This window comes from Akebia trifoliata, chromosome 11 (assembly GCF_017979445.1).
Source record: "Akebia trifoliata isolate Shusen 1 chromosome 11, ASM1797944v1, whole genome shotgun sequence".
NCBI lineage: Eukaryota > Viridiplantae > Streptophyta > Magnoliopsida > Ranunculales > Lardizabalaceae > Akebia > Akebia trifoliata.
Genome location: NC_141385.1, coordinates 17,602,322 through 17,674,410, shown reverse-complemented (window position 1 = coordinate 17,674,410; position 72,089 = coordinate 17,602,322). Strand labels below are relative to the sequence as shown.

Below are 72,089 nucleotides of genomic sequence, written 5' to 3'. Positions count from 1 at the left end.
TTGAAAGGTAGCGCACAATGCTGAGCAAAGACCCTCTTAAATACCTCTCGTCTAGAATAGATGTAGTCTATCCCCCTCGTATAGTAGGGTACAGCGGGGCAGGATCTCGCTTAGGTACTGATTTTGACCAAGAAGTGCAATTGGTTAAGTTAGATTATCTTGATTTACCGTATAGGTACGACTTTAAGGTTGTAGCTTTCATAAATGGTTTAGCATCCCACAAGGAGACCGACCACGTACTAGTACTACGTTGGCAATCGGAACATGTAATTGTGTGACTTACAATAGGTCAAAGGCTTAGGTCGCTCTAGCTTGGGTGTATTGATATACATTTCAAAGTCACTTGATCAGACGGTACTGATGCCCCAATTTAATATACCCTAAGGTATGTGAGTGGAGTTGTGATTTTCATGAATGACGTCGCATCTCCGAAGAGACTGGGCCACGTACTAGTGCCACATTGACTATATGGGACGTGCAAGCATGCAAAGCAGTAAACATGTTAGTGGTGTATGCAAAACAAGGTAGGGTATGCCCGGGGCCTTTTCCAAACAAATGGACCCATGTGTACAAGTAAAGGTATTAACACATACAAGTAAAATATATACATTGATCGAGAAAGATTAAAAACATATCTATATGATTTAATGCACATTTCATGTATATATCAATGACAAATCAATCAATGAATATAGCATGAAATAATTGATCAGATCCAAACATTGCAATAGGCATAATTTTTATAATTTTTAAGGTCCAATCAATGATCACTTTTGGGTGATCCAAAATAAATTGAGATTCCAATAAATGTTACATTGATGATAGGATGATAATTGTTGAGATGAGCTCACTCTCAGGAATATTAATTGTGCTAACACTAGATAAATTTGGATTTTCTATGAATTAGGAAAATACAATCCGAACTTGCATCGATAATATCTAAGACTCCCAATAATGAAATCGAGTAAATTCAGATTCTAAATTAATCTACTCGATAGGATCTACGTTTTATTAATAGGTGCCCAGACCTAATTCTGACTAAAATGTTCCGTAAAAACATTTTAACATTGCTGTCTCAACCTTCTTTCAGCAACAATTCCAGATTTACAAATTGAACTTGCATCGATGATATTCAAGGCTCCCGATAACGAAATTGAGTAAACTCAGGTTCAAAATTAATCTACTCGATGAGGTCTACGTTTTATTAAAGGTACCCAGACTTAATTCTCACTAGAATGTTCTGTAAAAACGTTTTAACATTGTTGTCCCAACCTTCATTCAGCAACAATTCCAGATTTACAGATTGAACTTACATCAATGATATCTAAGACTCCCGATAACGAAATCAAGTGAATTCAGGTTCTAAATTAATCTACTCGATAGGATCTACGTTTTATTAAAGGTTTCCAGACCTAATTCTAACTAGAATGTTATGTAAAAATGTTTTAACATTGTTTTCCCAATCTTCTTTCAGCATCAATTTCAGATTTACAGATTGAACTTGCATCGATGATATCCAAGGCTCCCGATAACGAAATTGAGTAAATTCAGATTCTAAATTAATCTACTCGATGAGATCTACATTTTATTAAAAGTGCCCAGACTTAATTATTACTAGAATATTCTGTTAAAAAGTTTTAACATTGTTGTCCCAACCTTCATTCAGCAACAATTCCAAATTTACAGATTGAACTTGCATCGATGATATCCAAGGTTCTCATTAACGAAATTGAGTGAATTCAGGTTCTAAATTAATCTACTGGATGAGAGCTACGTTTTATTAACAGATACCCAGACTTAATTCTCGCTAGAATATTCTGTAAAAACGTTTTAACATTGCTATCCCAACCTTCATCATTTCATCATTTTCATATGTTAATTTGAATCTTTCATTATTTAGGGGTCATCAAAAGGTGTCCCTTAATTGGACAAAAATACAATACCCAAAATCATCCGCAATCAAGCCAAAAAAATAAATAAATAAATAAATAAATAAACAAATAAAATAAATCGAACTAAATATTTAAAAAAATCTAGGTCATCTTGGCAATGCTCCCATACTTGGGGTTTTTCAAGTCTTATCTTCAATAGTCCCCAGTGGAGTCGCCACTGAGAGCGCCCTCGATCCACGGGGTGTGCGGATCCACTTTTGACCTTTGAGGTTTGGGAATCGTCACATAGTTATTACGGTCTAAGAACCGAACAATGACTCTAAAAGGTAAATAATACTAATCTACGAAAGAAAATACGAGTCTAGGGATCACATTACGGGGTTGGAAGGTGTTAGGCAACAACCCCGCCCGGCAAATGCCGGTCTCTACTAATTCCCAAATAAAACTACATTGCTAAAAAGACCTAAGTAATAAAAATAAAAAATAAAAATCTTTACCTTTACGAATGCAACGGTTTTGTTCCCTCAGATCTGATAAAATAATTCCTTGTACAGCACTCCTCGCTTTGTTCTGTAACCGGATTCGGTTCAGATCTCCAAGACGAGGTACTTTCTTCTTAAATATGAATTTTCTGACTTTTTCTCAATTTTTGGGTATTTTTGAAGAGCTTCTAAGTGTTTTTTGAGCTAAAGTTGGGGTATGGATGTTAGGTAAGGAGTTAGGACTTCAAAATTAGGGTTTATGGGAGGTTAAGAAAGCTTTTTGACCTACTTCTCTTAGGGTTTATTCTTGGATACGAAAATAGAGTGTGGAGACTCCTATTTATAAACTTTTTTAAGTTCTTTTTAGATAGAATTAAGGTTTAATTATAATTTTTTTAGAGAGAATCATTGTTTAATTATAATTCTATTAGAAAGAGTTATTATTTAGTTAGAATTCTATTAAATAGACTTATTATTTAGTTAGGATTGCTTTAAATAGAATTATTATTTAAGTAGAACTCTATTAGGGTTTTGACTTTTAGTCTCATTTGATTGACTTTAAGATTTTGACTTTAGTCTTACTTGGTTGACTTTTAATATCTTGACTTTAGTCTTATTTGATTGACTTTAATTTTGACTTTAGTCTTACTTGATTGAATTTAAATTTTTGGAGAACCCCCCTCTATTGTATCTTTAATTCTTTGGACCCCCGAATAGAGAGGTCCTTGAATAAATATCTTGGCAACCATCAACAATTTTGCCTGAGAGCCTGATTGATCGATTTTTTTTGTTCAAATTTTTAAATTAATTTTATTAATGTTTCACTTTACATTATTTAATATTTTATTTATTAATTTCAAAATTTTTAATTATTAAAATTGTAAAATTATCATTTTACCCCTGAAGAGAACTTTTTACTTTTTCAATTATTTTTCAATGTTTCAAGATGTTTTGGAATCAGTTTTTTGTAAGGAATTCAATAGGAATGTTGGTTTTTATCATTTATGAAGTTTTTGTATGAAATGGTCGTGAACTTTATGAGGGGTATTTTCGTAATTTTATCAAAATTCAGTGAAAATTGGCAAAATGATTTATTTGATTTCGATTTGATGTTTTATGTGTTTGATTGGGTTTTGTACCGTAGCCTCTAGGGATATTTTGATGTTAGGGGTATTTTGGTAATTTGATCATTTTTTAATGATTTTTACCATGAAACTTCTTTTTGTCTGTAAAATGATGATTTCTAAGCTTTTAGGATTATATTTTTCTAGCGTAGCGTGGTTTCTATAGTTTTGTCAGTTCGAAATACCTCATCCGAATTTCTGAAACATATCTGGTAATAAAATAAAACATTGGAATAATCATCTATCATTGGGAACCGTTGCAATCGGGTTGACGAGTTGATTAATCAGGCGAGTACAAAAATGAGGTGTCTACAGATTGACTTTAAGATTTTGGAGAAACCCCCCTTTTATTATATCTTTAATTCTTTGGGCCCCCAGATGGAGGGGTCCTTTAATAAATATCTAGGCAACCATCAACAATTTTGCCTGAGAGCCTGATTGATCGATTATTTTTGTTTAAATTTTTAAATTAATTTTATTAATGTTTCACTTTACATTATTTAATGTTTTATTTATTAATTTCAAAATTTTAAAAATTTTAATTGAAAAATTACCATTTTGCCCCTGAAGAGCACTTTTGCGTTTCAAGTCGGTTTTTCATATTTCAGGATGTTTTAGAATCAATTTTTTCATAAGGAATTCAATAGGAATATTGGTTTGTGTCATTTATGAAATTTTTTGTGCGAAATGATCGTGAACTTTATGAGGGGCATTTTCAAAATTTTGTCAAATTTTGTGAAAATTGGCTAAATGATTTATTTGATTTTGATTTGTTATTTTATGTATTTGAATGGGTTTTTCTAAGCGTAACGTAGGCTCTAGGGATGGGTTAGGGATATTTTGGTAATTTGATCATTTGTTGTGATTTTTATCGTGAAGCTTCTTTTTGTCTAAAAATGATGATATCTTAGCTTTTGGGGTTATATTTTCCTAACGTAACATGGTTTCTACAATTTTGTTAATTTGAGATACCTCATCCGGATTTCTGAAACATATCTAGTAACAAAATAAAGCATTGGAATAATCATCCATCATTGGGAACCGTTACAATCGGGTTGACGAGTTGATTAATCAGGCGAGTGCAAAAATGGGGTGTCTACAAGATGGAAGGTAATTTTGAGTCATGCATGAAGAAGATCCAGTCCAATCTTCATCGCCTCATCCAGTCGTGCGAACCCATGGTTCCTTCTCCTAATGCGAGCCCTACTACCTCGGTTAACTCGGGTGACATCTAGGTCACCTCAGTGATGTTAGAGTCCAGACTTTGTGTGTTTTGAGTTGTAAGAGGATTGTCTGTCTGTTTTGAGTCTTGTTCATGTAACCTTAACTCATATTTTGTAATCCAAATAGTTATATTATACTTAATAGTCAAATATTTGATTTATGTTTTGTGTACAATGGATCGATTATTTGCATATCATTTAATTTGTGCATGCTCATATGCATGTTCTAACACTATTTTATTTAGTTATATATATTCCTTATGTCATTTATCATGACATGCTCATGTTTAATAGTCGTATTATGTTTGGCATGTCTCTATTTGCTTCCATCATGCATCTCGCTCTGATAGTCATATTAATTACGTACATGTCTCTCTATCCCATGTGCTTATTTGTATATAATCCTATATCGACATTGGGTTGATTATGTCATTTGTTAAATACTAAAAAAAGTGAGAGAATATTGTTTTCACCCATGTGTACTGTCTCAATTGACTTTTACAAGTAAAACATTTAGGGGAGCAGTACCAAAGGGGGAGCAAAGAAGTTAAAATCTTAGGTTTTAATTTTTAAAAACTTTTGTAAGATTCTATTCGAGTGTAAGTCGTCTTGGTCATTCTAGGAATGTTTTCCAGTCTTTTTGGTCTAATTTAGGATTTTATCTTGTAATTGACAAACAGGGACATTGTTAATTCCATATTTTGTCAATCCCGATACATATTTGACTGTCAGATCGATTTACCATTAAAAATTGATGAAAACTTAAGTAAAACTGCTCAACCGCATGTGCCTCGATAAAAACCTCAAGTGTATGTACACGAAGCTTAAAATTTAATGAGATCACCTAAGACCTTTCTCTAATACTTAGATAATTGATAAGTTGACTCTTAGTGATTAGGAAAACTCTTTCCTCGACCTGTTCTCTCATCGGACTTTCTGAAAATCGAAAATGATCATAGAGAGGACATTAGAAATTTGACCACCATAAAATCATTTTATGTCCTTGGTGTCTTTTTTGTGGTATTATATAGGTAATATCTAGTACACCTACGAAATATTTTGATATAGGCCATCCCAAAAGTTCGATTTCACCCTAAAAGAAAAAAGAGTATTTTGTTCATTTTACCTATTTATTTCATGATCCACCCCATGGTGGAAGATTGGGGATGCTCTAAATAATAATATCTTTCATATCCTCAAATGGCATGCGAAACGGAGTTACCGTTTGAAAGTTATGGCCAAAATACCTCCCAATGGCATTTCTGTAATTTATCTGGTAGCACTGTTCATCAAAACCGATAGTACAAGCAGCAACAGTCAAACAAAACTGGTAGGAGGCTTTTAAAAATTGGTTCTACCGATATAGTTGTTGAGAATGAGAAAATGACTTTAAAAAGGGATTTTTAGCTCATTTTTCTTATAATTCTTCCTCTAAAGAAAGCCCACACCTCATTTACACTTTCCCCATACCTTATCCAATTTGAATATGCTCTATACTTAGTTGAATAACTTTCAACCCAAGCCTTTTCAATGGTGAACCTCTTCATCCAACAACATCCCTACTTGTGCACACATTGGTGAATTCAAAGAAGCTTGGAGCATCTATTTGAAATAAGGAGTACATCAAGATGAAGATGTCTCTATCAAGGGGGTGAAGAACTCAAAGCAACATCTTGATAGATTGATCCATTGAGTCTAGTCCTTATGAGTAATTCTTTTGTTAAATTTATTTTTCTTTAACAAAAAGAGGTTCTTAGTTCCATCCCAAAACCAAGCTCTTGAGAAGAGTTGAGGACTCTACTCAAGAAAAAAAATTCTAAGGTTTTTCAAATAATAAAACTTAGAGTTTGAATGAGGTGCTACCTCATTTGAACAAATCAGTTTGGGGATTCTACAGATAAAAAAATTTCATTTCAAGAGAAAGTCATTCTCTCAATCGTAAGGTTTAGAATTTTTCATAAGCTTAAAAATTATATGTAAGATTTCGAAGTGAACCATAAACCTTCATTTTGATAGTGGAACCCAAAATCCGGAAGTAAGGTACTTAGTAGTGAATGTAGGCAAGTTGCCAAATCACTATAAATCTCGTCTATTCTTTATGATTATACACTATGTCTTAATTTACATGAATGCCATGACATGCATATCCAACATTAGATAAATTGTCTACTTTATGAGTATGTGTAATATGTCATGCCGTAACTCAAATTAAATTAATATTGTGCATCTTCATCATCGTAGCATAATCGAGACATAATCTAACTTCGTGGGGTGAAATTAAAACATAAATTTTAATTTACCTATTCACCCCTTTTTTAAGTTTAGACATAGTACAAAGCCAGTAATTTCAATTGGTATCAAAGCAGATTGTTTTAAAAGCGTCTAACAACCTTGAGCTGATCATATTGTCTTTGAATCATGTCTAGATCTGAGAAATGAAACTCTACTTGACCTCCCATGTTTGATGGTGTTAAATACATCTTCTCAAAGACTATGTGGTATAGATAAGTCCCTCCAAGTTTTGATAAATATTTGATTGGTCTTATTGTTCTTTTTTTTTTTTTTGTCTATTAATTGGGGGTTAGGTAGACCCCCAACCAAAAAGAACAAGATTACAAGCTATCATAGGTATACCCAAAAGCATCCTTACATATAATGTCTACCGACCGCTGAGGGAGGTTCCTATGCTCAAAAATAACTCTGCCTAAAAAAGGAAGGAGTGAAGCAAGAAAGTCGACAACTTTGTTCCATTTTCTATAGTAAAAGGTGAACTTGATTATTTGAAAGTAGCTCCCTTTCATCTTAATGGCTTTAACCAACCTTTCCTCTTTTCATGGGATTGCTCTCTCCCCCTTAATGCCTTTGATAGCCACTTTAGAGTCAGTTCTAACCTTTAGTACTTAGATGTTTTCCTTTTCCACCATTGTCATTCCTTTGGGAATTGCTTAAAACTCATGGTATAAGACTATCCCTCATTGGTTTTGCTCCGCTAGAGCTTTCACCATCTTGGCACTGCTGCTTTTGATAATAGCCCCTTCTCCTCCCCTATTACGTCTTAGAGACCCATCGGTGTTAAGCACAAACCATTGTTCTAGAGGCTTGGTCCATCTACATTTCAAAGGCAATCTGACCATGTACTTAGGGGCCAGGTTCCACGAATCCGTAAAGGCTCTAGAAGATGGGTTGTCTTCTGTAGAAGCTTTGATGCTTTGAAATCTCATTCGAACATCTCTAACTATCATAATCTCTACAAGCTCAGAGGGGTTGTAGCTATTTTGGAAGATCCACTTACATCGCTCAGCTCATATATGGTGAATGAAGGCATTGAATGCTAATTTTTTAGTGATCGCCCGAAAAGTTTTACATTTGAAATTTTTGCATGCCCACTGGACCTCTTCTCTCCAATTTCTGTTTGACTATGGTATGTTGGATCTTCTTAGCATTATTTGCCACAAGTCGTGGGAGAAATTACATCCAAGAAATAAGTGATCATTTGATTCAAGATGGTTTCTACAGAAGCACCAACATGAGTTTTGAATGACCCCTCTGGGCAAAGCCATACAGTGGTACCATGCTGTTTGATGTTGTTAAGGAACCATACCAAGTTGTGCCATCTAATTTGAGGTCTAGTCTCTTTAAGGGATTTGAATGCAGACTTCATGGAGTAAGTCCCTTTAAGATCAGTTGTCCAAATAACTTTGTCTGACTCTGAGCAGTCGAGAGCCATGACTTCGATATGATCCCATATCTCCCTTAATGAGGTAGTTAGGTGAGCAGGAAGGTGTCACTCGCTTCCTAGAACTAGATTGTTAACCTTGGCCTAGCTATGAAATCTGGTGTCATAGGAGTTCCCTTGTTACATCACTCCCTCAATAGTCCATAGGTCATGCCATATATAAGTGTTGTTGCCATCCTCGATTCTATAAGTGATCATGTCTTTGGTGGCCTCTCTCATCTACAACAGTTTTGTCTACATCCACAATACATTATTAGGGATACTCATAATCTAAAAGTGGTCTTCTCTAATCAAATTCTTTTGGATCCATTCCACCCATATGTTTTTCCTGTTCGAGGTAATATCCCAAACTTTTCTAGCAATACCCATTTTGTTTTGAAGACCAAGGTCATGAAATCCCAACCCACCTTCTTCCCTTCCCCTAGCCATTCTCTTTCAACTTACACAATGCATTTTGTTCCCCATTTTCAGCCCTGCCCATAGGAAACTAGCATATATTCTTTCAACACCTTCTTGGGGAGCATTAACATACTAGAGCAATAGATTTGCATACTACATATCACTAATTTGATGAGTTATATCATTCCTACAAAAGAGAGAAAATGGACTTTCTAGGACTTGATCCTATTAGTTATCTTACTAACAATAGGTTTGCAATCAACATCCTTGAGTCTTGTTGAGATGAGGAGCAAACCAAGATACTTGACAAGAAGAGTAGCTTCAGCAATTTAAAGGGTTATGAAAATTCTCTCTCTCACTTGGCTACCAATCCCGGCATAATAAAGCTTGCTTTTATTCAAGTTCATCTTTAGCCTTGTGATATTGTTGAACCATTCCATAGCTTCTTTAATAGCATTTGCAGATTTGGTACTCCCTTTGAAGAATAATATCAGGTTATCAATGAAAATCAAGTGGCTAACTTTGGGGTCTCTACATTTGTCCATCAAATCTAATTTCCCTTTATTGGCCATATCTTGGAGTTTAGTTGAAAGTAGCTCCATCACGAGCACAAACAGATAAGGGATAAAGGGTCCCCTTGATGGATCCCTCTCTTGCTTGAGAAGTATCTTTTCAAGCTTCCGTTCATGGCTATCAAGTACATAGGGGATAAGATGCATCCCCATATCTAGGTTATAAAATTATCTGGAAATTTCATCAACTCCAAGCAGTGGATGATTGCCTCCCATGTAATTAAATCGTAAGCCTTCTTCAAGTCGACCTTTGCAACACATCTAGGGGGATTTTTCGCTCTATGAAAGTTTCTAACCAATTCTTGAGATAGCATTAAGTTGTCTTTGATTGACCTCCTTTGGATGAATGCTGATTGGAACAGGCTCACTATCTCATTCAGAGTGCCTTTGAGTTTATGGCTAGAATCTTGGACATGCACTTGTAAATCACATTGCAACATGCTATGGGTCTATACTCTTCTAAGGAGGTAGGCATATCAGTTTTAGGGACAAGGGTTATTGTTGTAGCATTAATTTCCCTTACCAACTTCCCCCTCTGAAAGTAATACTTGATAGCAGCCACCATATCTCTTTTGACTATGTCCCACGACTTCTGGAAGAAGGTAGCAGAATATCAGTCAGGGCTAGGGGCTTTGACCCCAACCATGGAGAGCATAGCTAACCTGATGTGTTCTTCGTTCATAGGTTTGATTAGCTCATTTGTAGAGGCTTCATCGATTTACTTCAGCTGCAACTCATGGTTGTCTATGGAACTATCAGATCTGGCTCCAAATAGATTTTTATAGTACCCAACAATCTCCTTCTCTAGGTTTTCATTTCCCTCCACCCGATCTCCATTTCTGTCTTTAGTAGAGGATATTTTGTTTCTCACTCTTCTAGCTACCAAAGACTTATGGAAGAAAGTTGTGTTAAACTCGCCAAGCTTAAGCCAGTTCACTCTCGATTGCTATCTAGTTGCTGCTTCTTCTCTCTTGTTTAGCGAGCTCCTAGTTCAAAGGTTGTTCTTGAACTTCTTTTTGGATCTTATAGGTCTTCATAAAAGCTTTTTTTTCTTCCCCAAAATAGTGAAAACTCCACGACTTTAGAGCAAATTTAGCCTTTGGAGTTTTAGAACAACTCTGAACATTGGGTTGCCTCTCACAGCTTCCTCCCAACTTCTATCCACTATATCAAGGAAGCTTCTATCCTCAGCCCAGAAATTGAAGAACTTGAAGGGTCTCAGCCTTAGCCTCTCTTCATCTCCGAGAGACACAAACATGGGGCTTTGATCTAAAATCCCTGACAAGTGGAATTCAACTTTAGAGCTCTCAAAAGCTTCTAGCCAATTAATGTTGTTCATAACTCTATCGAGTTTAAATAGAATCCTTCTATTGTCCTGTTTATTGTACCAGGTTAAATGGCATCCCTTAGCTTTAAGGTACATGAGGCATGTCTTCTGGAGGCACTCCTTCAAGTCCTGTATATCAGTCATCTTCACTCTCATCCCCTTATCTTCTCCCCAACTGAGGTAATTGAGTTGAAATCTCCCATAACCAACCAGGGGCTGTCAATATGGTCTGTTATGCATTCTAGTTCTCTCCATACACTTTTTCATTTCTTACTTATCATTGTGCCCATATATCATTGTTAGAAGGAACTGGTACACCTCTATGTGTTTCCCTTGTAATGTGATCATTTGGTTGGATTTTCATATTGATCACACTATTGTTCCACCCCACCCAAATTCTACCCTTCAAGATAGTATAGTAATTGTCTTCCATCTCCCATTCTGGCCACACTCTTCTCGAGACATCATCTCTATTGAACTATCTTACTCTGGTCTCCACAATCCCTATAACATCGATATGGTTCTTCTTAATGAAAGTCCCCATCTCTTGCTGCTTCAGAGGATCATTGAGGCCTCGAATATTCCACATGGCACACTTTATTGGGTAACATCTGTGTCCTTCTCCTCTTCTACTCCCTCTTCCTCTTGTCTCTATTTATTCTTGCCTTGTTCAGTCATAACTTTTATTGCCTCCTTGATCTACAATAAGGATGGCAGTTTGTGATTTTGCTTCATGGCTACTTCATCCACTTGGAATTTGTTAAAGTCCTTATTACCCCATTTCTGAATTTCAATACTTGTGTTATCCTCCTTCTCCTGAAGTGCCAAGAATCTATTTGGTGATGGAGTCTGCAAAGGGGTGTAGTTGTTGTGCCTACTGATTTTTTCCCCCTTCGATTTAGAATCAATTTTCTCTCTTCCTTTGCTTTTATTATACCCCATTATCTTAGGTGTTTTCTTTCTACTATTATTCCTTATATCTCAATTTTTTTGCTTGATTCCCCAATCACATTTTCTCTATACCATGCTTGAGCTAGTTCCTCCCACTTTATGCTCTATTGGTAGGAGTTGCCTCCTTTTGTTATCACTCCTCCCTTCCCCCTCTGATTTCCCTTCCGTCTTGGTGTTGGACCTGACTGATCAAATCTAGTGTTTTGATTGTGTTTTGTTGTGACTATTGTCCACTCCTTCTCTACTCTTAAATTTGTTTATGTCCTTGTCAACTTCTCCTGTTCAGAATTCAGCCCTTGCTCATCTTTCCTGATAGTTGTAACAAATGAGGGGCAATGTCCTTCCACATGCCCAAATGTGCAGCATGTTGGACACTTAAGGGGCATCCAATCATACTCTAAGGATACTTCAGCATGCACATTATCCTCTACTTCCACGTAAATCTTATTTGGGATCTCTTTATTAGCATAGATTTCCACATAGACCCTAGCATATGACAATTTCAGTTGTCCTTCTATAGTACTATCCATAAATATAGGCTTCCCTATCGAGCTAGTTATGAATCATAAGGTATCAGGATACCAAAACTAGTTTGGGAGATAATGGAATTTGATCTAGACAGGGATGGATGTTGATTCCAGTTTTTCCAACTCAATTATGTTTATCCATTCCTTTACTATCATCAACCTTCCTACCACAAACCAAGGACCTTGAAGCAGGGCTTTGATTCTATCATCTTCAGCTCCAAACTTAAAAAAGTACATTTTGTTACCCTTCGAAAAAATTTCAAAATTCCCTCTTGGTGTCCACAGTTTGTTGATAGTATTCTTGACTACAACATACGAGAACTTATGCCCATGAAGTGACTCACCAGACTCCTTTTCCCTACATCTTCTCTTTTTCATAGCATTTTTTTTTTTTTTTTGCTAAGAGATAAATCTCTGGCTACTCTCAAGAATCTTAGAATGAAAGGTTAGCTTGCCTTGACCTCTAGCTGAGGCTTTTGTATTTGTCCCCACCAATCTTGCCCAAGACAGTGGTTTTGTCCTGCCCTCATCTTTGAGAGCATTATCCATAAGAAAAGAGCCCTCTGTCAGAATCAATCCTGGCACAGCTTATATTGTCTGGGTCTGCTTTTCATTTCTAGGACTCACACTAACCACATTGCCTAGTTCTGGTTCATCACCTTAGTGTATTATTAGTTGGGTTTCTAACACCCTTTCGACATCATCTAGTAAGGTGGTTATTGGAGCCCTCTTAGTTTCAGTACCCCTAAGTGGGTTCTCTGTGGGAGCCCACCCCTCTGATTCTCGGGCATTTCATCGAGCACTTGTTGGGGACTTCTTACTGTTGCTATAACTTCCTCACCTAAAGGCTTCACCAGATTCCTCCTTTCAAGGATTTCATTGGACTACCTGGAGAATGGCCAATCCCCCATTTTCATTTCCTTCCAACATAACTCTTACTTCTACTAGTCCCTCTATTGCTACCTCTTCCTCTTGGTCGAAGGTTGACTCCTTCCATATCTATTTTGATTCAACATTTCTCCATTGTCAAGCAGAACATCGACTCACTCTCCTACATACTCTCCAACATTTCAATGTTATCGCCTGGCTTGTTTCATTTAGAACTTTTCTATTTTCTATTTTATTTGGTCTTGTTAACTAGTACCCTAAGGGCACACTTTAAAGTGCAATAAATACTTGGTACAAAATCTAATTTTCAAAGTATACTTATTTCTTTTTAAGGTGTGCCTCAAGTGCACATGTTAACAAAATGAGTCATGTTGGAGTGATTTCAAGCTAGAACCTCAAATCGCACTTCTTGAGGTGAAAGTGGATAGGAACCATGTACTTTCACGTTAAGAAGTCCGATATGAGGTTCCACCCTAAGGTGCATTATTCTAACAAAATCCATATTCACCTCTTTCTACCTTGAAAAAAAAAATTAATGCTAATTAATGTATTGAATATATCAAAATATTTAAAGAGTGGCGATCCAGAATTGTGCCCCGTTTTTAACATACGTTAGGTGTATACATGGCGTTATACTATTGGCCTTTCAAAGTTATTCGGCTACTACCCAAGCCGTAAAGAACTAATAAAATTCGTTTGAACTTTTTAAGGAACCCACATCTACGTCATGATGCGTGTTTTCACTAAGCTTTGAATTTGTATACATACCACTCCACTTTCTTGGTGAATTTTGTAAGGACTTGTGTAATTTCAACGGTGAAACTCTCCCTATAAACCTCTCTTTTTAATAGACGATATATAAAATTACCTAATTGCCCATACTAATACAAAAGACCCATGGTTTACAAATCACCATTTTCAACATTTTTGCAAATTGGCTTAATAGCTTACTTTTGAACCAGATTTTATACACTTATGACTCATCACCTTTTAATAATAAAATTTACAATATTTTCCCATAACTAAGATTATTTCTATTAGGGATGGCAATTTTGCCCCGCCCCGTTGCCATCCCTAATTTCTATTTTAACCTTCCAAGCAGAAGAGAATCCCTATGGAAAAATACAAAGGTAAAAAAAATATTAAAAAATAAGATTTATTATAATAATTGAATAGTTTATATAAATTGCTTTGTAAACCAAATAGATAGAGATAAATGGGGATAATTTGATAATTAGTATTGAATTATTGTAATAAATCTTTATTTTTTTTACCTTTGATAATTGTAAATCATGGATATTTTGGTCACAATATTATTATGGGCAATTAGGTAATTTTATACATCACCTATTAAAGAAGATAGTCAAGAGAGGTTGAAAGGGGGAGGAAATTAAAAAGGTCGTTAGAAATTCACCAAAAAAAGTGGAGGGGTATATATATATATATATATATACAAATTGAAAGTAAGTGGAGAACACGTGTCATGACTTAGATGTGGGTTCCTTAAAAAAAGTCAAACGAATTTTATATTTTGCATTTCAAATTGAGAACTGAGTTAGAGAGAGAGAGAGAGAGAGAGAGAGAGAGGAGTTAAAATCATAATTGATGTGTTTACTACGTACGTACCAATATGACAAGGATGGAATTTTGAGTGAGACTTGGCCGTGTTATTTGGTTATCTTAAGGACTTGTTGAAAACAACCCACCCACCTACCGCCACTTACTTCCTCATTCCAAACATCAATCAAATCAAACTAGTTTATTTTAGGCTGACTATCAATAGGGCGGATTCGAGGTGGGCCAACCTAAGCCCTCCCATTCTTCCTCTTCCCTTATAACTTATAAAGTAACTTATTTACTCATAACATCAAAGTGTTGCATGTCAACTAATTGGGCTGGCTATGGGTCCGACCCTTTTCATACAAGTAATAAATATGTTATGTTACAAAATACTGCATTTTTTTTTATTTTTTATTTTATTATTATTAAAGTCGTGCTACAATGACTTCAATAGGCATTGAGTTCAATACTGTGCTGACGTAGTAATATACAGATAATCATAGATTTCTTTCTTCCTTTCTACGAGATACAAGTTAAAAAAAAAATGAAAGAACATATTTATGCACTACTACATCAGCATACTGTTTTTTTTTTTTCCACAGTGTTGATCATTATGAGAGTGACATTACGATTTCTTCAAAATTTATTATACTCGTGATTTATATATATGATCTAGGTTTTGCTGAATATTTGAGATATCACCCTTTATATTCAAATTGATAAATGTCCTTTTCTTCATGAACAAATAAAAAACCTCTGATTTTTCTCCAATAAATATCATCATTTTAAAGATACTAACCCCAACGATGGGTTATTTTTTAACTTATTAAATTAACCTCCACCTTGTCTGTCAACCATCTCTTGAAAAAAACAAATCAATCATCATACATTTCTTTAAAAATCCTATCGTGTTCATCAAGTTTGAAGCTGATAGGATGAAGAAAGCTGATTTTGAGGAGGAAAATCAAAGACTTTTTCATTAGAGGTTAATATGAGGACATTTTAGGAATTTTTTTTTTTTCTTTTTCTCTCAAAGAAGACTTATAAAGTTAAGGGTTATGTTGTCAATTTGGAAGTATAGGGTGATCTACATACAAATTGGGGTGGCATTAGCAAAGTTGATGCGGTAATATAATATCTCCTCAAATAATCACATAAAGAAAGTGAATGGGCATGTCTAAATCATCCAAATTTAATAACCAATTTTGAAGAAGCTTGACCTAGGGACTCTATCACCTATCAGATAGAAAATGTAAATATCGAATTGTCTTTAAATTATACAAAAATTGCATTTACATGCAAATGTTCATCAATAAAATAGAGAAGAAATTCTTGAATCTTTGATACCAACTATCATAGTCATGGTCTTTTGAAGCGAGGTTGTGTGACATTTATGGTGATAGCCTGCAAGAAAGTTTGTCAAAAATAACTCACACACAAAAAATAATTAGTAATACAAGAGAATAGGAGCAACACGAAATAAAATCCGGAGATAATTTTTTTGATAAAGTATGTAATTACACGGAGTAACACGTTACAAAAACAAATAAGGTGTATTACAAATAATTAGAGATCTAATACACACAGGATGTCACGTAGCTTAGGCAAGGACTCAAAGTCAACGTGAGTGTATACTAATGATCTATCGATCTATCATGCCTTACATGACTCACCTATAATTACTCTTTTATATATAATAATAATAATAATAATAATAATAATAAACCTTCTAATTACTCTTGATTCTTTAATATACACGGTCCATTGTCAATCAATCAAGAGAATAAATCTATAATGAATAAAATAATCTCTTCTTCATGATTTTTTAAGGAAAGATAATAGGTTTTGATTTTGAATACATTGATAACCGAATTGAAACCCACCTGTAAACACCCTTACCTGTTAACGCCATAAGGACATTCTTATGGTGGTGAAAAAATCTGCTAATTAGAATTAGGGGTAGAATTGTCCGAAAGAAAAAAGCCCTCAAGCATATTAATTAGGTGAACCACATATCCCATTTTAGGGGTAGAAATGTCTGACTTTCCACAGGATGCATAATGGACTTTTCTGTTACGAAAGCAAAGCGGTTGGTGGTGGATGATGTTTTTCAAACTGTCCTTTAATTTTTCAAGACAAAGTTTGGTTTTGTATTGCTTATCATTATTCTTTATCTTACGGGAGAAGTATGTACTTTGGTTGAGAAGATATTTTCATTCCAAATGATGAAACATGATATCTTTATTAGAAAAAGATCACAAAAATTAAATTTTGACTTGGTGACTTTAAATTTGATGTTTTTTTTTTTATTATTATTAAATATTTTTATGAAATGGTTATTTTTACAATTTAAAATTCAAATTTTTTTTTTCAATTTTTATTTTTCGCATTTAAAATGGCCATATAGGCCAAATGACCTTGTGATACATTTTGAAATCGAAGTCAATGATAGGGACGAGGATTATCCTTTATTAATTTTAATTATGTATTTATATTTTTCATTGTTTCTTGTTGCAGATATATGGGATTGAACCATGACGTATTACATCTCGAAAATTCAATGATGGGCTCGAGAATTATATACTGGGTTTTCATTTAAAAGTTAGTTAAATTGTTAGGCTAAAATAAAACAGAAAGTAAATAGAAATAGGTGAAATAATAGTGATATTAATTGTAATATTTATTAAAAATCTGATGTTTTTAATTGTCTGTAAATGATATAAATATAAATCATGTATAATATGCCGAGTTTGAAAATACATGATTTTTCAAATCATTAATGTCTAGACCATAATTTTAAAATTCATCTCTACTCCGAGTGCCCTGACCACTAAGTCAACTAAAAAACTTGCGAACTAACTTGGCTGAGTCAAAAACAAATTGTTAAACTTATAAATATTGAAAAAATAGTTTTAAATATTTTAACATAAATAAGATTATTTATTTTTATTCTCCAAACATATATAATACATAGCTGAATAATTCAGTCAAGCTTTTGATGCGACTCAGTATATATTAAAGATGAGTCGGCTGACTTGGAAAGTCAGCTCCATCAAGTTTTGGGAGTGGGTCACCTCGAAATCCAGTCAAGTCAAGTTGACCCCCTTAATTAACGATGGGGCTTGTGAATGATTTTTGGTAATTACTTGAGTAATGGATTAATTTTTATTGTTTTATAATAATAATAAATAGATTAATTCACAAAAAATTAACATAATTTACATAAATTAAATATAAATTTGTAGTTGAAGAGTCAAGTTATCTTTAACTAAACTATTTATATTTCTGTATACCCTAGCAATGTCCAAAATGCTACAGATGAATGGGCCAAACGTAGTTGTTTTCCATTTCAAGGATTAATTTATATTTAAATGTTAGTCCCATATTTTTCAAATACAATTATTATTATTTTTTTTCTATAATTAATTCTTAGTAAACCGAAGTAGGTATTATGCCGTGGAACCATTCAATCATGATAACGTAAGAATAATTCTTTTGGATGACTAATCTCTTTGAAATCATGATTTGACGCTCAAAATCAGTTGTTAGGTTCCATATTCTGTTCGTTTACGTATCGATCTAGCCATGGTACCTACTCCATTTTGGCCATAGAGAAATTAGAAAGCAATTTTGCTTAGTTTTCCGTTAACTTTTGACCAAATCTGAGGTGTTGATGACAAATACATGTGCCAGCCATGTGCCATGTCATATTTTTGGGCATCTTATTGCCAGATCTCCCCACATAATATCAGCTTCACTAAATAATTTGGAGGAATAATGTTTCATTAATTTGAATGGATCAAAATAAGTATACCAGCGGAATTTGATGTTGTACGCATCAAAATTTAAAAAGACTTTGCAACTATTTAAATTATAGAAAAGTCTCTAAAATCACACTTGAGCCTATACATTTTAAACAGATCTCATATGATTTAGGTTTGGACTTTCGTAGATAAAACACATGATTTAAATAAAATCAAGTGATCCACATATTAAGTCTTTGACCTTTTTTTTTTTGCTAACCGAGTGTCTAGGCCAGTTTGCGCGCACCACGACTAATCTCGGGGAAAGTCTTAGACCTTACACCCAAATAAATGAATTTGGCCCACCAATAATCCGTAGAATACTTAAAATAGGATTTGGATGAATGTAACCTTTAAACCAACCAATCAAATCTTTTAAATCAAAGATATAGTTGGAAAGGTAATTTAACTTAAGTTTATAAATACCAAAGCCTTATTCATTTAGAGGGGATTTGGATCACTTTCTCTCAAAAAATAGAAGTTCTCCCTTTAAAGAAGAATAAGCTCTCAAGCCCTCCTTTAAAAACGAAACAAAATTCTTTAAGAGAGATTTGAATTCTGATTTAAAAGAAGACCAAGTCCAAAATCTCTTCTTCAGAAGTCAAGAAATTTTTCTCAGCCAATAAAACGCGAAACCCAGAGAAAAGAAAATCTATAGAAACCTTTATCGAGGATCAAGCATCAAAAGCAATCATCTACACGTTAAGAGTCCTTCTTAACCGATTACGTGCAAAGCTCAAAGAGAAAAAAGTTATACACACGTCACCATCTTTATATTTTTAATTTGATTGTTAATTAAAGGATAACACTGAGATCTGTATCTCTTTTTTTTTTTATCAAAATCAATAAAATCATTTACGATCTTATTTCTTAAATCTCGAGATAGATTATGAAATTTGTTATTAACAAATGCACGTGTACAAGGGAAGAGCCATGATTTTTTTATGATGGGGGCAACTAAGAGTCTTCGTTTTTCACCATTATTGCCATTCGCAGTATATAAATTATTTTAGTTTTTAAAATTTTCGTCTAGGGGAAAGTGCCCCCATTGTCATCTCATCAGGGATAAACCTGCCCATGCACGTGTGTAGGGACACATGTGATGCACCTTCTTCAACTCAAGTCCATGGGTTTTTTGTGGCTACACATTTATTACTAGTAAAATGAATTTTAAAATAAAACTATTATCTTTACTGTCATAATGAGAGAAGGCGGAGTAGGAGTGGATCGACACCAAAATTGGAGTGGTCATTAATGCCATCACTTTATTTTTAAATTTAATGTAATTAGGATAATTTTAATTAAAACTCAAGAAAATTGTAACCCACGACCGCATCATCACGTTGCTTAATTTTCAAAAGAGTTGTGCTGGAGTGACCTCAAGATTGTACTTCACATCATACTTTCATGACGTGGAAGTGTGGAAGTGTGTAAGCACCATAGATGTGATATGAGGTACAATCTTAAGGTCACTTTAGCATCATTCGTTTCAAAATTACAAAAATATCATTTTTTATTATGTAATCTTTAAAATCTTTTAATCTATATGTTAAATTACAAATAAACCCTTTTGATACATGTGCCTTTGCCACCTTCTAGTTTCATTTAATGTATTATAGATAATTTATTTTGAAAGCCTTCTAATAGAATTACCAAACGGTATTTTTGTACTTTAACAAATTTATTTCGTAACAATGCTCACCATTATCTCATTATAATAGTAAAAATATTTTTCTTCGAAATATTTACAAACTCAAATAACACCACTAAAAAACCGGAGTTATTTTATTATTTGTAATCATTGACATGATTAATTAACTGTCTAACTAGTAAAACTACGGTGGTCAAGCTCCCAATCTGAGTACACTTCTAGGGTCATTTGGGGGAGAAAACTAGCTATAGTTTTGCTACTCGGTACTTGGGGTAATTGGTGTTATATATATATATATATAGGGGACGGTTCAGCAGCCCTAAAGTTTGCCAAGTTTTGTGTCAAACATTTTTCAAAATATAGGTTAGAAGTTTTGGAATGAGCTGATTTTTTGTGAGGATGATCTCTACGATGACGAGATCATCCTCACCAAAAATCAGCCTATTCAAAAACTTCTAACCCCATCAAAAAGGATTTACAAAAATTGGATGGTCCACGATTCTTCAACTTGTAAACTAGGGTTAGAAGTTTCAAAATGAGCTGATATTTTGTGAGGATGATCTTTTCACCGTAGAGATCATCCTCACAAAAAATCAGCCTATTTCAAAACTTTTAACCCCATCAAAAGTGATTTACAAAAAATGTTTGGCACCAAACTTGGCAAACTTTAGGACTGCCGAACCGCTCCCTATATATATATATATATATAGGGTGAGGTTCAAACGACAACCATTTCAACACACATATAGACAACGTGTTTTGTCTTATATGGGAAAAAATGTTTGGAATGGGCTGATTTTTTGTGAGGATGATCTCTGTGGTGAGGAGATCATCCTTGCCAAAAATCAGCTTATTATGAAACTTCTAGACCGTCCAATTTTTGTTGAAAAATTATAGACCGTCCAATTTTTGTAAATCAATTTTGATGGGGTTACAAGTTTTGGAATGAGATGATTTTTTGCCAGGATGATCCCCTCATCACAGAGATCATCCTCACAAAAAATCAGCCCATTCCAAACATTTTTTCCCATATAAGACAAACACGTTGTCTATATGTGTGTCGCAATGTGTGTTGCAGGAACCCGACCCATATATATATATATATATATATATATATGGGTCAGGTTCCGTAGACACATAAAGCTACTCATAAAGCTACAACGTTTTTGTCTTATATGATTAAAAATGTTTAAAATGGACTGATTTTTTGTGAGGGTGATCTCTATGGTGAGGGAATCATCCTTGCAAAAAATCATCCCATTCCAAAACTTCTAACCCCATCAAAAATGATTTACAAAAATTGGACGGTCTAAAATTTCTCAACTTGTAAACATAGGGTTAGAAGTTTCATAATGGGCTGATTTTTGGTGATGATGATCTCCTCACCATAGAGATCATCCTCACAAAAAATCAGCCCATTCCAAACATTTTTGCCCATATAAGACAAAACGCGTTGTAGCTTTATGAGTAGCTTTATGTGTATACAGATCCTAATCCTATATATATATATTGTCAATGAAATTTTGAAGTTAGGAAAGTTTGATTCCCAGTCCTTTCTTCTCTTATAACCTCTTTTACCCCTTTGTTTTTTTTTTTTCTTTTTAATCCTTTTCTATTATTTGTGACTTGGTATGATGTTTGATCTATTGAGTAACGAATACTACTCGAATTACTTAGTCATGGGTTTAACTAATCTTATGGGAAATGGTTTACTTCTTTCGAAATCCTTTTTAGCTTAGAACACTTTAAAAATCCATGGTGTGAACATTTGCAATTGTGTCAAAGATCTCTCCTACTTCGATCATGCGTTTTTTCTATGTGCTATGCTCGCCGTCACAATTTAAGTAGTTGGAATTTATTACTGGAATTGGCTAGGAACGAAGGATAATCTTCTAGGGTCAACTTGGGACATTCCATCTTCAATACAATCAATTGGATCCAATCTTAGCAAAATAATATCATTCTTATCTCATGGAGATATATGTCCTTATTAAGAAGGTGTTGTTTTATGACAGCTACGAGAATAAATGCTTTAAAACACAAATATAATGTTAGAGAGACATTGACCAATTAATAGATATATAAAGTTAAAGAAGTTGAAACGTGTGCTCAAGCAAACTCGCGGGAGTTAAGCAAAGATAGAGAAGTGGAGAAAATGTGTGCGTGTGTGCTGAGTTTGGGGGACAACATTTTTTTTACACATATGGATGCCAACTAATTTATAAGAACTAACAGCATGACACTATTGTAAAAAAAACATTGAAAAAAATGGACAACATCCGAGCATTGTTGTAAAATACATGGTAACAAATAGTAATCCCCCGATCTGAACCTATGGATTAGGGTCTGGTTACTAATGAAGAATGATTCATGAAAGAAAGAAAAAAATACGTCACCCTAATTGTAAAATCCAATGGTTGGGATTTATATGTATCTCAATGAAAAAAATCTCGTTGACAAATCCTAATAATTGGATTTCATGTTTACACAATAACGGTCGTGTGTTTTTCCATGGGTCATTCTTCATGAATCACTGAAAGTTGACACACCTCCATGTCAAGCTTAAACCTCTTAATAAATGGGCATGCCTAGTGCAGTCTCAGGCTTACTTTTTTGTGTCTCGTGACTAACGTTGCAAATTTCGAACCAATTGACCTACAGACACTCTATACACATATAACCCGAAGATTTAATCAAGTTGTAACAACATATATATTTCAAAAGGAAATCTAAACAGATTCAAATTCATCATTTTCTTCAAATTCTCTTATAATAATTTTTTTTTTAATGAAGTATAAATGATTTTTGATTTCTTTCTATTTTAATAGCTTTAGCATGAACTTAATTTCTTAAAGTATATTTTATTTGACCAAACGATGTATTTTTACAATTCTGTCCACTTTTCAAGAATCATAGTAGAGCATTCTCTTGTGTTACCAAACACATACCATGATTTTCTACTTTCACTTACCAAGTTCTCACAACTCGTTTTGGTGAATATTTGAGATTATATATCCCACATACATGTATAATCTCAAATATTCTCTAATAGACTAATGCAAAGCAAGACCTAATATGATAATTTGAAATATTAGAAGATGAATGAAGGAATACTTTATAATAAATAAATAAATAATCAAAGATTTTCTACAAAGGTTTAAGTTGGATGTAAAACCATGAATTGAAAATGTGATTGAAATTACAATAAAAATAATTTATCATAAAGGTTGAAGAGATTGAAGATAATTGATTTTGAAAAGAAAAATCAATTTTTTCCCCTACGAGAGTTTGTGTCATTAGTCTACGAGAGAAGATCGATAAGGTCGAGGGACACGTCATCAGTTTGAAAACACAGGTAATAAGATATTTAAAAATTTATTTATTCACTAAAACGTGGATGAGCACGTCAAAATCACCCATTTAAATCATTGTTAACGTAACGTAAGTAAACACAATTTAAAATTTTTACTATTCATGAGTAGGTAGCATAGACGTAGAGACCCCAAACAGTCAACCGTTAACAAAACTGATAAGGGCCACGTAAAGTTTCCACATGAGAGGAAAATCAAAATACATATGAGACTTTCAAGCGAAGAAGCTTTAAATTTGGAGAGATTTACCCGCCAGACTAACTGTTGAATTTTTTAATACAAAAACACCCTCGGAGTTTTTGACAACTCCAAATGAACCTTACTTTATGATGTTTGTTACCTATCAAACCTTACTTTATCAAGTTTGTTACTCAGTAAACCTTACAGCTGAGCGGAATCTGAAAACATCATAAGATCCACATTACAAGGTCAATTTGTTACTTAAAACATACCTTGGAGTGGATCATAACCACATCAATTTGAGCCATTCGAAAACATGATTTGAATCCACAGGGTTATAAAGGACAAATTTCTAAGAACTCTGAACAAAAAAATAAAATTTTTCTTTTTTTTTCACCATTAAATTTTAGTTTTAAATTTGGGAGTTTGGTAGTCATGTATTTTCAACACTTTTCGATCAAGCTAAAAAAAGAATCCTTTTTTAAAATTTTGTTCTTTTGGATCTGAGTTTTTCCATGAAATCTAGAAGAACGTGGTGTTGGATTTGCCAATTTGAAAATATATGTAGGCTCGATGTTCCTTAGTAAGATTTAAAATCTAAGTTAGTCATGCATGCCTAATTCATAATGTAAGGTCTGATCAAGTAACAAACTTGATTAGGTAAGAGAGTTTTTATAATAAAATTTCAATAGATAGGTCTGCCCGGTAAATCTCTTTTAAATTTAAGTAAAAAACAAGAGTTATTTTTGGGATACCGTACTCCATGAAGTTGGGTAGCTAAAAAATTTCATATCCTTCTTTATTGCACATGGCACATCATATCTAGGATGCACATTGGATCAGGTCAAATCAAGAATCGAACCAAAACATTTTGGATTGGTTTGGTTATGTTTTATAACTCATCAATTCGGTTCTGATTTACAATTTTGAAAAATGAATTGATTTGGTTCGATTCTTAATTCAGGTAATCTTAGAACTGAACCAAATTCATTATATATATATAGGGTCCTGTTCAGCACCAAACATTTTGGCCAACATTTTAGTCAACCATTTTTGTCCTACATGGGTTAGGAGTTTTGGAATGAGCTGATTTTTGGTGAGGATAATCTTTACGGTGAGGAGATCATCCTCATAAAAAATCAGCCCATTCCAAAACTTCTAGCCCCATGTTTACAAGTTGAAAAATCGTGGACCGTCCATTTTTTGTAAACCATTTTTGATGGGGTTAGAAGTTTTGGATTGAGCTGAGTTTTGGTGATGATGATCTCCTCGCCGTAGAGATCATCCTCACAAAAAATCAGCCCATTCAAAAACTTCTAACCCATGTTTTGAAAAATGTTTTGCCAAATTGTTTGCTAAAATGTTTGGTGTTGAACATTTCCCTATATATATTTAATAAATAAAATTAAATATAACAAAAGGGCTTTCATTGCTTGATTTCTGTATTCTAACAAATTTAGTCACCAATTGAGTGGTCCAAATGACATGGTTCTAACCATCTAATGAGTTTTCAATTTTAAAAAAATCACTTATGTTATTATGTAGATAATTGAGATTATAGAGATATTAATATTATATTGCCAATGTCATTCTCTTTATTACACCTTTTGACTAAAATCATTGATGATTGTGGAATTTTTAGCTCTAAGATTTGATAATTGATGTCTTGATATTTATGTTTACGAAACCCAAGAACCTAACAAATTTGAACTAATGTTGGTTTGGGTTGGTTCAGTTCTAGGGTGTAGTCGGTTTAGTTCCGATTCCGGATTTGCAGAATCGACCAAGTTCGGTTCAATTCCAATCTTACCTTCAACTTGAACTAAATTGAACTGTGTGCACCCCTACATCATATATGTTCCACTTGCACATGAATTGTTAAATAGCCTCTTTAAACTATCTACACGAAAAATTTCAATCTAATTCAAATTCCTAACCAAAAGTTTGGATCGTTTTACATCATAGGTTTGTAATCCTCATACAATCTTCATCATAAAATTCATGATTAAAATAATAATTGAGTGCAATGGTTTAAAAACATAATCACCACTAAAAGTTAAAGTATTGGCGCACCAATTATAAAACATTAAGGGATTTGTTAAGGCAACATAGGACTTGTTTGAAACAGTTCCGAGGAAGAATTAAAGTTGAAATACTTTTACAAGTTGGAGAAATACTATGCATTTGAGAGACAATTATAAAAAAATAAATTATATGGCAAGAGCACAATTTTTGGAGCTAGAAACTCATTTCAGAGCCAATCTTATCACTGCCACACTAGTCTACATTGACTGGATGTGAAAAGGGTTAACGGAAATCACGTGGTCGAAGTGGTGTCGTCACATTGTAGGGTGGAATGGTAGGAAGGAGTGTGAAACTTAATCCCACATCAGACAAGATAACGTCAAATTCTAATCTATAAGGACAAATTATACCCTACATAGTAAAACACATTTTTAAGTCGTGTGGGTTTTGACCCAAAGAGGACAATATTGTATTATTGTGGGCTTAGAGTGTTACAAATGATATCAGAGTTGAGCACAACTCTTCTTGTTTGGTGGGGAGGTTGTCACGGTCTCGTCGGTATGCCATTGGTTGGATGTGGAAAGGTCTATGAAAATCATGTGGTCGAAGTGGAGCAATCATGTTGTAGGGTGGAATGTCAAGGAGGAATGTGAAATTTAATCTCATACCGGACATGAGAATGTACAAATCATATTATGTCGAGATCAAAGGGTATGTCACCAGTTGAAAGCACAAGTAGCTATAATATTTACCTTACCAAGGGAACATGCATGTTCTTATCCCCTTGACTCTTTTGTCAAACCAAGAGAATTCTCTAGAATTTGTGTGTAAAGACCCAATTACCGTTAAGTTATTGTAAACTCCTTCAAGGAAAGTGACTAAAAAGTCCAAAATTCAAGTCCTTAATTACATGCCATTTGGTCTAGTTCTCTAAAGATTTACCCAAATTTAAGGGAGTTTGACATTCCTATCTCTAAATAATAATTCTCTAGAACTTTGAGTGCTTTGTCATCTTAATCCTTTGATCGTCAAGATTGGTGACTCATAGTGGTGCAAAAGACAATAAAAAATAATTGAATGGAGGGCATTTGAAGTCTTTTTTTGTGATTTTCTTAGGAATATTGAAAATTTAATGAAATTGGACAAGTTTATCCCAAGGGTTTCCCAAGAACCTATAAATAAAGACCTCATCCAAGGTATTTGGAAACACAAGGTTTATAACCAAAATTCTATTATTTTTTCTTTTTGAAGCCTTTTAGCATCCCAAAACTCAATTCAAACTTTGTCTCACACACTATTAAAGCCTAAATCAAAACTAAAAAGAAGCCAGGGGGGGGGGGGCAGGGGTGTAAAACATTAAATTTCTGTTTTTATAAAATAATTCCCTCCAATTTCCTCTTCTTTCTACCCCATTTTCTTTATTTTCAAGCATTTTTATATTCTAGCAATAATCTAGTTATTTACTTTCAAAGACATAGAGTGAAAAAGAGTAAATCTTCCCTATGTGAAGTGATCTTCCTCTTCTAAGTCTATAATAATTTCTTCAATAGCATTTTATTTCAAGTCAATTTCAATTTCAAGCACTTTAATTCTTAAATTAACTTTGTTTAGTTATTAAGGGCATAAGGAGGTAGATAGTAATCCCTCACTTAAATGAGGTAATCTCCCCTTACGAAGACTATTAATAAGTTCCTTGGAAGCATTTATGGATACACTATGAGCACACATTACCATCTTTATACCCTAAAAATGCTAAGAGTTAAAGGTAGAGGTCTTCCTAAATCTGCACCTATCTCTCTAAGCCAACAAAAAATAGTCACATAGGGATAATATTCTCATGCTTAAAGTCTTAATTCTACCAATGTTATATTCAACTCATGGATACAATCTACATGGACCAAACCAAAAAAAATGGCTCCCAAGTGAGGATATAAGTATGTAGTAATGCTAAAGGACTCAAAAGAGTGAATTTTCACTTAAGTCCCAAATCCGCAAAAACATCTAGCGAGCATGCCTTTTTATATTTACCTTGCTGATTACCTCTTTTGTTTGATATTACAAATCGAATTATAGTCTATTTACTCTTAACTTCAAAATTACAAAAAATAAAAATAAAAAAAAATAAAAAAAATAAAAAAAGAAAATAAATAAATTCTACTTAACTTGTGATTATACTTTAATAATCATAATTTCATAGGTGGGAAGATGTGCTTGACACATTCCTTATCCCTCAATTGATTGATTGTGAGTCACTTCAAGCAAAAAAAAAAAAGATTTTTTAAAACTCATTTTTATGGTGCTCATTCACACCTTTAACATTGAATGGTGGCGACTTTTAAATGCATATAGATGAGGTTAAATCTTTTTTTGAACCTCACGTATCTACACCTCCACTTCCCCAATATAAATCCGCCCTTGGATCACGCTTAAGTGAATGGACCAGGCCCAATACTTAATTAATTTAATTATTTGTTATTAAAATTTATAAATTATATTACGGTTGATTAAAAATTTAATTCAAAATCTTATTAAGGTTTTTTAAATTATCAATTTAATGCTTTTAATGTTAGTTTCATGATTTTTAAAATTTTAAAATTGTTGATAAATTCGTTAGATTTTATCAATTTTTTTGCGAAAAATTGTTTTGGTCAGAAAATGACAATTTCTATATCTTGAGTCGTGTTTCCCTAGTATAGAATGATTTTTAAGACTTCTTTAGTGTGGAATATCTCATCCGAGTAGTGAAAACTATATAAAGTGAACACAATCTCTTAGAACACTCACCCATCATCGTGAAAATAGGGTGTCTACATTACCCCATTGCAAAATGCAAAATTAGGTACCTCATGATTGAAAGTCAACACCCTTTTTTATATATAAATTTATGCTAATTTTTTTATTTATTTAAATTTTCTGAAGTATCTTTCAAAATATTTAAATTCAAATTTGACTGTAAATTGATGAACACAAATGATGCTGACTTTTGTTCAAAGAATAAACCTGCATTTTGCATTGGTAAACATTACGCTTATTTCATCTCTTCTCTGTTGATCTACTCTTTTGACTCGAATGATTCATGTCTTCAACCCAATGTAATAAAATCAAAGCCGTCCTTCTTTCTCTCTCTCTCTCTCTCTTTGTTTTTTCTTCTCTTTTCCAAATAAGTTCTATTTTTCTCAATTTCTCGTGTTGTCATCACTATTTCTATTTCCCATTTAGGACTTAAAATGGACTGGATTTTATCCAAAATTTGAGTTATTCAAATTTGACTTTAATGGGTTTGATTCCTTCAAGAAAATCCAAATAAAAAAAAGAGTCTGATATGGGTTGATTTCCCTTGACCCGAGTTAGATACAGATTCATCCCTATATTCGTCTAGATTCGAATGATATATTATTTTGTAAATTATATTTTATATTTTTAAGATATTTTTTTAATAAATAATGAGTCTTGGGCATAGTAACTAGGGACTCTCTTAACAAAAGAAGAGGTATTTAGTTCAAGTCTCATGTTTTGTAATTTTTATTGAAATAGCCTTTAACGGGGATCCGAATTGGATTCAAATCCGGATTTGGATTCAAATAAAAAATCGGATATGAATATACTCATATCTTACCTGACCCCACCCGTTTTAAGCTCTGTTCCCATTTCTCCCCCTCTATTAATTCCTTCCCCAAAGTATAAACTATAAAGTACAAACGCGTAACGCGTTGGCTTTCTACGTAAAACAAGAAAAAAAAAAAAAAAGAACAAAAAAGAGAGATCTCAAGCTGCTATTGTGGTCACCAACAATCTGACAAATTACAGACTTAGAGATTCTGCTAAATATATCGTATCGGTACGTATTGGCCTCCACAAATATAAAAAATATCGGTTTTCCGAGGTCCTCTTGCGACTTTCCAATAGTTCTCTCTTCCGATTTTGTCCTTTTCAAGCTTATCTATCTCTGTTTTTGTTATTTTTGTTGTCTGGTTTAGATTTTGGATAGAGAATCCTCTGTCTCCCTCTCTCTCTCTCTCTCTCTCTCTAACTTTCCTTCGATCACCGCGTAAATGTCTTTTCCAAGAGATTCCAAACGCGTTTCGACGACTCCAATTCTTTAAATTATTAGTTAAATCGAACTATTGTCATCGATAGCTGCAAGAGAGCACGAGAGAGAAAGATAAGAAATTTAATATTAAAATTTATAATTTTAATCGATTTTCCATTAAAATGAGGAATTTCTCGAAGCATGAGCGTCGATGGGCGTCAGATACAGTTGCAGGAAAGACAATTAGTGGTGGATCTTCTCCAGGAATCGATTCAGGTTCTCCATCAGAAGAATTCGTTGAGGTTACACTCGATTTCCAAGATGACGACACGATCATTCTACGAAGCGTTGAACCAGCGACGACAGCCGTCGATATTGTCGATCTTGAAACAAGTGGAGGAACTGAGACTCCTTTATCTTCTTCCTCGAGATCACCAACAGTTAGACGAAGCTCATCGTATAGGCTTCGTCAGTTTTCTCAGGAATTGAAAGCTGAAGCAGTCGCGAAAGCGAAACATTTCTCACAAGAGCTTAAAGCCGAACTAAAGAGGTTTTCATGGAGTCATAGCCACGCAACAAAAGCGCTTTCTTCTTCTACTTCTTCGAATCCTCAAAACGGATCTGGAATCGATTCTGCATTAGCTGCTCGCTCTATACGGAGACAACGAGCTCAGCTGAATCGGACTCGATCTGGTGCTCAGAAAGCGCTTCGAGGACTCAAATTCATTAGCAATCGCAATACGAACGGTTTAGATGCGTGGAATGAAGTTCAGAAAAACTTCGAAAAGCTTTCGAAAGACAGTTTTCTCAATCGATCCGATTTCGCACAATGCATAGGTTTTTTTTATTTATTATTTTTCTCTCTCTCGAAAAACGACTTTTAAGAAAAATCAATTTTTTTTAATTAATTTTTTATTTTATTTTGAAGGAATGAGAGATTCGAAAGAATTTGCGTTGGAATTGTTCGATGCCCTGAGTCGAAGGAGACGATTGAAGGTTGACAAGATCAGTAAAGATGAACTTCACGAGTTTTGGTCTCAAATTACTGATCAAAGCTTTGATTCTCGACTCCAAATCTTCTTCGACATGTATGTTTGTTCTTCAAATATCAAATTAAAACTCATTTTTAAGTTGATTAAAATTATTTTATTTATTTATTTTTCATTTTTATTGCAGGGTGGACAAGAATGAAGATGGTAGAATCACCGAAGCAGAAGTTAAAGAGGTGCATCTCTTCTTAATCACAAAGACTTTTTAAAAAACCGAACAAATGTTTTCCTTTTATCAAATTCATTGGACCGTGGTCAATTTGGTTGAACCCATTTATATATTTATTAAAAAATTGAAAATATATATATATATATATATATATATATATATATTTTTTTTTTTTTTCTTTTATTACTTTGATTTATTTTAATAGAAAACTAATTTTCCACTGGTCCGGTCGAGTTTTTGAAAAACTGAGTTTTACCTTAAATTATAATTTAAATTTAAAATAATTGAACCAACTTTTATAACAAACAAACCGGTCGAACCACCTGGCAATCCGGTTTCTAAAACACTGCTCTCTTTTTAAAAGCTTAATGATAGAATCAATATCGATTACTGTAAGTAATTAAAATTAAGTTTGAAGTAAATGTGTAAGATTCCGAGATAAAAAAAATATTACTTAGCTGACTATTTCACCGGCCACAACAACTCATTTAAAAAAAAAAAAAAAATATTAAATCAAAAGAGTATTATTTCTGGAATTAAATTATGATAGTTTGGCGAGGTTTCGGTGAACATAACCTGACTAAATACCGAAACCACCAACTACAATCTGGTGTGGTGGTGACGATTCATTTAACAAAAATTCTGAGAATTACCGAAATTCTCCTCTATTTCTTCTACGTTATTGACAGATGGCATTCCGAGATTTTTCAAATTGAGGAATAAATCTCATTTCTTTAATAAGGCTGAGTCGTTTTCAGTGGAGTAGGTTAAGGGTATTATTGTCATTTCGGTAATAAAAAAATTATTGTCATTTTCAATGTTTTGTTGATGAGTTAGGCGAGCGTGACTAGCGTAGTCACGTTGCCAGACTTACTAAGACTTGTTGGTCCTATGTAACAAATTTCTCCGAATATGGGTTAGTTGAAGAAGTGGAGGAATGATGAATTAGTCAATAATTTATCGATTAATCATAAAATTTGATGATGTTTTTAATCTTTAAAAAAGATTTTTTTGTAGGTCTCTTAAGAGTTCTCTATGGTGGGTCTCTGAGAGTTCTCTACTAATTCTCTTAGACGTGGTCTTGGTTATCTGGCTTGCATGTTTCATTTATTAAATTTTATTTTTTTTCGGACATTCAAATTTCAAGAACAAGATAAGGCCCCCTACCCCCCCGCCCCCCCTCCTCTTTTTTTTTAATTTTTTTTTTTAATTTTTTAAAGTTTTGATAAATGCTTTTAGAATCCGTTTGGATAAAAATAAAAAAGAAAAGTAACTTTCTTATTTACTTTTGAAAGTTAAAAAGTTAAAAAAAAAAAAAATTATAATTTGTTTTAGAGAATTATTTTTAAAAAGTAAAAATCTTAACATTTTTAGAAAAAAAAAAAAAAAAACTTTTTTCTTCTTGAAAATCACTTTCTTCCTATTTGCTTTATACTTTCTATCCAAATGTGCTCTTACGGGGATTTAATATGGACTTTGATTAAATGGTATTGTTAACATGTGTCGGAAGGGCACATGTTAAAGTGCAATAAATACACTCTGAAAATTGGATAAAAAATGACTTTGAAAAAAAATAATAATTTACTAAAATACATTCAAATTCCAATTCTACAGTGTATTTATTGCACTTTAACACGTGCCCTTAACAAATTCCTTGGTTAAAAATCCTAAAACGTAATTTTTATATGAGTCATTATAAATTAACTCAAAACAAATCCCTCAAAATTCACTAATTAACGTGGTATGTGCACATAACTGTAGATCTTTTTATTTTGGATACACAAGGAAAAAAAGATCTCTTGTTTAATACGCACATTCATGATAACAAGTGAATTTTGAGTTACTCTATCATTTGTCTTTTTATATTTTTTGAATTATTTTTACAAGTTTTTTCAATTGATCCAAATTGAACCCAGCCCGGTACTTTGTTACCATGTTGACTTTAATTTTCATGTTGTCCAAATAATTTCTTATTCCCATGAAGATCAGATTTAAAAAATAATCTTAATAAAAGACATAAAAATTTCAAATTTAAATTTCAGATCCAATGGTTGAAAATTATCTCTCTTAAATTGATGTACATCTCTTTGTGCTAATCATACCATAACGTTTAATAAGTATTTTTCTTTGTAGGTTATAATGTTGAGTGCGTCAGCAAATAAGTTGTCGAGACTGAAAGAACAGGCGGAGGAATATGCAGCTCTGATCATGGAGGAGTTAGATCCTGAACAGCTTGGATACATTGAGGTATATCTATATTTATGCTTGTAAGATACATAAAGTAACACCTTTTACGTTTAGCTCAACCCTTTAACAGTCTCCTCTGGATGCTATGGTTCCTACATCACGTCTCAACGAACAGACCAACTTTATTTAAGGAAAATGGTATGGTACTATCAAGCCTTATTGGGCACTGAGGATCGGATTAATGGCTGAGATGGTCTTGATCACTCCATCTCAGTTGTTGATTGGATCCTAAAAGAACACTTTTATTTCATAGCATATCAACCGTCAGTTTGATGGAGAGCTTCAAATAGTGGTTGTGAGTTAAAAATTTCTTAATTTAGATTTTAATGAGGTGTGGGGATAACATAACAATACATTGGGGGGGGGGGGGGGGCTAGTAGTAGTATTAAGTTTTAAAAAGAGTCAGACTTAAGGAGTCTTACTGTTTTGAAGATAGGATATATGTTTAATTAGCACCTAAGTCCAATAGAGTTGAGACATTTAATAACATTATTTTTTGTAGGGTGCATGATTTTTAGATTTCTTTTAAGATAAATATGACTTTTCTAATTTTAAAAGGGTGTTGAGGCTCTCAAGGTAAGATTTTTTTTTTCTTTTCCCCTCCTAATGTTAGGAAGGAAAGGGTTTCTCTAACAAATTTGGTTTACCTCGTTTACTTGTTTATTAAGAAAGTCGTTAAAATTGTAATTTTCGTTAAATCCAGACGTATCTTGGTACAGTAGTTAGTAATTTAACTTGTACATGGTTCAGAATAGGCTTGTGCTGGAGTGACATCTAGAGTGTACGTCACACATCTTAAATAATAAAAATAAAAATCTATGATTCCTCACGTCAGGATGTGCGCCATGTGAGGGACCATCTTAAAGCATTATTTCTTTAGAATAAAATAACTTAGAAAAGTATTTAGAAAGAAAACCCTATTTTAAGATACTTTCTTAAAAATAAATTATAGGCTCTTAGAATTTCCAAGAGAAACAGTGATTCTTCTGACTTCTGAAACTTCAATGATGATCTGTGAAAATCTTCGTTTCTGCCACGTGGATAGACCTACTGACATAAACGAGCTGGCAACCATGTGAACAACGTCTAATCCTTCTGAAATGCGTACTGCGCACACATAAGTCATAAACGAAAGCACGCGTCATCATGGAAATTATTGGCATGAGATGATCACGTACGACCGTTGGATTCATTTTGATCTTTATTTTTGGTTGATGCAGCTGTGGCAATTGGAGACATTGTTGCTACAGAAGGACACGTATCTGAACTACAGCCAGGCTTTAAGTTACACAAGCCAGGCATTGAGCCAGAACTTACAAGGGTTGAGGAAGAGAGGGCCCATTAGAAGAGTGGGCAGAAAGGTAATTTACTACTTGGAGGAGAATTGGAGGAGGCTTTGGGTATTGGCTCTATGGGTTTTGATAATGGCAGGCCTTTTCTTTTGGAAGTTCTTTCAGTACAAGAACAAGTATGCTTTTAAGGTTATGGGTTATTGCCTGGTCACAGCCAAGGGTGCAGCCGAGACACTAAAGTTCAACATGGCTCTTATCCTTCTGCCTGTTTGTAGGAACACCATTACCTGGCTTAGGTCCACCAAGCTTGCAAGATTCGTCCCCTTTGATGACAATATTAACTTTCACAAGGTAACTTCTAAGCTGCAATTCTACTTTATTTTTTTATTTTTTTATTTTATGAATTTTGATTTACCTCGCTTATTAAAGTAGTATATTAGAATTGTCTCTCTGGAATATTTTTATTTTTGACCATAAGTAATCTGTCTGTCAAACAGAACCCAAAATTTTGGTAACTGTAAATATGAGACAGAATTTAAATAATAAAATAGAGGGTTTGGTGGAATTTCGGGATATAACTTATTATAGTCAAAGTCAAGGTGTCTACTCTAATATTTTAGAATCCAGGGCGGCATTTGTAGTATATAATTTTCTTGAACGAGATGATATTATTGGGAGATAATCTTTGGTTTAGAGTTAGAAATTTTCAAATTTAAAAGTCAAGGGAGTCAACTCTAATATTCTGGAATACAGTGCGACGCTAATAATTTGTCATTTTAGAGAGACCGAATTTAAAGACTTCATTAATATAACCTCTCAGCTTCAATTTAATGTTTTTAGGAATTTTAATTTATTACCTCCCTCGTTAAGGTTGTATATTAAATTTGTCTCGGAAAACTTTTGACCATAATAATCTAAGTATTTGACTGCCAACATAAACCAAAATCTTGATAATTGCAATTATGGGACAAAATTTAAATAGCCAAATGAAGGGTTTGGTGTAATTTAGGTTTAGACTTTATTAATTTCAAAAGTCAAGGGAGTCAACTATAATGGTCTGGATTTTGGAATACAGGGTGGCATTTTATTGAAAGAGATAATTAAAGAAAACCAATTTTATATATCTGGAATGGGAGAAAAACATGGAATGGAAACCACTAATCAGTCCGATCTTTGTGGGCCCATAGGCATGATGGGACCTAAAAACAGCCTAACAAGACGATCTTAACCATCTTATTATTAGAAGCAGACATCAATGTGAGAGAATTGCACAATGACAAGTAGTAAACAAACAAAAAAATAAATGTAAATAAATGTCGTTGACCAAGAGGAGTGGGAGTGTGGGACCTATTTGGGTTTAGGTGGAAAAAGTTGATTATTTGGGATGATCAAAAATATATTTATATTAAAATTGAAGAAAAAAATGTTGTAAAAATCTAAACATTCAAATATTCAATATGACCTTCATTGTCCCAATAGAAACTAATCAACCCATATCTCAATTATACATATTCATGTTAAATAAAAAATAGGGTATGGTTACTTACCTTGTGCCATCCCAATTTAATTTTTGATTCAATGTGTTTGGAGGTGTGTATTTCAATCCATGTTTCTCATAGCCTTTTGAAACCTAATCGAATTTGATCCCTTTAATTGCTAGACTCACCTTTTCCCTTATTTCTATGTGGATCGGCTGGGTTAGTGATTGATGGATATCACTTATCTTATTTTGTTATTTCTCCCCAAATCTTTATGTGTTCAACGTACTCAATATTGGTTAACTAATCCTTTTTTATAGACAAAGGTTGAGGGCCTAGAATCATTCTCTTAGTAGGTTTCCTATTTATCAAGATCTCCAACTAAACCTTAAAGAGTATAGAGTTCTAATCATATTGGGATTATATTAATATTGATATTCTATTATTATATAAAATCGTGAAAATCAATTGATCAAGGTCAATGAGCCAAACATTACATGGGTCTAACATTCTCCCACTTGGCCCATTAGACCAATTGTGCTAATAGTGAGTTTCAAAACATTTTGAAAATGACTCAACTTTATGATTTTATAATTGAAAATATTTTATATGTGATCACGGCCTTTTAAAATCATTAATATTCCCAATATGTAATTAGATTCCTTAATGTTATATTTCGATTAAATATTAATGTGAGTTATGGCGATTGTATGTCATCTATGTCATACTTCCTTCTATGTACTATATCATCAATATCTTCTTTGATATAGCTCTTAATCATGTTCCCGTCATTTATCTTGTCAAGACATTTCATGTATCACCTAAATCCAAACAAAATATGCATAATATAATTGAAAATAGGAAATAAATAAAAATAAACTTTTATTTAATATTAATATTAATGTCAATTACATAACCAATTCAAGATAATCTATTCCATATACATAAAAGATTTTCCCAAAAAACCCATCCTGATAATGTGTTCTCTATAAACTTTTGGTGATAATCTTTTACGTAATCATCTGAAATGGCAGGTTTTCTTTCTCTGAGAGATCTTCTTAGAACTACCTGTGGTGAATCTTCAATTACAATGGTTGAGTCTTGATGGAGTGGTGAACCAACTTGCTCTAACTATTGCCCATTCTCCTCAAGTAGTTGAACATTTTGAGAACTAACAATTTCATGAAGCATATACATAAAAGATTTTCCCAAATAACCCATCCTGATAATGTGTTCTCTATAAACTTTTGGTGATAATCTTTTACGTCATCATCTGAAATGGCAGGTCTTCTTTCTCTGAGAGATCTTCTTAGAACTACCTGTGGTGAATCTTCAATTACAATGGTTGAGTCTTGATGGAGTGGTGAACCAACTTGCTCTAACTGTTGCCCATTCTCCTCAAGTAGTTGAACATTTTGAGAACTAACAATTTCATGAAGATTAAAAATTCTTATTTCTTCGAGAGTTATTTTACGTGACTTGACACTCCTACTAATCTCATCATTTTCCAAGAATCTTGCATTTTTGGTTTCAACTATTCTCGTACTATGGTTAGGACAATAGAACTTGTATCCTTTAAGACTTTTCTGGATAACCAATGAAATATCCAGATATAGTCTTGGGATCAAATTTCTTTTCTTGTGAGTTATAGATCCTTGCTTTCATTGGGCAGTCCCAAACATGTAAGTGTCTTAAAATTGGGTTTCCTACCAGTCCATAACTTGAATGGAGTTTTAGGAACTGCTTTACTAGGAATTGTATTTAAGATGTACATTACGATTTTTAATGCTTCTTCCTACAAGAATTCTGGAACTGTTGAGTGACTCAACATACTCCTAACTATGTCTATAAGTGTGCGATTACGCTTTTCAGCTATCCATTTTGCTGAGGCATTCTAGGCATTGTGTACTGTGCACAAATACCTAATCTTTCTAAGAGTTTAGCAAAAGGGTTAGGGTTTTGACCTGATTAATCAAATCTACCATAGTATTCACCTCCTCTATCTGACCTAATTATTTTAACCTTTCTGTTTAACTGCCTTTTTACCTCAGTTATAAATATCTGAAGGATATCCATAGGCTGAGATTTTTCATGAATTAGATAGAGATAACCATACCTAGAGAAGTCGCCTATGAAGGTAATGAAATATCTTTCTCTACTCAAACATGCAGTGGGAAAGGGTGTACAAATATCAGTATGTATGATCTCAAGAAGTTATTTACTTATTGTGACTCCTTTCTTAGTATGTCTGGTTTGTTTTCCTTTAATGCAATCCATGCATACTGAGAAATCCATGAAGTCCAAATTGTCTAAAACTTTTGTTCTTTACTAATCTCTCTATCCTAGCTCTAGAGGTGTGCCTTAGACGTTTATGCTACAAGATTGAGGAATTTTCATTAATCAAACCACGTTTCAAATCATTATTTGAATGCAGGGAAACTAAAGATTGGGCATAATCATAATTTAAATTTACTTTATATAAACCATCAATTAAAATCTTAGATTCAACTAAAACTGAACGGAAAAATAACTTTAATTGTTCAGATTCAAAATAAATTGAATAACCTAAATTATCTAATCTAGATAAAGAAACCAAATTCCTAGATATGGTAGGACCGTAAAAAGTTTTTTCCAGATCCATCTGATGACTAGTCTTTAATATCAAGCGATAGGTTCCTTCAGCTAGCACTTTCACTTCGAGACGGTTCCCCATGAAGGTAGATCTTTCACTTTGCATTGGTTTCCTGCTTGAAAGGAATCCCTGCATATAATTCATAATGTGAGTTGTGGCTCCAAAATCAATCCACTAGGTATTAAATGGTACTTTAGTTAAATTTGATTCATAATATATAAAAGAAAGAAATGCTGAAAAATCTACAAGGCTTATTTTAGGAAAATTGGATATTCTTTTTGATTATTCTTGATCACTCTTGACTTTCTAGAACATTCTTGTAACCTTCTACAATAGGATAGTTTTCTAGAATATTCTTCTAATAGGATAGTTGGTATAGTTTTCTAGAATATTCTTGTAATCCTCTACAATAGGATAGTTTTCTAGAATATTCTTGTAATAGGATAGTTGGTCTATAAATACCCTATTAGGGCATTTGTAATGGGTATCAAAGAATTCTCAATAAATTCAGTTTCTTACATGGTATCAGAGCCTTAGGTTCATATCCTAGGAATCGATTTTTTTTCTTTTTTTGCCATCTTGTTTGTTGTTCATCTGTTTTTATCCTCCCTTTATTTTTCCCTTGCGATCTTTGTTGAATTCACGATGTCAGAAGAGTCAGGAGCCACCAATTAGTCTGAGATGGTGACGATCAATCAGGCCGTAGGGGAGTTGCAGAATATTCAAGCTGCTTACAGACTTAATGGTAAAAATTACCTAAACTGGTCACAGCTGGTTCGAACTTTTCTCAAAGGCAAGGGAAAACTCAGTCATCTCCTTGGTACCGGACCCGATAAAAATGATCCTGTATTCGCTGCTTGAGATGAAGCGGACTCCATGGTCATGGTTTGGCTTTGGAATGCAATGGTACTGGAAATCAGTGACACCTGTATGTTCCTCACCACAACTAAGGACATATGGGATACAGTTCGACAGACATACTCAAAAGTAAACGATTCAGCCCAGATTTATGATATTAAGACCAAACTTATTTCTACAAAACAAGGTAATCGTTCAATTACAGAGTATTCTAATCTGTTGAAAAACATGTGGCAAGAGATGGATCATTATAGGTGTATTGTGATGAAAGATAGTGAAGATGCTGCTATTTTCAAAAAATTTATTGAGAATGATCGAACATATGACTTCTTGGCGGGTTTCAATCCTGAGTTTGATCAAGTGAGAGTGCAGATTTTGGAAAGGAAGAATTACCATCTCTAAATGAGACAATTGCGATTGTTCGTGCCGAGGAAAGCCAAAGGGGAGTCATGCTTGTTCCACACGCATCGCTGGAAGCCTCAGCATTAGCTACAACAAGTCCTAGAGAGCTAACTTCCTCAGAGAAGGCTCTTGTTGTAAACTCAGAAGGCAAACGGCAAGATCAAAGAAATGGTAACAAGGCCAATCTCATATGCAACTATTGCAAGAAGACAGGACACTTGAAGGAGTAGTGTTGGAAACCACAAAACTTTTCTGGTAGAAATAAGGGAGGATCAAGAAACTGGCAACAGAATTGGCAACAAAAGAGACATGCTAATCTGACACAAACCGGCAGTGATGGCTCGGGTGTTCAAGAGAATTCTAATAGCAAGGAGATCAACAAAGAAGACATTGAACGGCTAAGATCACTTCTCAACTCCTTGGAGAAACCATCGGGTATGTGTTCATTTGCACATTCAGGTATGGTTTCTTCTTCTCATGCCTTTAGTGTCTCGGATAGTAACTATTTCGACTTTTAGATCATTGATTCAGGAGCAACTGACCACATGATTCATTACTCCTTTATATTCTCCACATATAGTCCATGTTCTAGTAATAGAAAAATTACATTAGCCGATGGGTCATTTGCTACTGTAGCAGGTAAAGGAGATATTCACATAAGTCCTTCATTAATTCTGAAAAATGTTTTGCACGTTCCAAAACTTACAATAAATCTAGTCTCTGTCCAAAATCTCACAAATGATTTGAATTGTAGCTTGACCTTTTCATCCACCTCTTGTATTTTTCAGGACCGAGCTATGGGGATGACGATTGGGCATGCTAAGGAAAGCAGTGGCCTTTATTACCTTGATGTGCAGAATAAAAATAAGAGTTGTAGGATTGACAATCCATCTTTCTTGTGAGATACAAGATCTCCAATAAAAGATCAGATTTGGCTTTATCACCTTCAGTTTGGACATCCTTCCTTTAGGACTTTGAGTGTCATGTTTCCTTCCTTATTTAAGAATGTTGATATTCGTGAATTTCATTGTGACATTTGTGAGTTTGCCAACCACAAACGAGTTTCTTTTCCTTCGAGTAATAAAAAATCCTCATTTCCTTTTCAATTAATCCATAGTGACATTTGGAGACCGTCACGAATTTCAAATATTTCAAGGGCTAAATGGTTTGTCACGTTTATTGACGACTGTACTCGTGTCACATGGGTTTTTTGCTAAAACAAAAATTTGATGTTTGCACGGTTCTCTCTATCTTTCATGACATGGTCAAAAATCAGTTTGGGGTTAAAATAAAAAAAATAAGATCTGACAATGCAAGAGAATATTTTAATCAAGTATTATCTCCATATTTTCAAAAAGAGGGGATAATACATGAATTCTCTTGCATAGATACACCCCAACAGAATGGAGTGGCAGAAAGGAAGAATGGCCATCTCTTGTCAACAACTCGTGCACTTCCAACGAAATGTCCCCAAATACTTATGGGGTGAAGCAGTTCTCACATCACCCCACTTAATAAACCGTACTCCATCTCGAGTTCTTGATTTTAAAAGTCCCTGGGAGGTCTTTTCCAAATTTTTTCCTGATTTTGCATCTCACAATCAATTGTCACCTCGAGTTTTTGGATGTCGTTTGTTCATATTCATTCTCATGGTCGTAGTAAACTTGATCCTTGAGCTCTTAGGTGTGTCTTCATAGGGTATTCCTCAACTCAAAAGGGTTATAAATGTTATCATCCACCATCTCGTAAAATCTTTGTGTCTGCCGATGTAACTTTTGTTGAAAGTGAAAGGTTTTTCCAACCTTCTCTTCAGGGGGAGACACTTACTAATGAAGATAAGGATCAAGGGGATCATGGTTTTCTAATGGACTTTCTTGCTCAAGCTAGCCAACCACCAACCCAAAACACTCCACCATTTCCCTTGTCTGAAACTGAACCACCAAAACAATTTGAACAAGAAGTTGAGCCATCAAAACAATCCGAAGTTGAACAGCTTGAACCTATAACCCCAGGAGATACTTGTATTGAATCAGTTATCACGAAACCATTGCAAGTTTACTCAAGGAAGAGAGGTTCCACTGCTAAGCCGAAGCTAACTCAAGCGTCCGAACCAACTCTCGGAAATGAGGTAAATATTGATATCCCTGTCATCAACTTGTCTTCTGAAGTTTTTGAAAAAAATGATCTTGACTTACCCATTGCAGTTAGAAAAGGTACCCGAAATTGTACAAAATATCCATTGTCTCATTTTGTGTTATTCGAAAAAGTGTCACCATCACACAAAAGCTTTCTCACCCATCTAAACTTCACAACCATACTACAAACACTCTCCGAGGCCCTAAACAAAGAAGAATGGAGACATGCTATGAAAGTGGAAATGGATGCACTCACAAAGAACAAAACCTGGGAGTTGGTGGAGCTGCTCAAAGGAAAGAAACCTGTTGGATGCAAATGGGTGTTTTCTCTGAAGTATAAAGCTGATGGATCACTTGAACAATACAAGGTCAGGTTAGTTGCAAAAGGTTATACACAGACCTATAGAGTGGACTATGAAGAAACATTTGCACCGGTGGCTAAGATGAACACAGTAAGGATTTTGTTGTCATTGGCAGCCAACTTAGATTGGAGTTTACACCAATTCGACGTGAAAAACGCCATTCTTCACGGAGACCTAGAGGAAGAGATTTATATGGTGAGGCCTCCAGGATTTGATGACAATTCAGGAGATAAGAAGGTATGCAGGTTAAAGAAAGCATTGTATGGGTTAAAACAATCTCCACGAGCATGGTTTGGAAGGTTTACAAAGACAATGTTAGGAATGGGCTACAAATAAAGTCAAGGTGATCACACTCTATTCGTAAAACACTCGGCCTTTGGGGGAGTAATTGCACTACTAGTATATGTGGACGATATTATTGTCATTGGTAATGATGCGAAGGAAGGAGCACTCAAGAAACGTCTTGCAGAAGAGTTTGAAATAAAAGACCTAGGCAAGTTGAAGTATTTCCTAGGCATAGAGGTTGCTCGTTCAATAGAAAGAATATTTGTCTCACAACATAAGTATGTGCTAGATCTTCTCAAGGAAACTGAAAAAATAGGTTGCAGGCCCATGGAGACATCGATAGAAGCAAATCATAGGCTAAGTGAAGTTCTAGAAGATGAGATTGTAGACAAAGGGATGTATCAACGTTTGATTGGAAGACTGATTTACCTCTCTCATACTAGGCCTGACATAGCATATTCTGTTAGTGTGGTTAGCCAATTCATGCACAATCCTAAGAGTATACACCTGCAAGCCGTATACCGCATCCTCCAATACTTAAAAGGTAGTCCAGATAAGGGAATTTTATTTAAAAAGGGAGCAAACTTGCGTTTGGAAGCATACACAGACTCAGATTATGCAGGGTCCGTGGTGGATAGAAGATCGACATCCGGTTATTGTACATTTCTAGGAGGAAATCTAGTTACATGGAGAAGTAAAAAGCAACTGGTTATAGCAAGATCAAGTGTAGAGGCAGAGTTTCGGGCAATGACACAAGGAATTTGTGAACTTCTGTGGATCAAAATAATTCTGGAAGATCTTAAAATCACCTGAGAAGTCCAATGAGGTTGTATTGTGATAACAAGTCACCCATCAATATTGCTCATAATCCAGTGCAACATGATCGTACAAAACATGTGGAAGTGGATCGACATTTCATAAAGGAAAAACTAGACAATGGTTTGATTTGCACCCCATACGTTTCAACAGAAGGGCAACTTGCAGACGTTCTAACGAAAGGATTACTTGGAACCACATTTCAAAAGGTCATTGGCAAGCTGGGAATGGAAAGCATATATTCACTAGTTTGAGGGGGAGTGCTGAAAAATCTACAAGGCTTATTTTAGGAAAATAGGATATTCTTCTTGATTATTCTTGATCACTCTTGACTTTCTAGAACATTCTTGTAACCTTCTACAATAGGATAGTTTTCTAGAATATTCTTGTAATAGGATAATTGGTATAGTTTTCTAGAATATTCTTGTAATAGGATAGTTGGTCTATAAATACCCTATTAGGGCATTTGTAATGGGTATCAAAGAATTCTCAATAAATTCAGTTTCCTACAACATACATTTCTTTTCAAACCAACTTCTACTTTTAACGTAGTCCTTCTTTATGTGTCCTGTCTTGCCATAGAAGTAGCACTTGACACTATTGCTGTTTTTCCCTTTAGTCTGATTTGCATTCCCATGCATTTTACCTTTTCTTGATGAATTTTTCTTTCATTTCCTTGATATTCTTCCTTTCTTCCTCGTTCTTTGAGTCATCATAAAAGCAGATTGTTTCACTTCCTGTCTCAATCTCGTCTCCTCTTGAATACACATGTTAGTCAATTCGTTCACACTCCACTTATCTTTATTAGTGTTGTAGTGGATCTTGAAAAGTCTGAACTGAGCTGGGAAAGAGTTGAGGATGAACTGAACCAGGAAGGAATCATCCACACGTATTCCTAATGCTATTAACTTTGCAACCTTGTCTGTCATGTTGAGGATGTGGTCTTGTATTCCTCGTGCCCTATTGTACTTCATAGTTGTCAATTGAGCCATTAGTGTGTCCGCAAGTGACTTATCAGCAGATTTAAACTTTTCTTCTATGTTCTTCAGGTACTCCTGCGCGTTGTCAGTAGGAGGTAGGAAGGTCTTGATGTTGTTAGTGATAGTCATCCTCATAAATATTACTAAGTCTATTCAATCTTTCCCAAGCGAGATCCAAGCTTTCTTGTTCTACCGTACTGTTCTCAGTTAATTCTGTAGGTTTTGTAGAAATAAGTGTTAGGTTAGAGTGAATTGGATGTGCTCATACCATTTTGAAAACTTTGATCCAACAAGGATTGGGATGGTGGACGCATGAGAATGGAATGAACTGGGAATTGAAATTTTATAAGAACAATGCTCTAGCTAGTGCTTTGAATTGTATTAAATAAATGATAAACTCATTAATATCACTTAAATTTATCCTTTAGGTTAAACTAGGTATATTCATTGTTCACTCATCTAAGGGTAAAGACTAATTTTATTCACCCTATAAGACTAACATAATCTATATAATTGATTTAGCCAGTTTTGTTACCTTTGGGTATCCAATTTTAGTTCTGTTAAATTATATAGATTATATTACCTTACCTAGAGTTCAATTAGTTAAATGAAATTCTCCTTTGGGCTAATCTCATTTAGTTAATTGAGTCTGCAACTGTAAAGATTATTGTTCCTTAATGTCACCCCGATGATTAAATTTAATACAATTAGATATTTCATAAATTTTACTAATTAAGACTACTTTGGTGGCTACAAAATTAATAAAATTTATGTTTCTCTAAATTATTTAATAATATTTACATAAAGTTTTGATCAACAAAAAATCCAAAATCAAAACAAAATGATGCCGATAGCAAAATTTAGAATCACATGCTTATAATAAATCCGAAATTCAAGAGTCCAACATCTGGAAATGTATATACATGTGGAAACAAAAATTCATGAACTAAAGTTGAATTAAATATTCAAGTGGCATCGAAAATTTCCAAAATCATAATTGGCAATATATATCAAAACCCAAAACGAATTGATAACTCATGTATATGTATGCAAAACAAAATTCCAAAATCGAAATTGAATGAATACTGAAAATTCTGAAATTGAATATTCATGATGAACCAAAATCTAAATTTGAATGTACAAATCAGAAATCCAAATTTAATATATATACACGTGGACCAAAATATGAAATTGTATATACTCGTGTATTGGAAATCTAGAATTTAATCATACATGTAAAAATCGAAAAATCTGAAATTTAATCTACATTGGTAAATCGAAAATTCTGAAATTGAATGTATATTTATAAATTAGAAATCTGATTTGAATATATATGTATATTTAGAAAATCGAATTACCGATTGAATATATATGAAATCAGAAACCCCCAAAAAATTACCGATTATATCGATCTTTTACACAAAAATTGGGAATTCCAAAAACAATTTGAATATACGTGAAAATAGAAATTTCATGTATCAATTGAACCTTTATAAAATCAGAAATACAAAATACAAAAATTGAAATCACACACATACATGAAAATTCAACAATCATGGTTATATGATGAAATCAAGAAATTGACACAAGAATTTTATGGAAATCTTTTATTCACGAATAGTAGGCAAGATATAGAGATTTAAAAATCATGCTCTGATATCACATGTTGTAAAAATCTAAACATTCAAATATTCAACATGACCTTCATTGTCCAAATAGAAACTAAGTAACCCATATCTCAAACATACATATTCATGTTAAATAAAAAACAGGGTATGGTTACTTACCTTGTGCCATCGCAATTTAATCTTTGATTCAATGTGTTTGGAGGTGTGTATTTCAATCCACGTTCCTCATAGCTTTTTGAAACCCCAATCGAATTTGATCCCTTTAATTGCTAGACTCACCTTCTCCCTTCTTTCTATGTGGATCGGTTGGGTTAGTGATTGATTGATATCACTTTTCTTATTTTGCTGTTTCTCCACAAATCTTTATGTGTTCAACGTACTCAATATGAGTTAGCCAATTCCCTTTTATAGATGAAAGTTGAGGGCCTAGAATTATTCTTTTAGTAGGTTTCCTATCCATCAAGGTCTCCTACTAAACCTTAAAGAATATAGAGTTCTAATTATATTGGGATTCTATTAATATTGATGTTCTATTATTATATAGAATCCTTGTGCGATTTGGAAACTAAAATCGTGGAGGTCAATTGACCAAGGTCAATGGGCCACATGTTACATGGGTCTAACAAAAAACTCTTGTGGAAGAAAATTTTCAACAAAATTATAGTAAAGCCAACTTATCATTTTGGAATTAAGCTTAAATTTATTTTTGACCAGCTTAAATAAGAGTTAGGTGCAATACCACATACCTTTCTTACTCCAAGATCTCTCAGTTTGAACTCATATTTTAATAAGATTTGAAATGTGCGAATGTAGCAATTTCTTATGAGTAATTGTAAGGTTGGTTTACTATTGTCATGTTGGTCTTCTTTCAATTGATAATAGTGCCCCTGAATTTATGGTCATGTTATGCAAGCTCGTAAATGTCACCTTCGGGCTGGTATTTTTGTCATTCAATGGGAGGCCCATTTTTTGTTTTTATTTTTTCCGGAAGTTTAGCATTGGTACCTCTGAACCCAAATTGTAGAGCTCACAAAAATGCTGAAAACAATAGGAAGAAAAAGAGACCCCTCTGGTCGTTTTCAAGAGGGGTTCCAATCATTTTATTGTTTGTGTTCTTAAAATAATTGGGTCTGCATCATGCCTTGTTTTTAAAATTTGGCTGCTCTGGAAACCACTCATGCTTTGTTTGTGTTGAGCACTTTACCAAACCCCATATTTTGACTTGCAATTTTGGGATGTCAATGAATTGGTTTTTGTTTGGGTCCAAAGTAGATCAAGACCTATCCAATTATGGGTGTATAAACTGGATCTGTTGATGTTTCAATGGGTTGGATCGATGCCAGATCCAATAAGATCCATAGGCTTATCAGTTATGATCAGGGGAACTTAACATTTAGCCTATCTTATTGATGAATTCGTTAAATTTGATGTAGGAAAAAAAAAAAAAAAAAACACCCATGTAAATATTGAAGTCAATTAACATGTAGGAAACACTTTTATTTATTCATGTTTGTTGATATTGTTTTGCGTTTATGATACACATGCGCACACACATTATTTATATGGAGAGTCGTGCTGGAGTGACCTCAAGCTGGAACCTCATATCGTACTTCTTGATGTGAAAGTGGATAGGAACCATAGATGCTTTTTCACTCGTATCTCAATGAAAAGCATATATGGTTCCCATACACTTTCACGTCAAGAAGTGCGATATGAGGTTCTGGCCTGAGGTCACCTCAGCATTATTCTTATATGAATTTTGACATATCTATATGATAAAACACAACGGTAGGGGATAAATGACTCCTCAGCTACAGCTACAATGGTGCCCTTCGTATTCACCCCTTCAACTTTATTGTCTATATAAGAAAATAAGATTGTGGGTCCCTCCATTGCTACAGTTATGGGAGACAATCGTCCCATCCAACTATTGTCTGTTTTATTTTTTATAAGTGTGAAATATCAATAAATAAAAAGAGAGGAGGATGAGTAGTCCTCCGAAGATACAAGCTAAAAAGGAAGAAAATGAAAAAGCAATAAAATAAAAAGAATTCACAAAGAACAGACTGGGATGCAATTAAGAACACACAACATCCCAATTAAAGATAAAATCATCAAAACACCCCATTGAAGTCTTTCTTTCTCTTACTCCAAAAGAATGTAAGCCCCAAAATCTCCAAGAAAACATCTCAACACGTCTGCTTCTTACCTGGAAAATCCCCTCATTTATTTCCTTCCAAATTCCCCAAGCAATGACTAAGGGAGTTGGCCTAGATATACCTCTTTCTGTCAGAAAAAATGTTCTAATTCCACCCAACAACGAGATACTCCACAGACCAAGGAAACACCCGTGCAATCCAAAAAAGGGAAAGAAAATAACACCAAATTTCTGAAGTGAATGCACAATGAATGAAGATATGATTGCCCAACTCACCACTAGAATGGCAAAGATGACAGATATTATGCCCAACAAACCTCTTTTCACTAGATTATCCCAAATAAGGACTTTCCGAGGGAAGCCAATCAAGTAAACAAAATATTGTCTTTCCTCTCATCCTCTTCACCTCCTTCAACTTTATTGTCTTTCCTCTCCTCCTCCCCTTTTCTTAATAATACCTCTCCAACTTTATTTTTTATTTTTCTCTTTTACCCCATTAACCTCAATGAATTTTAATAATACGCCTCAAACTTTATTATTTTTCCTATTTTACCCCTTTACCCCAAAGAGGATACGGCACGAACAAACTCTAGTACATACATATGATAAGATCATTAATGGATTCAACCAGGGCTGATCCAGATTCAAAAGCTGCTGGATCCTGATTCTGAGGTCTAGGCCCAATCCAGTGGACCCAATTGTTGATTCAGGCCTAATTTATTGAATCAGATCACCGACTCAGACCTGATCCATTGACAGTCCTTGTGATACGTATCATCTTTGATATAGGGTATTCATTTATTATTCTGGTCCTTTATTCTCAAGTGAAGAGGGGAGTAAGTGTTAATCAAGTTAACATGGTTAGCTGCCGTACATGCTCTACCATCAAAATTAAACTTCGGGAAGAGATAAGATCATGTATGTGCAACCAGTTAATTTGCCTCATATAAGGACTTAAAAAAAAAAAAAAATTCTGATCTGTTAAATGGGATAATTGGTGAACCCAATGAGTGTTCGGCCTACTCATTTGTCCAGCTATTTATCAAAAATCTACACTAATTATTTTATCTGGATCTCTTGGTTTCTTGACAGACAATTGCAGCCGCCATTGTTATTGGTGTCATCCTTCATGCTGGAAATCACCTTGCCTGTGATTTCCCGCGCTTAATCAATTCCTCAGAAGATGACTACAAGAATCTGCGTGATGACTTTGGAGAACACAAGCCATCGTATGGAAAACTAATCCATGGGCCAGAGGGTATTACCGGAATTCTTATGGTTGTGTGCATGTTAGTGGCTTTCACACTTGCAACCAGATGGTTTAGACGAAGCCTGGTTAAGCTTCCCAAGCCATTTGATAGGCTCACTGGCTTCAATGCCTTCTGGTATTCTCACCACCTCTTCATCGTTGTTTACATCTTGCTTGTAATCCATGGCATGTACCTCTACCTCGTACACGATTGGTACCTCAAGACGGTAATTTATAACTAGCCTTTTTCTTCTGACATTGCTAAATTAAACATAAGATTTAAGATGTTCAACTGATGTGTTATGTTATTTATGAATTGTGTCAGACGTGGATGTATCTTTCTGTCCCCGTTCTTCTCTACGCATTTGAGAGGATTGTTAGATTTTTCAGGTCTGGGTTTTACCCTGTCCGGCTCTTAAAGGTAATAGAAGAAACACAATCATCAAAGGGGCTCTTTCCATATGTGTTTACGTCTTCTGTTTGAATATTTTTGATGACTTGTTTGATTTATTCAAATTTCAGGTTGCTATCTATCCGGGTAATGTTCTCACTCTGCAAATGTCCAAGCCTCCCAACTTCAAGTATAAAAGTGGACAATATATGTTTGTTCAGTGCCCCGCTGTTTCACCATTTGAGTGGTAAACTACCGTAATCCTCTTGCTTTGGTTTGTTTCTCATTGTGATATTTAAGCCAGTTCTCATGTAACTCAATTATTTTCTATAAAAACACAATGTTCTACAATGTTGTTGTGAGGATGAATAACAAAATGTTGATACCCCAGGCATCCATTTTCCATAACAGCGGCTCCTGGTGATGATTACCTTAGTATCCACATTCGGCAATTGGGTGACTGGACACGAGAGCTCAAGAGGGTCTTTGCAGAAGCTTGTGAGACTCCTGTAGCTGGGACAAGTGGGCTTCTTAGAGCTGACGAAACAACCAAGAAAAGGTTTGCTACATATTCATTTCTTTGCTACTTCAATTTGGTGATCATATTAATTCTTACATTAATTCCCTTTTGGATTGCAGTTTACCAAAGCTCTTAATAGATGGTCCTTATGGAGCTCCTGCACAAGACTATCAGAATTACGATGTCCTGCTACTTGTTGGGCTTGGAATCGGAGCAACACCTTTCATTAGTATTCTGAAAGATTTGCTCAACAATATCATTAAAATGGAGGAGCACGCAGTAAGTAAATCTTGCACTTTTCATTGTATTTTGTTTCTATTTATTTATGTTTGGCTTGTTAGTTAATGATGACTATAATTTCGGCTCCTATACATTTTTTCTTTCGAATAATACATGTGATTTATATAGGAAGATGTTAGAAGAGAAATATATTAGCTTTAAATTAATCTTTTCAACTTTAATGAGGAGATATGATGGCGAATTTTATTGATCCAATTTCTTTTCTTCTTTTTCTTAGGATTCAAACCTGGATTTCAGTAGGACAACAGATCAGAGCACTGTAAGCATAGATTCCTTCACCTCTCTTAACAAGGTCTCACCGAAAAGAAGGAAATCTATGAAGACAACAAATGCCTATTTCTATTGGGTCACTCGGGAACAAGGCTCCTTCGATTGGTTCAAGGGAGTCATGAATGAAGTTGCTGAGCTTGATCAAAGGGTAAAACTAGCACAGAATGACGATAATATTATTTATTTATTTTTCTTGTAAGAGTGGTTCCTAATTCATTATTTTCAATTCTTTTCCTTAGGGTGTGATTGAGATGCATAACTACTTGACAAGTGTGTATGAAGAAGGGGATGCCCGTTCGGCCCTCATCACCATGGTTCAAGCCCTCAACCATGCCAAGAATGGTGTCGACATTGTTTCAGGAACCAGAGTAAGTATGTTCTTTAATGTCTCTTTAGATGCTTGAACGCTCTTTCATTAGATGGATCCACATTTTGTTCATGTTCAATCAGAATGAATTAACACCTCACAGAAGAACCAATATATCATAAAGTCCTTTCAGAATAATATTAAAATGATGAATAACATGGAGAAAATTAAACATGTTGTGTTAAATGTCTTGAATTAAGGTCCTGGCAGATACTATGCATCAAATTCCCAACTTGGGGTCCCAGGTTTGGGTGCTGAGCTCCTAATCAACGAAACTCTAATAGTGATATTTGATGTAGAGGAAAATATGGAATTATGGGTTTTAAGAGAGTTGGTTTCGGATTGGTAAACCTATTGTTTTATAAGTCAGGGCTGTAATCATGCATTCTCAAATTGAAGTGAAACTCCCATCTCTCATCCACGAGTATAGGCTTAACCGAAACGCATATAAATCTTGTGTTTCTTGATTATTCATCACATACATCCCTAGATCTTGGTATTTTGCTCAAACAACGATATAATGTAAAGACATGTGATCGTTAATGCAGGTACGAACGCATTTTGCAAGGCCTAATTGGAAGAAGGTCTTCTCTAGAACATGTACGAAGCACCCAACTGCGAAGATCGGTGAGTCAGATTTCATTAATTGTAGAAAAATGTGAAATTTCTTATTTCTAATATAAAAAAATTCTAATTATTTTTGGTGATTTTTGATCCTTGGAGCAGGAGTTTTCTACTGTGGGGCACCTGTCTTGGCTCAAGAACTGAGCAAGCTCTGCCAAGAATTCAATCAAAAAGGTTCCACCAAGTTTGAATTTCACAAGGAGCATTTCTAAGGTGTCTGGGGTGCGCATTTGGTTATCCTTCACCCCTCTTTCACTACATGTCTACATCTCAATTGCCTTAGCCAACAACTTCCCCTCTTGCAAAATGACAGTAAATATAAAGGAATAAAAAAAAAAAAAAAATGTACAGTTAATAGTTAAAAATAAAAAATAAAAAAATTATAGGAGTAATGTAAATCGATTCATAAACTACCAAACACAACCAAGAAAACGACTTTGGTTGTTGAGGTGGCTTTGAATCAGATGAGGAGAATTGGGCCTTCAGATTGCCACGTGGCGCCTGATCTTTGGGAGTCTACAGCTGCAGTGGAGAGGTTGATCTAATTGAAAATGATGTGAGCATGAATGTTAGTCAACATTTGTGAGTGGTTAGAGAGAAAGAAGGCTAAGAAAGGAAAGGTGTTAGGAGTTGGTGGATGGTTTTTATTAAACCTTTTTTCCTTTGATATGAATCCTTTTAGTGTATTTTTGCCTCAATTTTTAATGATAATGTGGTTAGCTAATTAGAACTCTTGGTTTACTTGGAGGTAGAAAGAAATAAAATAATTTTGCAATTGAAATATTATAATTTAATAATTTTTTTTTTTTTTTTTTTTTCAGAGAAAAGTCAATCTTAGGATTTCATAGGATCTTTTGAATGATCGAATTACATGAACCAATGTTTAATGATGGCCTTCCCAAATTACAAAACTACCTTTGTTAAGTTTTGTGATGGGTCATTTGGGATTCGGTGAAATCTTGGATTAACTTTAGTTAATCTAAAACTGTCAATGGGTGGGGCAATACATGTACTCTTGGTAATCAAATCTAGGGCTTGCAATGGATTGAATTTTATTCGATATCTGATTTGATAAAAAAAAGAAAGGATTTAGATTGAGATTTTGGATGCCCGGATTGGATTTGGATTGAAATACATGGATCTGATAAATTTTCATATCGGCTGTGGATTAACCCCAATCTGATTGGTGGAAATCCGAACCAAAAATATGTTAGTATATAATATAAATAAAACCTTTTTGACCGTTCATCTTCACTCTTTCTCCCGATCTGTTGAAAGCAATTTTTTACCCTAAAATCATTTTCTCCAACCTCAAAATATGATGTAACTAATTAGGAGTTAATTCAATTACTATTGATAAGAGGTGTGGGTTAAATTGTGTTTAGTGCTTGAGTCAAGTAAAGTCGAGGATTGAGTGATACAATTATTTGATTAGTTAAGAAGTTATGGGAGAGTGTTTTTATTTAATTGACTACTGGGAAAAAGATAGAGAATAGTCTTCCAAATTTATTTATCTTTAGAGAGAAACAAGAGATTCACCATCTTGAATTTGTCGGTCTAGGAGGTCTGATTTCGTTCAAAAGAGATCAATTTTCTTAATCTTTTTCTCTTTTTCTTAAGTTTTGCGATTTGATCTAAGTAGGTAAGTAACTATTGGTATAAAAGCAACGATCATTGGATCAATTTGTGCCAACCATCATCACAAGATCAACCAATTATCATCATTCTGCTGTTTGAAGGCAAATTTACAACCTTGACTTGGTTGGACCTTCAATCTCTAGTGACCTTAGATAGTCTACCATTGGGAATTTATTTTTTTTAATTAAGGTGGAGAATGTTTTGAATGAAACAATACAAACGATGCAATATGTATTGAAAGGCTTGCCGTTGTTTTATTGAGAAACTTACCAAAGGCCAAAAAACTATAAGCAACATATTGGACAACATTGTGGACACATTGTCACATGCTTCTAAAGATATTCCTACCAGTGGGGATCATTAATTTTGCATACTTTCACAAAAGAAGGATACTTTTGATATTATTGAGCTCGCTGAAAGGGATAAAGACAAAGACCAAGTTAATATTATAGATATCCACAGCAGTCATGGTCATTTAAATGACAAGGTTGTTGAAGAAGTTGCTAGTCGTGAACGATATTTGAAAATTCATTTTGCCGAGCAAGTTCAAAGCATATGTGATCAAGCCTGTTACTTTTGAGAGGTTCAACACACCGAGATCCAAGAAGTTGATGTTAGTTCCACATTTTGTCAATCTCGAGACTCAAGTTGTGTGTTGGACTGATTTACAATTGAAGACATGTGAAGCCCTCGATAAAGCCGCTCAACCTCAAGCACATCAACAAAACACTTATAATGTGTTTGCATTAAAACCTAAAAGATAATTAGACCACCTAGACTGTTCCCCAACATCTAATTGATTGTTAGGTCAACTCATATTGGTAAGAAAATCTTATACCTCGACCCATTCATTCATCAGAGCATTTTAGAGCCTTAAATGCTCATAAAGGGTATTTTGATAATTTTACCACCCTTAGATCATAACCCACCCTTGGTGAGTGTTTGCAGATCTTATATATACGAGATCTACTAAATCCCCAAAATTTTTAATTATCAAACTTTCTGAGAGTTCAATTTGACTCAAAATGGTTAAAAGGGTATTTTAATAATTTTACCCACTTAATCCATACCCCACCCCTTGGTGAAAGTTTGAGAACCTTATATTTAGTAAGATTTACAAAATCCCCGAACGGTTTGTTCAACGGAACTTCTGGAACAAGATAGAGCTCAAAATGACCCAAAATGGCATTTTGAAAATTTACTCGATCTCATCGAGTAAAATGACCAGGAGCCCTGGCAGCAAGCTTCATATTTCACTAGGGTTGTCGGGTGAGTCATTCTAATAGTCTGAAAATTCAAAAATATGATCATTGGAGTTACCGTCACCTCTGGGAATTATCCCGGTGCCATTGATAGGTAATTTTTGTTTTCTCAATGCCTTTATTAAAACTCATCTCTTGAGTTCATTTATGGGTTGGATAAAATTCTAGAGACGTTTAACTCTCCTCTCTCTACACTTAGAGAGCTTTATCTACTCTCATGAAAGTCTAATTTAGGTGAATTCCTTTAACGTTCTTAGACTATCCATTTGATCTCATTCTAACCATCAAATCTCACATTTCATATATATTGGTACATTCATGGAGCAAGGAGTAAAGGAAAAAAAGATGGAATGAGTGATTACAAGAAACAAAACTCAAAAGTTTGATTAGAAAATCCAACTATTGAGATGTACTTGTGAGTTCAAGGATTTGAAGAACTCAAGATCGTCATTGACAAACATTAAAAGTTGAGTGAGTCCTTGTATTTTGATTTTTCATTTCCAAGTCTATGTATGAGGTTACTTGCTTCAGCCCATAAAAAATCAAGCTCTTGTTAGAGCCAAAGACTCTTGATAAGATAAGAGGTTCGTGAATTTTCGATGAACAAAATTTTCAATTTCGAGAGGATGCGTTTCTCTCGATCTTAAGGTTTTAGAATTTAGCCTAAATATAAAAATTCTATATTTGAAGATCTCGATGTGCTCGTCTCTTCTCCCTTCTACGGCGAAAGACAGTTTGACCCCGAAACCGATGAAAATCGAGGTCGAAGTTACGAAATCTCCGTATAAAAATACGGCTGATTTTTGACTATACAGGGTGAAAAAGACGAGAAAACGGAAGGAATTTGGGTGGGTTATGTAGAGAATGAGGCTGCAGACGTTTTTCCCTTCTGCGTCGGAAGACGGTTTGACCCAGAAACGAACGAAATCCGATGTCAAAGTTTCGAAATTTCTATATCCAAACACGACTGATTTTTGACGATATCGGGTGAAATAGAAAGTGAAACGAAGAAAGATTAGGTGGGTTTTGTAGATAACGTAGCTGCGGACATTTCTCCCTTCTGCGTCGATCGTCGACGGCGAACCGTTTGTGAGAGATCTGAGATGGAAGATCAAAGAGAAAATTTTTTTTGTTTTTATATGTCTCGGCCGTATGGACGCGTTGGGGAAGATGAGTTTTAAAAAATAAATTTTTTTTTTATTTATATAAAATTTGGGACGAAATCGGTATTTCGCCCATTGTTTCGATCGACGATAATTTGACTGTCCAAACTCCAAAATTGACAAATGAATACTCTATTTCACCTAATTTTTCGTTCTGGATCTAATGGTGCAGTCAATTTCTACAAATTATGTCTCCATCAAAAATTTATATTTTTGGCCTAAGGTGACCCCTAAACTTGACCTCGTTTTCGTTTTTGACGATAATTCGACTTTCTGGTCTCCAAAAATGACAAATAAATAGTCCATGTTGAATAATTTTTCGTTATAAACTCAATGGTATAATCGAATTTTAAAAATTATTGTTCTAACAAAAAGTCACTGTTTTAGCCTGGTCCGACCCGGCAATCGAAGATTTTGTAATTTTTATATTCGGACTCGCATTTGAGCGTGCTTATAGGCTAAACTATGTTTTTCGATTATTTTAAATTTAATGGTGAGGTCAGATTCCATTAAAAATGATCAGAAATATCCTAAAATTTTACCCCTAAATCCCACTTTCAAGATTTTCTTAAAATTCCATTATTTATTTTTTCATCGAGATACGAATTAAAAATTTGGGGTGTTACATTCTCCCCCCCTTAATAAAAATTTCGTCCTCGAAATTGAAATCATACTTATCAAACTTTGTCGTGATTCCACTGACACGACATGTATAATAAACACTACCTATTTTCAATTACTATCTATTCTTAGTCCCAAGCCAATCTCATTTATGGCTCGTAGACTTATGTCTCCCATATTTTGTCAGTCCAATACATTCATTAATTAATCACTCTATTTTAAATTCATACTCCAACTAATCCATTATTTGTATAATCCTAAGATAACAATCAATTTACCTTGTATCACTTCCCCAGCAATGTCTATCAACCACAATCCTTTCACATCTTCTTTATTCTTCATCTTTACTTCTCTCATCAATTACATCGTCTATTATGTTTTACTCATAATTGTTATGAATATTACTCCTCAATGCATAGTCTTACCGCAAACATACCATTATCTTTATATTTAATTCAATATTACATTTTCTACTTATTGCGATATTTCCTCAAAACCTCTGTCATAACCTTTATAATTTAAAATCTTACTCGAGGGGATAAATCATATATCTATTTTCTCACAATTCCATTAAGTCATCATTAATTCAATATTGTCACAAGATTATTCTTTCTCACATTTTACATCGACCCACCTCCTAACTTATACTCTACTAAATCTCTTTAGGATGGATGTGGACACTGGCAGGTGGTAGTTGCTGCTTCTACGGAATCATTATCTTTACTTATAGCGTTTTCGTTTCGAGGAGTGAAAAGGAGTCACGATCGAAGTCTCGAAGTGAGTACTTGTCTGTAGAAAGAATTGATCACGTAACGAGAACAATAATAATTAATTCTTTTACTGGAAGGCGATCGTGAAAGGAGAAAGCAAAAGAAGAGTTAGAATCGACACCGAGGATAAAAAGATAAAAGGAAAAAGATGATCTATCTTTTCAAAGGAGGAGAATCGATTCAAGAAGTCGTAAAGCAAGAGCTGCCTTATCTAATAGTTCAGTCGTTAGGCCTCCCAAAGTTAAGCCATCTTCAATCGAAAGGAAAGATACGCAATTCCCTATGTTGATATTCGAGGAAGTAGTTCTCGACATGAAGGATATACAAGAAACACCTGCTTATCTACTAACGTAATATATGAGTAATTGACTAGACTATTGATATAAAGATTAGCGTACCAATTGAACATCACTTGTCTTTTCACACTTTACAATTATTCTAATACCTATTTTGCAAGTTCTTAAATGATCTTTCAAGAATCGTATTCTTTCTTCGCAAGGCATCCCAATGGTATAAATAATTTCATTACTTGACCTATGTCAGTTGTTTCTAGCTCTAGCAAGTGTGCAAACTCTTCACAGAATTATATAATCTAGATGAATCAATATTGAGTAAAACTCCACGTTCTAACATTATAATTAGAAATTGTACCTTCCAAAACTTCGTTGGAGACAGGTACTTTCTCCTAGGTCACAATCCTTGTTCGCAACTATGATAGAGGACATTCTCTCTTGATATGTCCCACCTTATCACACGCGTAATATGTCAACGATCTTGTCTTCGTAGGTTTCTATAGAGTAGGCAGTTGGTAAATTGGAGCCTGCATGTTCTGAACCTGCCTTGTTGGTTCCTTCGGTTCTGTTAGCATCATTAGAGCTCCAACTACTCTATAACTCAGCGATTAGGAAACTCTACAACTTGATAGTAGAGGAGTTCTATATTGTGGATACACTGATCTAGGGAAGATTAGCCTCGAATACATTAGCCTCTTGGTCGAATCTGATCTGGGAAGAAAAGAAATCTAAGGTCAACTCATTTGCCCCCTGGAGGTCTGTAACTCTATCTCCTCTCATTCTATCCTTTAAGCTCGATTTACCGTATCTCTATAATTGGTAATCTCAATCATCGACCTCCTGGCCCTTAGGTAAGTTTATAGTCCTCTAAAGAATTTACGGGCCTTCTATAGATCTGTCAGGATAAGCTCGGGCGCATATCGTGACAACCTAATGTACATCATATCTTAGTCTCTGCAATTGATAGATTACCCTGCACTAATCTCAAAAACTCTTAGTATTTGATTTCTCGAGTAATCTCGGATATAAATCTATCGAGAAATATCCTCTCGAAAACGATCCATCTCCCAATACATTCATCTCAAAATGTTACTAATGATTAGCATCCTCATCCAACTAGAATGTAATCACAGTCATCCACTGATCTCTTGGGTACTACATGATAATCAAAATCTTTCAGGTCTTTAAAACCCACTTATTGACCTCAACCAGATTGGAAAAGTCCCCAAATCTTGATAGACATAATCATTGAAAATTCTACAACCACATCCTTAGATTTACATGTCCTTTGCGCTGGGAAATTTTCTTATTCTTCAAAGGCACGACCTTGTGGTAATGGTCTCTAAGGTGGAATAGTATTTGTTTCTTGCGAAGAACTCCAACACTTCCTCATTTCTTGGATTTAGTGGTGTGCCTTATAATCGTGGTAAGTCTTGTACCATCTCTCACTTCCAATCGCTAGTCTTGTCTGTTCGGGATGGCACGAATACGTTATCAACTTTATTTAAATCTGGTGGCCTTATTGTTCTTTCAATTGGTTTTTCTAGTATCTTTTTGAGGCACGAAATCGGTATTTCGCCCATTGTTTCGATCGACGATAACTTGACCGTCCGAACTCCAAAACTAACAAATGAATACTCTATTTCACTTAATTTTTCATTCTGGATCTAATGGTGCAGTCAATTTCTAGAAATTATGTCTCCATCAAAAATTTATATTTTTGGCCTAAGGTGACCCCTAAACTTGATGTCGTTTTCGTTTTTGACGATAATTCGACTTTCTGGTCTCCAAAAATGACAAATAAATAGTCCATGTTGAATAATTTTTTGTTATGAACTCAATGGTATAATCGAATTTTAAAAATTATTGTTCTAACAAAAAGTCACTGTTTTAGCCTGGTCCGACTCGGTAATCGAGGATTTTGTAACTTTTATATTCGGACTCGCATTTGAGCGTGCTTACAAACTAAACTATATTTTTTGATCATTTTAAATTTAATGGTGAGGTTAGATTCCATTAAAAATGATCAGAAACATCCTAAAGTTTTACCCCTAAATCCCACTTTCAAGATTTTCTTAAAATTCCATTATTTATTTTTTTCCTCGAGATACGAATTAAAATTTTGGGGTGTTACAATTTGCCCAAGTAAAGAGGATAGGCATACATCTCAACCCTAAGAAGTATGTGTTCATAGTTACATCAAGAAAGTTCTTGGGGTGCATATTGACCAAGAGAGGGATTGAGGCTAACCTCGAACAGATCAGGACGTTATTAGAGATGCCTTCCTCGAAGACCAAGAAGCAAGTGCATAAGCTAACAGGAAGAATAGCAATGCTGAACAAGTTCATTTTGAGGTCTTTAGACAAATGCAGACCTTTTTACCTTTTGCTTAGAAAATCTACCAAGTTTGAGTGGACAAAAGAGTGTGATTAGGTCTTCTACCAGTTGAAAGAGTACTTGGGGAAACCGCTAGTTCTTTCAAAATGAGATGAGGGAGATGAGTTGGGTATGTATTTAGTAGCGTTTGATTGAACCATCAACTCAAGTTTGATTAGAATGGGGGTATCAACTATTTTTTGAGTAAAACGTTGATTGATATGAAAATTAAGTATTCCAAGCTGGAGAAATTAGGTTTGGCCTTGGTTTACTCAACTCTGAGATTGAGGCCATACTTTCAAGCCCATAAAGTGAACGTGATCACAGAATACCCTCTCAAGTCTATTCTAGGAAAGGTAGAGGGATCAAGAAGAATGGCAAAGTGGCCTGTACAACTAGTAGACTATGTGGTCAAGTACGTCTCGAGGGTGTCAGTGAAAGGGTACGTAGTGACAGACTTCCCGATGGAGGAGAATGCAAATGTGGTAATTGAAGAACTTTCAAGGGAAGAGGCATCTGAGATGTCAAAGTTGAAGCCAAGATGAAAATTATTTGTGGACGGAACCAACTTAGAAAGAGAGTATAAGCAATACTAGTCATCCCAGATAATACTATGATAGAAAAGATGGTCAAATTGGGCTACCAAGCTTCAAACAATGAAGTAAAGTATGAGGCATTGCTGGTTGAAATCTCCATGTTGAATGAATTGGGAATATAGAAGGCCACGATCTATAGTGACTCTCAGCTTGTTGTAAATCATGTTAACAGAAAGTTTGTAGTGAGAAACGAGAAAATGCAGCAATACTTAAATCTGGTCTGAGAAGAACTGAGCAAAATCGAAATAACAAAAATTATGCATATGCTTTAGGCAGCTAACATACACGTGGACGTTTTGGCTTTCGTTGCTTCTATGCTTACTAGAATAGAGAAAATAGAACTTTTACTCGAGTTCCAAGAAGAGCCCTTCATAAAAAAACATAGACTGAGTGCTTTTATAACAATAAAGAGAGATTCGAGCTGGATGAATCACTTAATTGAATTTTTACAAATAAGACATCTTTTGAATGAGAAGACGAAGTCTAGGTAGGTCAAGGCAACAATAGTGAAATATGTAATGTTGGGAAAGTAATTGTACAAGAAATCTTATGGAGGACCATTGCTAAGGTGCCTAATTCTGGAATAAGTCTAGCTGGTTCAGAAGGAAATACACAAGGGAGAATATGGAAACCACTTAAGGAGAATATCCTTGGAGCACAAGGTGCTTTCACAGGGCTACTTTTGGCCATACATCTAGAAAGACGCCCTCAAATATGTTAAGAAATGTGATAAGTGCCAGAGGCATGCTCAACTGATACATCAGGCAATAGTTCAGTTGAACTCAATAATGAGTCCATGGTTGTTCGCACATTGGGGGATGGATTCGGTGGGACCATTTCCTAAGGCTCTAGGTAATCTAATATTTCCACTTGTTGCCACAAGTTATTTTACCAAGTGGGTTGAGGCGATTCCATTAGCTCATATCAGGGAGTAGGAGGTGAAAAAGTTCATTTAGGGGCACGTTGTCTACAGGTTTGGTGTTCCCATACCATTACATTAGATAATGGCAAGTAGTTTACAAGAGGTAAGGTAAGAGCTTTCTATGAAGAGTATGGGATCAAGCATACCTTCGTAGTACCCATAGGGAAACATCCAAGCAGAAGCAACAAACAAAGTACTAACTGATATACTAAAGAAAATATTGAATGAGGTTAAAGAAAAGTGGGCATCTACTCTATAAGGGGTAATGTGGGCATACATGACTACAGCTAGAGTATCAACATGAGCCTCATCATATTCAATGACATATGGGATGGAGGCAGTAATACTTACAAAAAATGTTCTTCCTACAATTCGATCAAACGTAGTGGAAATAGAGTAAAACAAAAAGTAGTTACTATTGAAGTTAGAGCTTTGGAAAGAAAAGAGAGATGATGCAAGGGTTATACTAGAAGTTTACCACTCAATGTTGTAGAGGTATTACAACAAAAAGTGAATGAATGGAATTTTCAAGTTGGTGAGCTGGTTTTGAGGAGAATATTCCAAATCATGGCAGAGTTAAATAGTAGAAAGTTAGGCATGAATTGGGAAGGGTCATATCTAGTGTCTAAAGTAGGACGCAATGAAGCTTATCATCTAACAACCATGACATGGCAGGTGTAGACACCCCATTTTCGAACACGCCTGATTAATCGACTCGTCAACCCGATTACAACGGTTCCCAATGATGGATGATTATTCCAATGCTTTATTTGTCACTAGATATATTTCAGAAATTCGGATGAGGTATCTCAAACTAACAAAACCTTATAAATCACACTACGCTAGGAAAATATAACTCTAAAAACATAGAAATCATCATTTTTTTAGACAAAAAGAAGCTTCACGATAAAAATCATTAAAAAATAATCAAATTACTAAAATACCCCTAATCTTAAAAATCCCTAGATCCTACGTTACACTTAGGAAAAACTCTTTCAAACACATAAAATAACAAATCGAAATTAAAAAAATCATTTCGTCAATTTTTACAAAATTCAAAAAAATTACGAAAATGCCATTCATAAAGTTCACAACCATATCGCACAAAAAATTTCATAAATGACACAAACCAATATTTTCATTAATTCTTTACGAAAAATCAATTCTAAAAGATCCTAGAACATCAAAAATAGACTTAAAACACAAAAAATCCTCTTCGAGGGTAAAACGGTAATTTTATAATTTTAATAATTAAAAATTCTAAAATTAATAATTAAAATATTAATTAATGTAAAGTGAAATCCAAATAAAATTAAAGTCAATCAAGTAAGACTAAAGTCAAAATCTTAAAAGTCAACCAAGTAAGACTAAAGTCAAAATCTTAAAAGTCAATCGAGTAAGACTAAAGTCAATCTTAAAGTCAATCAAGTAAGACTAAAGTCAAGATATTAAAGTCAATCAAGTAAGATTAAAGTAAAGATATTAAAGTTAACCAAGTAAAACTACAGTCAAAATCTTAAAGTCAATCAAGTATGACTAAAGTCCAAAATCTTAAAGTCAATCAAGTGAGACTAAAAGTCAAAATCCTAATAAAATTCTAATTAAATAATAATTCTATCTAAAATAATTATAATTAAATAATAACTCTATTTAAAATAATTCTAATTAAAATGTAACTCCACCTAAAATAATTCTAATTAAATACTAACTCTACCTAAAACAATTCTAATTAAATATTAACTCTATCTAAACAAGCACTTATAAAATCTATAAATAGGGGTTCCTACAACCTATATTCGTATGAAAAAATAAATCCTAGAAAAAGTAGGTCAAAAAGCTTCCCTAACTTCCCATAAACCCTAATTTTGAAGTCCTAACTCCTTACCTAACATCCATACCCCAACTTTAGCTCAAAAAACACCTAGAAGCTCTTCAAAAAATACCCAGAAATTCAAAAAAAAAGTCAGAAGATTCAGATCTAAAAAGAAAGTACCTCGTCTTGGAGATCTAAAGCAAATCTGACAACAGAACGAAGCGAGGAATACTGTACAAGGAGTTGTTCTATTAGATCTGAGAGAAAAAATTATTGCGTTCGAAAAAGATAACTATGTTTAATTTTTTTTTTATTATTTAGGTCTTCTTAGCAATGTAATTTTATTTGGAAATTAGTAGAGACCGACGTTTGCCAGGCGGGGTTAGTGCCTAACACCTTCCAACCCAGTAACGTGATCCCTGGACCCGTATTTTTCTTTCGTAGATTAGTAGTATTTGCCTTTTTAGAGTCGATATTCAGTTCCTAGACCGCAATAACTAAGTGGCGACTCCCAAACCTCAAAGGTCAAAAGCGGATCCGCGCATCCTGCGCATCGAGGGCGCTTTCAGCAGGATGTGACTAGACCATGGAATACCTATAATTTGAAGAAGTATTATCAACAAAATAACTCTGAAATTCAGTTACAAACTAAGAGCAATGAGTTGGGCTCTCTTGTGAGTCAGGGTCCTTGAGACCTTACTTTGTCCTAAGAGGCAGATCAGATAGTTGGGCTCTCTTTTGAGTTAAGGTCCTTGGGACCTTGCTTTGTCTTGAGCAGTAAAATAAATAGTTGGATTATCTCGTGACTTAAGGACCTTATGACCTTACTTTATCTTGAACGACAGGGCAGATTGTTGGGCTCTCTCGTGAGTCAGAGTCCTTGTGACCTTATTGTGTCCTGAATGACAGAATAGATAATTGGGCTCTCTTGTGAGTTAAGGTCCTTGGGACCTTACTCTATCTTGAGCAGCAAAGCAGATAGTTGGGCTTTCTCGTGAGTCTGGGTCGTTATGACCTTCCTCCTATCCTGAACAACATAACAGATAGTTGGGCTTTCTTATGTGTCAGGATCCTTGTGACCTTGCTTTGTCCTGAGTGGCAGAGTAAACGATTAAACTCTTTTGTGAGTCATGTTCCTAATAACCTAGCTCTATTTAGAGTGGCAGAACATGGTTATTCCTATTTATGAGAGATAATAAGTATTTTGTTGTGGCATAAGTGGCAGAACACAAAATTTTATGAGTTAAGAGCCATAATAACTAAAACATCTCATGATGACAGGAAAATGAGTAAAATTTACTCACAAGGCCCTTAAGACCTCATATTGCCATGGGTAGAAAGTCATACACTTAAATGTATTGAAAGTTATTCAGCACATAATTAGAATATTATTTATACACTTAATAACTTTTAGTATATGATGAAAAAACATGTTTCGTACCATATCTAGTTCAAGAGGGGGGTGAATAGGATAATTAAAATTTCTTTCGATTTATCCAATTTTAACTTAAATTGATAATTTGACTATATGTTCACCTAGCTTCGATTTTACACTCATGTCTTTAATTTGCATTTAATGAAAATACACTTGGAATTTAAACATTCACTTAACCCTGTCATTCAATGGCACATTCAAATACGATTTACCTATTCGACATTCATGGCATCTCATGACATGTAAAACATTCAAGTGTAAATTGTGCAATTATGAAAACATGCACGAGACATAAGCATCTAATAGATCGGCAATATGCCTACATCCATTCTCACGAGTAATCTCTAGTTTACAATGCAATTAAAGTTCATTTAGAATCTAAACATTCATGGCATGACATACATAGCATAGTGTTTATTCATCTAAGTATAAATTGATAAAAATATTTTCACGAACACGAGACAAGCATTTTATAGTGATTCAGCAACATGCTTATATTCACTCCTAAGGCTCCTACCTAGGAACTTGGTGTTCACTATCAAAGAGGTTTATGGTTCACCTCGAACCTTTTACATAGAATTTTTATACCTAGGCTAAATTCTAAAATCTTAAGATTGAGAGAACGCATCTTTTCGAAATTGTGAGTTTTATTTCTCGAAAACTCATGAACCTCTACTCTTATCAAGAATCCTCGATCTAATAAGAATTTGATTTTTTAGCGTTGAACCAAGTAACCACATACATATGTTTTTAAAATAAAAAATAAAATCAAAGACTCACTCAATTCTATAAGGTTCGTCAATGGAGATCTTGACTTCTTCGAGTCCTTGAGCTCACAAGTACGTCTCGATGGTTGGATCTTCCAATCAAGCTTTTAAGTTTGTCGACTCCTTGTGATTACTCTTACCATCATCTTCTTTTTCTCCTTGCTTCATGAATGTAATAATGTGTATGCAAGGTGAGGTTTGATGGTTGGAGATGGATCAAGTAAGAAGTCTAGGAAGGTTGAAGGGGTTCATCTAACTTAGATTCTCATGAGAATAGAGAAGACTCTCAAAGTGTAGAGAGGGGAGAGACAATATTCTCTAGGATTTGATTTAAAGGAAGGACATAGGTTGAATGGAATTTCAGCTAAGGTTTGGAGCTTCCAAAGTGTGGAGAAAGCTCTCTAGATGGGAGAACACAAGTTCTCTAAGAATCAAATCCAAGTGAGAAATGAGTCAAAAAAGTATTTTTAAAGTCATTTTCGAAGCTCCAATGGCTCTCACAATGGAACCATGCTCCAAAGGTGTCCCACCATGCCCAAATGACAGTTGTTGCATGTTCCACCATGCTTGATGAATAGTGCCATCGTGAAAATTAAAAAAATGCCATTGGGGGGATATTTTTGTCATATCTTTCAAACGATAAGTCCATTTCGCATACCGTTCGGGTAGATGCTAGATCGTACTATGTAGAACATCTCCAAACTACCACCAAGGGTTGGATCATGAAATAAATGGGTAAAATGACCAAAAGACCTTTTTTAATATTTGAGGTCAAATCGAGCTTTCGAGAAGACCGATGCCAAAATGGTTTGAAAGTGTGCTAGATATTACCTATATAATACCAAGTATAAAACACCAAGGACAAAAAATGAGTTTAAGATGGTCAAATCTCTAATGTCCCCTCTGTGACCATTTTCTACTTCTAGAATACCCTTTTTACCTTTTCAAATTAAATCGAGCTTTCAGGAAAGTAGGTGCTTAAACGATTTGATGATGTGTTAGATATTACCTATATCATGGCACCTATAAAACACAAAGGACAAAAAATGAGTTTAGGGTTGTCAAATCTCTAATGTCCTCTCTATGATCATTTTCGATTTTTGAAAAGTCCGATGAGAGAATGGGTCGAAAAACGAGTTTCCCTAATCACCATGGATTGACCTATCACTCATATAAATGTTGGAAAAAGGTTTTGGATGGTCTCATTACCTTTTGGGCTTTGTGTACACACAATGAAAATTTTTTCCAGGCATGTGCGGTTGAGCAGCTTTACCAGAGTCTTCATTTGTCTTTACTGGTAAATCGATCCAATACTCAACATATGTCTTGTAATTGAAAAAATATGGAATTAACAATCTCCCCCTTTGTCAATTGTGAGACAAAATCCTAAACTCAGACTAAGAAGATTGGAAAACATTCCCATAATGACCAACATGACTTACACCTGATTAGAATCTTACAGAAGTGTTTAAATATTAAAAACCTAAGATTCTAACTGCTTTCCTCTCCCTGAATATTTTATCTATAAAAGTCAATTGAGACAATACACACGGGTGGTGGAAACAACATTCTCCCCCTTTTTGTCAGTATTTGACAAAGGGTGTAATCAACCCAATGTCAATATAAAATATATACCAATAAGCACAGGGATATATAAGATACATGCAGGTAATTAAAAATGCCCTCGATCCGCGGGGTGTGCGGATCTTCTTTTGACCCTTGAGGTTTGGAAGTCGCCACCTAGTTATTACGGTCTAGGAATCGAACTTTGACTCTAAAAGGCAAATAAACTAATTTACGAAAGAAAAATATGGATCCGGGGATCACGTTACGGGATTGGAAGGTGTTAGTCACCAATCTCACCCAGCAAACGTCGGTCTCTACTAATTTCCAAATAAAAATACATTACGAACAAGACCTAAATAATAATAAAAAAAATAAAAATACTCACCTTTTTCGAGCGCAACGATTTTGTTCCCTCAGATCTGATAAAATTGTTCCTTGTACCGTACTGCTTGCTTCGTTCTATCTCCGGATCTGATTTCTGATCTCCGGGGCAATGTATCTCTTTCTTAGATCTGGATTCTTCAAAAAAATTTATGAATTTTTGGGGTGTTTTTGAAGGGCTTCTAGGTGTTTTTTGAACTAAAGTTGAGGTAGGGGTATTAGGTAAGGAGTTAGGACTTCAAAATTAGGATTTATGGGAGGTTAGGAAAGCTTTTTGACCTACTTATCTTAGGGTTTATTATTTGATACGAAAATAGAGTGTGAGGACCCCTATTTATAGATTTTTTTAAGGGTTAATTTAGATAGAATTAGTGTTTAATTAGAATTCTTTTAGTTAGAATTATATTTTAATTAGAATTATTTTTGGTAGAGTTGTATTTTAATTAGAATTATTTTAGGTAGTGTTATATTTTAGTTAGAATTCTATTAAATAGAGTTATTATTTAATTAGAACTCTATTAGGATTTTGACTTTTGGTCTTATTTGATTGACTTTAAGATTTTGACTTTAGTCTTAATTGATTGACTTTAATATCTTGACTTTGGTCTTACTTGATTGAATTTAATACCTTGACTTTAGTCTTACTTGATTGAATTTAATTTTTTGGAGAACCCCCCTCTATTATATCTTTAATTCTTTGGACCCTCAAATGGAGGGGTCCTTAAAGAAATATCTTGGTAACACTCAACAATTTTTCCTGATAGCCTGAGTGATCGATTTTTTTAATTTAAATTCTTAAATTAATTTTATTAATGTCTCACTTTAATTATTTAATATTTTATTTATTAATTTCGAAATATTTAATTATAAAAATTGTGAAATTACCGTTTGACCCTCGGAGAGGACTTTTCACGTTTTAAGTCAGTTTTTTATGTTCTAGGATGTTTTAGAATCGATTTTTCGTAAGTAATTTAATGAAAATATTGGTTTATGTTATTTATAAAAAATTTTGTGTGAAATGGTCGTGAACTTTATGAGGGGCATTTTCGTAATTTTGTCAAATTCTATGAAAATTGGCGAAATAATTTATTTGATTTCGATTTGTTGTTTAATGTATTTAGAGAGGATTTTCCTAAGTGTAATGTAGGCTCTAGGGTTGTTTTGATGTTAGGGGTATTTTGGTAATTTGGTCAATTTTTAGTGATTTTTATCGTGAAGCTTCTTTTTGTCTGAAAGATGATGATTTCTAAGTTTTTGGGGGTCATATTTTCCTAGTGTAACGTGATTTTTACAATTTTATCAGTTCGAGATACCTTATTTGGATTTCTGAAACATATCTGGTAACAAAATAAAGCATTAGAATAAACATCCATCATTGGGAACCGTTGCGATCGGGTTGACGAGTTGATTAATCAAGCGATGAAAAAATGGGGTGTCTACAGATGCCCTTCTTTGGCAGAGGATTGAAGTAAACTTGATAACAAATCTATTTTGGTAGATAATGCGATATCCGAATGCAAAAGCTAGTGACAGTTCATTTTGCAACTTGATTTAACAATTCGTTGGTGTGTTTGGATCCTTGAGGGTAAAGTTCTCCCCGAACTAAAAAAAATGTCAGGTCCTTGAGCGCGAGCTCTCACTGGCAGTGTCAGATCCTTGAATTTTAGAAATTTCTCCTTGACTGATGTAACAACTGTGCAAATGTGTGACTTAAAATCTGAGATAAATTTCAAAGAGTTTAAGTTAGAACTGAGTAAAATCTGAGCATAAAATGAATATAAACTGAGCATAATTTGAGCATAAACTGCGCATAGACTAAGCATAATTGAGTATAATCTGAGCATAGACTGAGCATAGACTGAGCATAAACTAAACATAATCTAAGCATAACTGAACATAATCTGAGTATAATTTAAGCATAAACTGAGCATAATTTTGAGAAAACCCTCGGCGGTAACTGAGCAAAATTCAAGATAACCCTTGGCGGCAACTGAGTAAAATCCAAGATAACCCTTGGCGGCAACTGAGCAAAATCCAAGTTAACCCTAGACAGCAACTGAACAAAATCCAAGATAACCCTTGGCGGCAACTGAGCAAAATCCAAGATAACCCTTGGCGGCATCTGAGTAAAATCCAAGTTAACCCTTGGCGGCAACTAAGCAAAATCCGAGATAACCCTCGGTGGCAACTGGGTGAGCATAATCCGAGCAAACCCTCGGTGGCATCTGGCTGAGCATAATTCGAGCAAACCCTCGGCGGCAACTGACTAAGCATAATCCGAGCAAACCCTCGGCGACAACTGGTTGAGCAAAATCCAAGATAACCCTTGGCGGCAACTGAGCAAAATTCGAGATAACCGTCGGCGGCAACTGGCTGAGCATAATCTGAGCAAACCCTCAGCGGCATCTGGCTGAACATAATCCGAGCAAACCCTCGGCGGCAACTGGCTGAGCATAATCCAAGCAAACCCTCGGCGACAACTGGCTGAGCATAATCTGAGTAAACCCTCGACGATAACTGGCTGAGCATAATACGAGCAAACCCTTGGCGGTAACTGGCTGAGCAAAATCCAAGATAACCCTTGGTGGCATCTGAGCAAAATCCAAGATAACCCTTAGCAGCAACTAAGTAAAATCCAAGATAACCCTTGGCGGTAACTAAGCAAAATCCAATATAATCCTTGGCGGCATCTGAACAAAATCCAAGATAATCCTTGGCGGCAATTGAGCAAAATGAATAAATCTGGGAGAGAGTGGATGAATTTGAGAAAGAATGAATAAATTTGGGAAAGAGAAAGTAAGAAAAAGAAAGATTGAATCTGGGAATGAACAGATCTGGGAAATAATGATGAATCTGGAAAAGAATTATTGAATCTAGGAATGAATAAATCTGAGAAATAATTAGTGAATTTAGAAAGAATCATGGAAATAATGAATGAATCTGGGAATAAATCTGGGAAATAATAAATTCGAGAAAGAATAAATGAATTTGAAAAAATTCTGAGTAGAATAAAACTTAAAGGTTGAGAAAATCTCTAGGAAAAGATCTGCGATACTTTTATCCTCAAACAAAAAAATTGAATTAACACTAATGGAAAGAAAGTTTAAAAAGAAAATCCTTGAAAACTTCTGTTCAAAACATATTAGGCATCTCATTCTCTTTAGGCACATGTTTCAAAACGATCTTTAAATCAGAATTTCTTTCTTTTTGATAAACCTGATTTGACAATATCTGGATTTATTGAGATGGTTAATTTTTATTAGGTCGAGATTGCTCAACAGACAATTTGAACACATGAAACATAACAAGAACTTTTACGACTGAGATAAAAAAAATGCCTTTATTTAAAGATGACAAAGAATAGATGAACATGCTTGACTCAAGTGACCTAATCCTTTGAAATTCTGAGACTCTTAAGAGCATCATATGTGCAACTTTGAATAGATGAACATTATTTGAAATACTCAAAATTTGATAAATATTGAAAGTTTGGATTTTTCTTTCGAAGTTTGAAATTAATCTGTCTTTCTCTCTTTCAGATCATTTATTCATATGAACATTCCTTCAAAAATCAAAGATGGTTTCGATGTCTTCAAAATTTTTAACAACTTTTACTTTGATATTGTCCTTCGTCTGATCTTTCTACAGCGGCATAAGCCTTGAAGGAAGTTTCTTAGATTCTCCTCTCGGATTCTTCTTTGACGGTGCCTTAACTTTTGTCAGAATTGTCCTTTTGGATTTTCAATCTAGTAGGTTAGGAATTTTATTTTTATTTTTTATATACTCTTCTTTTTGCTTAGACCGTCCTTTCGGATTTTCAATCTAACGAGCTTTGATTTTTTTTTCTTTTTACCTTGACTTTTGCCTAAATCGTCCTTACGAGTTTTGAATTTAGCAAGCTTTTACTTTTCTTCATTAAGAGATCCTTATTAGCGATAGCACGAACTTCCCTTGACCATTTTATGTAATACCCAGGAGGACTTTTTAGGTGGGCTTATGAGGGTTTAGAAAGAAAGGATATATGGTTCAAAATCCCAAAAAAAATGCCACTAGTCTAATGTACTCTCCATTTCTAAGTATCTTTTTTTTCTTTGATTTTTTTTATTTAAAAAAAAAAAGCCCTTAGTTTGACATTCTTGATTTTCTTTCTTCTATACTCTGGATGAGAGATTTTTCTTTGAAAAATACTCCATTCTTTATTCATTTTTTTTCTTTGAACTGGGCATGAAGTAACTTTTCAGGTTGCCTACGTACCCCAATTTAGTTTGGGATCAGGTCTAAACGTAGTTCGAAATACCCTCTCCTAGGTTGGTTGGTTGGTGTGGTTTAGAAAAAAAAATGGTTATCTTTTCATATTGGATAGAGGGGCTAGCGAAGGAAAAAATATATATATATATTTTTGAAAACGGGTGAGATTGGGAAAAGTGCAACGATTAAAGAAAGGCCTCCTTAAATGAGGTATCACATAATTTGATTGAGGTTAGTTAATGCTTTGCCTTGTAAGGTCTCTTTAATGATAACTGATCTGCCCTA

General features: G+C 34.3%; 1 protein-coding gene across 1 annotated transcript; it reads left to right on the top strand.

Annotated features, from left to right (window-relative positions):
- Positions 1–29,468: 29,468 nt before the first annotated feature.
- On the top strand, positions 29,469–52,297 carry LOC147391069 (respiratory burst oxidase homolog protein A-like). Its single transcript, XM_086458080.1, has 14 exons — positions 29,469–30,578; positions 30,670–30,829; positions 30,918–30,966; positions 33,093–33,206; positions 34,427–34,849; positions 49,325–49,708; positions 49,807–49,902; positions 50,004–50,119; positions 50,264–50,431; positions 50,512–50,671; positions 50,910–51,110; positions 51,202–51,330; positions 51,878–51,956; positions 52,056–52,297. The coding sequence occupies exons 1-14, from the start codon at positions 29,924–29,926 to the stop codon at positions 52,163–52,165; spliced, it is 2,844 nt and encodes a 947-aa protein (XP_086314206.1). The 5' UTR covers positions 29,469–29,923; the 3' UTR covers positions 52,166–52,297.
- Positions 52,298–72,089: the final 19,792 nt, after the last annotated feature.

What these genes read in the sequence shown, in the direction of transcription:
- LOC147391069 (XM_086458080.1), top strand. Translation starts at nt 29,924, where the DNA reads ATGAGGAATTTCTCGAAGCATGAGCGTCGATGGGCGTCAGATACAGTT. An exon ending in CTCCAAATCTTCTTCGACAT is followed by an intron (nt 30,830 to 30,917) that starts GTATGTTTGTTC and finishes TTTTTATTGCAG; the next exon opens with GGTGGACAAGAATGAAGATG. An exon ending in ACCCTGTCCGGCTCTTAAAG is followed by an intron (nt 49,903 to 50,003) that starts GTAATAGAAGAA and finishes TTCAAATTTCAG; the next exon opens with GTTGCTATCTATCCGGGTAA.